The 72,089-nt window shown below is 44.6% G+C and overlaps 1 protein-coding gene across 1 annotated transcript; it reads right to left on the bottom strand.

The window, feature by feature from the left end:
- Positions 1–16,295: 16,295 nt before the first annotated feature.
- cdin1 (CDAN1 interacting nuclease 1) lies at positions 16,296–70,776 on the bottom strand. The gene is made up of 6 exons (XM_084181636.1): positions 70,703–70,776; positions 70,373–70,422; positions 68,227–68,294; positions 66,307–66,372; positions 65,745–65,850; positions 16,296–17,679 (listed from the first exon to the last, which is right to left on the bottom strand). Exons 1-6 carry the CDS (start codon positions 70,757–70,759, stop codon positions 17,535–17,537), a joined length of 492 nt encoding a protein of 163 aa, XP_084037762.1. The 5' UTR covers positions 70,760–70,776; the 3' UTR covers positions 16,296–17,534.
- Positions 70,777–72,089: the final 1,313 nt, after the last annotated feature.

Genomic DNA, 72,089 nt, shown 5'->3' with positions numbered 1-72,089 from the left:
AAACAGTGCCTGCAGCAACCAAAAGAAAACACCCCACACATTTACAGACCATTTTTATTTGAAAGAAATAGACCTATAGCCTAAAGCTCAAATACAGCAAAGTAGGCCACACAATAAAAATACTAAGCTATAATACAATTTAAATAATAATGAAATTAAAATGTTCATCATAATACTTCATGATAATGATATGCCTAATAATAGGCCTAATAGTTTTGTTAATAATAGGCATTTCTTTAGAAATGTGCTTAAAATCATAAAATTACTCTACAATAAATAAATAAAAATCACCAATCGTGCATTGAAATTCAGAAGCATGATTATAATTGACAAGATGGACTAGTGAGATGCATCAGACAGTCAAGTCTTCACCACCGCCACAATACCTCTGTCCTCTGGTCCTCTGTAGCTCAGCTGGTAGAGCACGGCGCTTGTAACGCCAAGGTAGTGGGTTCGATCCCCGGGACCACCCATACACAAAAAAAAAAAATGTATGCACGCATGACTGTAAGTCGCTTTGGATAAAAGCGTCTGCTAAATGGCATATTATATTATTATTATATACCGCAACCTGCATCCCACTGCACGCAGCCTAAATAGTAAATACTTATATATAAGGTCATTAATATTCTATGGGCGAGTGGAAACATGCATAAAAATTATGTTGTGGAAAAGGAGAGAAAACTAACGATGGGGATTCTGTTTCAGGGGGAAATCACATTAATAACTAGCAAGCTAATGTTGAGGACTTTTTGCGCTTGGTCGCTTTTTTGAATTAGAGACGATTTTTTTTACACTCCAGAGGTGCTTGTCTATTTAAAAATGAATGACAGATTTTGCTCTCCCCCCTCCTCCTCCTCTCCCCTAAAACTCAGTGATGTAAAATGTATAATTAGTTAAATCACATAGCTAAAGGGGGAAGAATTGGCAATCGAAAACTGCAGTGCAATGGTCAGTCGGTGCGTTGGGAAAATAGAATGGACGTGAACGTGTGAGTGGAGAATAAATAAAGCGCAATAAAATGAAATAGCTGGGAGTTTCAAGTCGCTTGGTGCAGCTTGAGCCTTTATTTTGAATCAGTTAAGATTTAATTAAGCTACCCTCTGGCAGGAGGATCTGATATTTCCTCATTAGGTTGCCTTCCCCAATGCTGAGTGTTACATGGGCTTAAAGGTTTTCAACATTTGCCCAGTTTTCCACTGAAATAATCATGGTTCATAGCTCGAGGACTTCAATATTCTGCAAATAAATCTTGCCTCATTCGGCGGAACTAACAGGCGCAAAACATGTTGATAATTCGTCGTTGTGTACCTAACATGCATTTATGTATAATTATTACACCTATTTGAACAAAAAAAATGTTTGAAATATCTTGCGGGGAGTTTAGGGCAGCAAAGTGAGACATTTCACGACAACTGTAAACAACAGAAGGGCTCTGGCAATGGAAGGGCGCTTCTAGAGAAAGGAGAGAAGGAGATACGGGGAGAGAGGGAAGTAGAGCAGAGACAAGCAGCAAGAGAGAGAGAAAGAGAGAGATTCTCTCCCCCATCTTTACCGAGTACAAGCGGACCCCTGGGCACTGTGCAACATCATGGCGACCCCTTCTGGAAGAGAGAATAATGTGTTCATACAGCACTGAGCTGCGTTTCTCCTTCTCGTTCCTCCGCATACACGCATTTTATTAAAATATTTCGAATTAGGTTCTCTTGATTCATTTAAAGATGGTGTATCGAAAATATTAAAACATTTAGGAAATTCCTAGAAAGTTATTTATTGTAATGTTTGTATATAGCCTATAGGCCTATTGAGATTGAATACTTTGCTATAGCCTAGTAGATTTTGAAATCAGGTGCTTGCTTTCATATTTTGCAATTACCAGGAAAATCAAATACCGTAGCCTACATATCAATCACATACCTCCCCGTGATTGATGATTTATCATTAATTTGCATAGCATTTCGATTTATTTTTGTTACACAGTCCTTCCCACATATTGCTCCTTGAAGGCCATTACGTTTTATGAAAACGTAAACAAAAATGTCCAAAACAATGGTCAATAGGCCTACAGGTTTATCTGAAGTCTCAGCGTCCACAGCCACGATGACCCTGTATATAGGTGACCCCTAAAGACTCTTAACATCTATTTACTCAAAGGTATAGACCTCCTTATGCATGTATTAGGTGGGCCATTGATGGTATAATCTATAAAACTAGATTTTAGGATCAATATGTGAGCTCTGGGGACATGTTGCAAGCGAGGCTTCTCATTCGTTCGTGTATTTTAGTGAGGTTTCAAACACCATAACCAAACCAGGCAAGGAGCCATCTCTACTCAGGACTGTCAGGCTCAAGAGTAAACAGCATGGATAAAGTCACACAGCAGTGAACCAGAAGCACACTGCGCCGAGTAGCTAACGCGACGAACATTAATCTTAGCCCACTTCCAGATTATGACTGAAAGAATGGAATCAGTAACCATTATCTTCTCGGATGGCAGTACAAACCGCTCCTTATTTTTCAAAACATAGTAATGGTGTATCCGAACAAGGCGAAAGATAGAGAGAGGAGGGAGAGAGAAACCAGATAGGAAGAGGGAGAGTCGGTGTCACTTGAAAGTGGATATGCCCAATCTGATTTATACATTTCCTCACCCCTTGAGGAACATGTTGAAGAAGGGAATGTTCAAGGAGAGAGAGAGGGAATATATTCATTTAATTACTTTGTTAAATACACAATATTCCAAGGGAAATAATAACACGTTTATTATAATTATTATAATTATTATTATTAGCCATATTATTATTCGTTATTATTATCTTTAAATATTGCAAAACTTTAGGGTAAAGATTAATGAATACGGATATTGTGCACTAGGCATGAATTTATTAAGGCAACTGATATTTGTTTGAAAAAATAATAATTTAAACATAAACAGTGTAAACGCATTTTACAAGATTATTTTTGGGTACTTTGATGTCCAATGTTTCTGCCTGCTCACTCGGAGGAAAAAAATGGTTAAAGAGCCAGAAAATGTAAAATCAGAGGCAAACTCCATAACGTGATTAAGCACACATTTCGAGACAAATCTGGTCAGATTAGGAATGGCCACTTAGTTAACGACCCCACACAACCCCGGAAGAGAGTTAAGAAGATAATGCTTAAATAATAAAATGTCCCGAAAAATACTGAGCATAAAATGTAAGATAGGCCTACAGAATGACATTTAAGATGCGTCTGATTTCAAAATTCGAAAGAAATTAAGATAACATAAAAATTGATGCATATTTCACAGGATATAAATGAGCCTCAATGTCTTAGAACTTCTTGCAACTAAGCAATCTTAATGGGATTTGATTTAATATGTTTGATCATTTCGATAAAATAAATGCTATGTCAATCAATTTATTTCTAGACATTTCCCACCCTAAATCAAAATGTCAACGCTGTCAGTCGACTTGGGTGACCTGGTCGCTAATTTAGGACATCCACGTTTGTGCGTGTGTGACAAATCCATTCGAAACAATCCGTGATTGAATCGAAAATGCATTATGCCAGGGCAAACATCACCCTAGCCTGCCAGGCTTTCATAATCTCAACGGAAATACAGTTATTTTGGGAGGCAGAAGAAGATTCCAGCAGTAACCAGTAAAACCTCAGCGTATTTTTTTAAACTTCCCTGGCCTGCCCATTTTCATTAATTGAATCGACTTCTATAAATGTGCCATTATACTTCAGTCATTAATGATGAGTAATTTATTTAGTCCTAATCCATTCAGCAGCAGGTTCTCTCAACTCAGTAGCCTAGAGAGCACCTGAATAACAAAAAATCAGACAGTGTATTTTTCACGTTATGACTAGTACTGTTAGGTTTAATTACATCCTGTATGCATCTAGTCACTGAAACACTGTTGTAGAGGGGTGTTATCCTGCATGGATAATTAATGTCATAGACAGAAACTTGTGTGTCTGTTTTGCGTGCGTGGACCAGTGTAGAGTGGGGTCCGAGGGAGGCAGGGAGGCCGAGGGTACAGATAGCAGGAGCCTGTTAGCAGTCGGAAGCTCCAGCGCTGAAAAGCAATGGCTGGTGTCAATAACTTTTTTAGCCTATCACCACAGCTGATGGCAAAAAATAGCAACAGGGGGATGTTCAAACGATGACTTAAGGCTAGTTGGGTCTCCAGCCACTCCACAGCAGCAGTGGTTTGAACACACAGACAGTCTTCCACAATGATAAAAAGCTAGATGAATGGCAAACAAGTCAGGCTTGTTCCTCAAAGAGAGTGTATCAACTGCTGTCAATATCCAGATAGCCTCTCTTTGCCAATAATAAGAGCTATCTTATCTGTGTCTAGGTATAGCAATACCTGGGGGACTGGGCCATTGTGATAAAGAGTGGCTGGGCCAATAGAAAGCCTGTTGTCTGACTGTGGGGGAGGAAATGGAGGATGCCACTGGAGACAGGAAGTCTTCAGAAAGTGAAAAGCACTTTATTGCAGCACACCTGAATGGCCCTGGCTAGGGTTTCTCTCTAACCCACTGGGAACAGACCATTATAGCTCCTTTACAACAGGGCTATGGGGTTTAAGTGAGCTGTGACATCTGAATAAGATACATCACATCTCATTATTCGTCCATTGTTTACATTATCGGAATATGTAAACAAAACAAGATGTAGACAACAGTAATGGTGATTATTTTTATCGCAGCAACAAGTCTTTTTATGCCCATAACCCTCCAACCCAATGTGACATCATTGCATCTCTAAAAATGAATGGCACCATTGATCCCTGTGCAAGGTGACCTCCCATAAGTCAACTATAGTAGATACAGGATGTGTTGGTGTGGAGTTTATTTATCTGTCACAGGGAACTCAAGGGCATGGTGGCGAGGTTGGATCCAACCCTAGAGTGGTGGTAGAGTGTTTTGGGTGAAAATGAGTTGTAAAAGTGACAAACTGCCCCCGTTTCTCAGACGGAGAGCACAGGAGCCGACACGACACTCGCAGCCAAACAGTTAATTGCTCCCTACAGCCAGGCCCAACAAAATGCTCATAAAACATCACGAAAAATACAAATCCAACCCCCCATCTCTCCCTCCATTTCTCCACTCCTCTGGCTAGCCTCCTGCCTGGCTCCATTGCTCCTCCATCCCTCCACCCTTGCCCTTCCACAATTTTCCAGCACAAAAATATTATGTTGCCACTGGCAACAATTTAATAAAATAACCAATCACATCTGCCTTTTCAAACAGTTCCAAAACGAAGCAGGGACCGTACATAATGTCTAATCTCAGTGTTAGGATCTCAGGCCAGGATTTATTACACACAGATAAATGATCACTGGGCTTGTTTTGACAAAAGCTAGGCTATGTATTTATGAATGAGTGTGAATGTGGTGGTGCAGTATGCAGAGAGGCAGGCCCATTGCTATCAACAGCATTAGCGGGTTCTGATTGGGCTCTGTCTCGGGTCCGAGGCTCTGCGCTCTGCTATCGTCACTAATCACAGCATATGGTTGAGACAGCCCATAATACCACCCCCCCCCCCCCCTCCCGTCTTCATGGCCACCATCGGCGTCAGCATCACTCCCCCACCCCCCTCCCCTCCGCCAGCTCCTAAGTATATTTACTTCATAATAACAAGCCAGTGACAGCTCTCATCAGGCGGTGGCGCTGACAATCGGAGGGCTAGTGGGAGGGTGTGCCATCGTTTGTTTTTCCTGTATCAGATTCCACCGCCACCTCTTCACTTAACTCCCCTCCCTCAAACCCCTCTCCCTCCACCTCCCAGAATCACATTTTCCTACCTCAATTTTGTTTTACTTTTAAAATGTCAGAAAGACCTATACCCCACCACCCCCTACTCGTCTTCCCTTCCCCTGTGCATTGGTGTGGGCCGGTGGATGTCACTGGGTCTGGGCTGGACCCACACTGGGAAGGGGAGATGACACAGTATCTGGGTCACCTCTGTCAGAGTCCAAATGCCACTCAGGGGGTCTGACCTTTCAGATGGGCAGTGCTACTGCTGCAGCCTCCATGCAGGCTTTCTCTCTCTACCTCCCTTACCCTCTTTTCTCCACCACCACCGTAAACTAACCCTCACTCCTTCCACCACTCCACTCAAAGGTCTCTTTCTCTCCTTCTCCTCCTCTTTTTTCATCCACGTCAATACAATTTATAGCAAAAGGGACAAATCAAAGCCGACAAGCAAATACAGCCACTGTAAATATGGATCTCAGGCCAGCTTATCAGCTTCAGCCTGAAAGAAACGTCATGGCAGTTAACGATGCTTACAGACACACAGTGTATCACATCGCACACGGAGGAACTCCAAATATGTGCCTTGGATTTATTTGATGTCATGGCTACACCTCAAGCTCACTGTTTTTACAAATGGTCACTCGAGTTAAAACTCAATACTTAACTTAGCAAGAAGCCCCAGTCAACACCTTTCAACGTTCTAACATAGTATCCCCATCCCAGATATCTGGGTTTCCACTAACTGGCAGTCACTTTTAAAGGGAAGTGACTTGTGTTACCAGAAGGGCTTAAACTGATACTCCATGCTGCTCATTTAAGGCCATCACAGAAATGGGGATATTTGAGTGGCCAAGCGTTGGGTAGGCTAGTGTTGAGGTGCATGTGATCTCCTATCACGTCTCCTGTCACGTCTCTGGTCTCACCCAAAGCTGAGGACTGTGTCCCTACTTGTCCCACACTGTCAGTGAGTCATTCTACCCCCTTTCATCCACTTGGCCTGGATGTGTAACAGTTGTCCAGCTTCCCTTCGAACACAAATCAAACCCCCTACCCTGTCAATTAGGCCTCCACCAAACTGGCAATCAAACTGTCGATCTTGAAATCTCGCTTTTCCCATTAGTCATTGTTGTTCTCTGAATAATAAACATTGATTAGTGGCACTGTTAATGAACAAAAATAGGAAACTAAAAAAATCTGTTTAACATATCGGCTTCCACTGGAGGCCTGTATATAGAGAGTACGGATTCCCCTTGATGTTACTCGACCCATCCCCAAAACATGCTTTAAATCTGGGCCTGGCTTGGCCAATTTGAAACTTTATTTATTTCCACCAAACAGTGGATCTCTTCCTGGTGGGGAGAGGCTGAGCAGGCAGGGAAACTCCCCTGGAAGAGCAGCTCGAAGCCTGAGGCAGATACAGGCCAGGGCTCCTTCACCATAAATAACCAAGGACCGCTGAGGAAGTCTGTTTGGTGGTCCGAAAGTCTGCTCTGCTGGAAGGATGGAACATAGGCCTTTATCTCTCTTTCGCCTGCTCCCTCTTTCTGTCTCAGCAGTCTATCTGGCTGCTTGGCTGGAGAGAGATAAAACAGCGGGAACGGCGGAGAGATTGGGCCAAGACGAGATGCAGCTCAGAGCGGATTGTAGACTTCCATTGGGCTGCAGGCCCAAACTAAACAGACTGGGCAGCAGTTAGGGAAACCACACTGATCTGACACATGGGATTCACTGTACAGGTTAATAAGGCTTGGAATTTGTGTTTTAATATCCAATAAAAAGTAAGCTTTTCACTATATACAGTGCATTCGGAAAGTATTCAGACCCCTTCCCTTTTCCACATTTTGTTACGTTACAGCCTTATTCTAAAATGGATTAGATAAAATACATCAATCTACACACAATACCCCATAATGACAAAGCAAAAACAGGTTTGTAGAAATTTTAGCAAAAATAAATAAATAACAGAAATACCATATTTACATAAGTGTTCAGACCCTTTGCTATGAGACTCGAAATTGAGCTCAGGTGCATCCTGTTTCCATTGATCATCCTTGAGATGTTTCTACAGCTTGATTGGAGTCCACCTGTGGTAAATTCAATTGATTGGACATGATTTGGAAAGGCGCACACCTGTGCATGTCAGAGCAAAAACCAAGCCATGAGGTTGAAGGAATTGTCCATAGAGCTCCGAGACAGGAGTTTGTCGAGGCACAGATCTGGGGAAGGGTACCAAAACATTTCTGCAGCATTGAAGGTCCCCAAGAACACAGTGGCCTCCATCATTCTTAAATGGAATAAGTTTGGAACCACCAAGGCTCTTCCTAGAGCTGGCCGCCTGGCCAAACTGAGCAATCGGGGGAGAAGGGCCTTGGTCAGGGAGGTGACCAAGAAACCGATGGTCACTCTGACAGAGCTCTAGAGTACCTCTGTGGAGATGGGAGAACCTTCCAGAAGGACAACCATCTCTGCAGCACTTCACCAATCAGGCCTGTATGGTAGAGTGGCCAGACTGGGAGGCTAGTCAGGATCAAGGGAAAGATGAATGGAGCAAGTACAGAGAGATCCTTGATGAAAACCTGCTCCAGAGCGCTCAGGACCTCAGACTGGGGCAAAGGTTCAACTTCCAACAGGACAACGACCTTAAGCACGCAGCCAAGACAACGCAGGAGTGGCTTCAGGACAAGTCTCTGAATTTCCTTGAGTGGCCCAGCCAGAGCCCGGACTTGAACCCGATCGGACATCTCTAGAGAGACCTGAAAATAGCTGTGCAGCGACACTCCCCATCCAACCTGACAGAGCTTTAGAGGATCTGCAGAGAATAATTGGAGAAACTCCCCAAATACAGGTGTGCCAAGCTTCATACCCAAGAAGACTCAAGGCTGTAATCACTGCCAAAGGTGCTTCAACAAAGTACTGACTAAAGGGTCTGAATACTTATGTAAATGTGATATTTCAGTTTTGTATTTTTAATACATTTGCAAAAAAACCTGTGTAGGTTGATGAGGGAAAAAAACAATTTAATCAATTTTAGAATAAGGCTGTAACGTAACAAAATGTGGAAAAAGTCAAGGGGTCTGGATACTTTCCGAATGCACTGTAATGCAGAGCTAATGCAGAATTGTATATAATTTAAGGATCACTGCAGCCACCAAGTTGAAACCTTTTACAAAAAAGTCCCTGAACCTCGACTTATAGATCACCAGTATCAATGGATTATTTATAAACTGGATTGTATTGACATAGAGGCTTGTAATTACTTCTTTCAAAGTTCTTTACATTGTAAGAGGTGGGGAACTCATCTCATCCACCAACAATACTATTTACCAAGAGACTTTATCTATATTTTTTCGTAGCTGTCTAGTTACCACCACAAACCAATGCTGGCACTAAGACCACACTCAACGAGCTGTGTAAAGCCATAAACAAAAAATAAAATGCTCATCCAGAGGGGCGCTCCTAGTGGCCGGGGATTTTAATGCAGGGAAACTGAAATCCGTATTACCTCATTTCTACCAGCATGTCACCTGTGCAACTAGAGGCTAAAAAAACTATTGATCACCTTTACTCCACATACGGAAATAAATACAAAGCTCGCCCTCAATTTGACAAATCTGACCATAACTCTATCCTCCAGGCAAAATTGTAGAGGAAAACCTGGTTCAGTCTGCTTTCCAACAAATACCGGGAGACAAATTCACCTTTCAGCAGGACAATAACCTAAAACACAAGGCCAAATATACACTGGAGTTGCTTACCAAGACAACAATGAACATTCCTGAGCGGCCTAGTTACAGTTTTGACTTAAATCGGCTTGAACATCAATGCGATGACCAACAAACAACTTGACAGAGCTTGAAGAATTTAAAAAATAATAATGTGCAAATATTGTACAATACAGGTGTGCAAAGGTCTTAGAGACTTACCCAGGGGATTTTAACATGTATTGACTCAGGGGGTTGAATACTTATGAAATGAAGATGTATTAGTGCTTTATTTTTCATGATGATTTACAAATGTTAGAATTCTTCTTCCACTTTGCCATTACAGAGTACTTTTTGTAGATCATTGACAAAAAATGACAATTCAATCCATTTTAATCCCACCTTGTAACAACAAAATGTGGAAAAAGTCAAGGGGTGTGAATACTTTCTGAAGGCACTGTCCTCAATTACCTCGTACCCCTGCACATCGACTCGGTACTGGTACCCCGTGTATATAGCCAAGTTATCGTTACTCGTGTATTCATTATTACGTGTTATTACTTTTCTATTATTTCTCAATTTTCTTTCTCTCTGCATTGTTGGGAAGGGCCCGTAAGTAAGCATTTCACTGTTAGTCTACACCTGTTGTTTATGAAGCATATGACAAATAACATTTGATTTGACAGTTCTTGCTCCTCCATTCAGGCTTATAGAATGGAGCCATGTGGTGTGATTCTCTGTTTCTCCAGGCTATCTCAGACCAGGATCACATTACCAACAGAGCAGAACACAGGGAGTCCTGGTCCCCCTTGGCCCCAGGAAGCAAGCCCTCCACTCCAGACCATCCATATTTGGGGAGGTTTCACTGCCCCATTGTTGTGACAAGAACAATGAATCTAAAAAGAGACAGCAGACATAGACAAGGGCAAGGAAAACACAAAATAAAGACGTGAACTTTCACAAAATCACCCGATGGAACCTTTTTCTAAATGTGCACTCACATCATGGATATCTCTCCAGCTGACGCATGGGTCGACCCAGAGCCTTAGAAGTGGGTCTAAAAAAAGCGCTATTTGGTTTAGCATTGTTTGCAAAAACTAATTTATAGGAGTTAACCCCGGCTCCTCTTTGTGTGACAGCCATCTTGGAAAACAATGGCAGGAAGGCTTGAAACCTGAGAGGAACTGAATCTGCCGTTTACCATTATTTAAATATATATATATATGTGTATTTACTTTTTTTTTGCTCGCTGAAATGTTCCCTCCTCTGTTCAGAAAAACCTTGTTTTTGTGTCCGAGAGGAGCCGTAAAGTGATGTCTAAGCATTCCACGGCCCCGGCAATAAGGCTGTGTTTAACTGGACACTTGGGGACAGTTGTTTTGTACCAGGGCTGAAGCAGGGGGCTTGCTGCAGGGGGCTGGGGGCCTGACTGAGGAAGCCATGGCCGCCCTGCGACCCAGCCATGACCTCCCGGCCTCCTCATGGCGGGACCTAGGCCTAAATGGGAGCCAGCTAAAGGTTAGAGGTTTAAAGGTAACAAATCATGCAACACTTTACTGGTATTTAACCCCCCCCCCCCTTTTGCCTCCACACACACAGATGGATACACAGACATACACTATACTTCCCTACTGCAAGGCTGACACTCACACCCGTGTGTATGAGTACATACACACACCAGTATTAGAAGAGAACAGGAGTGAATGACTGCCCCACTCCTGTACTGGGTGTGTATGTGTGCATGCTCATGCACAGCCTTGCAGGGGCTACAGCAGGGTAGTATAGTGTATGTCTGTGTGTGTGTGTGGGCTCATCTGTGTCGAGGATGTCCCTTAGTACTCTTCCCGATTGGTTTGTGGTGTTACAGTTAAAATCGGTGTGTTTGGCATTAAAATCTCCCATGATGATGGTATGGTCGTTGTCTGTGAGAGCTGTGACCAGTTTTTCAGAGGGTGTTGTTGAGGGTGGACAGTATATAGTGGGTATCAGGTCAGTACTGGTCTGGGGATGATTAGGAGGAGAGGAGAGAGGGAGGAGAGAAAGAGAGAGGAAGTTCTGGATCTCGAGCTTACCCTTCACTCAGAGGTCTGCTTTCTGGGGCCTCACTTATAACTGTTGTGTACATTTTACACAAAATATCTGCTTGTGCCATTTCTGAAAAGACTGTGCACACACAAAAATAGAGATTGATAAACTTGGCGCACACCATACATACGCATGTTTCCAGTTATAAATCAGACCTGTCGTAAAACTGTGAGCGCGTGAACGAGCATCCGCCTGAAAAATGCCCTACATTCACCTTTTATGGTGACAATAACACCCTTATTTGCTGTATACTTTGGAAGTATTGGAATTAGGCCAAAACAGTATCTAAAGGAAATAGCATTGGCGAACTTGATCAAATGTCTTTGGAGGTGTTGGCAGAATGTTTTCTTTTGCAGTGACATTTGCTGTAGCCCATCTGACCGTTTCTGGAAAACAAAAACAATAGCAAATTGTTGTGGACCTGTAAACAGATTGTTTGAATTCAATGTTTTGCATTGACTTTCTTCCGAACCTAAATGTGCTGCACTGCCTGCGAATTCTGAAACATTGTCTACTCTGATAAAAACATATTTTACTACAGTAGGGCTACTTACAGTGGTAGCTAACACACTCCAATGCAAAATATCAACAGTTTGTTCACCTGTTAAATTCTACTGTATGTTATAAACCACGCTTCCTTTCGGAGAGCAAAAGCTTGAAATTATAATAGCCTATCTAATAGGCCCAATTAAATGAGAGATGCACATGGTAATTTTTTGTCTGGCTACTCATCATGGCCATAAAAGGTGAGGAATTTATTCTGCAATGGTTAAATGTATTATGTTTATAAATGAAATATTGTCTTCTTGAGGAATTTGACATTACAATATACAGATGTAGCCTACAAACGTGAACCGTCTGTTCTACCTTTAAACTACGCTTCGGATCGGATAGATCAAAATACTTGAAATAGCTTATCTATTTATTAGGCTTCTGTGAAGTGGGTCCAGTTAAATGAGCGATGGGACAAATGGTAGCCTATCCTAACTTGTTGTAGGCCTATAGGCTATATTACGAGTATGAAACCGTCACAGTCAGAAAAGGTGAGGAATTTATTCTGCAATGATCATGGAAATTAAATAGAAAATAGATGCCTATTTCTAATTATTTTAGAATACAAATGATTGCATCTTGTTATTATATTTAGCAACCTGTTTTTTTGTTATGAATAAGAGTGTTATCATATATTCCTCATTTGCACAAGGCTACTACCAGGCTTTTTGCCTTCTTGCAATGCAATACTTCAACCACTAGAAACAGTACCTACACGTGGTCTAAAGTTTGCGGGAGGATAAGCACCTTCTCACGTCAAGTTCAGTTTTTATAAATGCCAAGTTTTGCGTGAACACAAGTTTTGGGGCATATTTTGTGCTTACGCCACATTTATACATGAGGCCCCTGGTCTTTCAGCAGGACTGGACTAAGCAGAGGGTCAGGTGGTGCTGAATACTCAAACCCTGTAATGGCTGCTGAATTGGTGGCTATACGCATCACATGCCTTGGTTTGATCAGCATTCTTTGCTCTATGAAATGATATTTTAATGGGGAAATACTATGGACCTTAAATAAAGAATACATTTAAAGGTTGTTCTATTCATGTATTTTGGGTGAAATACTTTTTTAAAAACTTTCCACGATATACTCCAAGATACTCTTCACATACTGTATGCATTCCTACTTGGGGTAAATGCACCCCCACTCTCCACTTTCTTTTCTGTCTTCATATTATTATTATTTTTACAGAGAAGAGAAGGGCCCCCGTATTGGCATTATATACAGTGCCTTCAGAAAGTATTCCCATCTCTTGACTTTTTCCACATTTTGTGTTACAGGTTGAATTTAAAATAGATTAAATTGAGATTTCGTGTCACTGATCTACACACAATACCCCATAATGTCAGTAGAATTTTGTTTGTAAAACATTTTAGAAATTAATAAAAAATGTAAAGCTGAAATGTCTTGAGTCAATAAGTATTCAACCACTTTGTTATGGCAAGCCTAAATAAGTTCAGGAGTAAAAATTTGCTTAACAAATCGCATAATAAGTTATGGAAATAGTGGTTAACATGATTTTTTGAATGATTACACAATCTCTGTAACCCACACATACAATTATCTGTAAGGTCCCTCAATCAAGCAGTGACATTCAAGCACAGATTCAACCAGAAAGACCAGGGAGGTTTTTCAATGGCTTGCAAAGAAGGGAACTGATTGGTAGATGTGTAAAAAAATAAGCAGATGCTGAATATCCCTTTGAGCATGGTGAAGTTATTAGTCTTTGGATGGTGTATCAATACACCCAGTCACTACAAAGATACAGGCGTCCTTCCTAACTCAGTTGCCGTAGAGAAAGGAAACCACACAGGGATTTCACCAGGAGGCCAATGGTGATTTGAAAACAGTTAGAGTTTAATGGTTGTGATAGGAGAAAATTGAGGATGGATCAACAACATTGTAGTTACTCCACAATACTAACCTAAATGACAGTGAAAATGAAGTCTGTACAGAATAAAAAATATTCCAAAACATTCATCCTGTTTGCAACAAGGCACTTAAGTAATACTGCAAAAAATTGTGGTTAAGAAACAAACTTTTTGTCCTGAATACAAAGCTATACAGTGAGGGAAAAAAGTATTTGATCCCCTGCTGATTTTGTACGTTTGCCCACTGACAAAGAAATGATGAGTCTATAATTTTAATGGTAGGTTTATTTGAACAGTGAGAGACAGAATAACAACAAAAAAATCCAGAAAAATGCATGTAAAAAATGTTATAAATTAATTTGCATTTTAATGAGGGAAATAAGTATTTGACCCCCTCTCAATCAGAAAGATTTCTTGCTCCCAGGTGTCTTTTATACAGGTAACGAGCTGAGAATAGGAGCACACTCTTAAAGGGAGTGCTCCTAATCTCAGCTTGTTACCTGTATAAAAGACACCTGTCCACAGAAGCAATCAATCAATCAGATTCCAAACTCTCCACCATGGCCAAGACCAAAGAGCTCTCCAAGGATGTCAGGGACAAGACTGTAGACATACACAAGGCTGGAATGGGCTACAAGACCATCGCCAAGCAGCTTGGTGAGAAGGTGACAACAGTTGGCGCGATTATTCGCAAATGGAAGAAACACAAAATAACTGTCAATATCCCTCGGCCTGGGGCTCCATGCAAGATCTCACCTCGTGGAGTTGCAATGATCCTGAGAACGGTGAGGAATCAGCCCAGAACTACACGGGAGGATATTGTCAATGATCTCAAGGCAGCTGGGACCATAGTCACCAAGAAAACAATTGGTAACACACTACGCCGTGAAGGACTGAAATCCTGCAGCGCCCGCAAGTTCCCCCTGCTCAAGAAAGCACATATACAGGCCCATCTGAAGTTTGCCAATGAACATCTGAATGATTCAGAGGAGAACTGGGTGAAAGTGTTGTGGTCAGATGAGACCAAAATCGAGCTCTTTGGCATCAACTCAACTCGCCATGTTTGGAGGAGGAGGAATGCTGCCTATGGCCCCAAGAACACCATCCCCACCATCAAACATGGAGGTGGAAACAGTATGCTTTGGGGGTGTTTTTCTGCTAAGGGGACAGGACAACTTCACCGCATCAAACGGACGATGGACGGGGCCATGTACCGTCAAATCTTGGGTGAGAACCTCCTTCCCTGAACTAGGGCATTGAAAATGGGTCGTGGATGGGTATTCCAGCATGACAATGACCCAAAACACACGGCCAAGGCAACAAAGGAGTGGCTCAAGAAGTAGCACATTAAGGTCCTGGAGTGGCCTAGCCAGTCTCCAGACCTTAATCCCATAGAAAATCTGTGGAGGGAGCTGAAGGTTCGAGTTGCCAAACGTCAGCCTCGAAACCTTAATGACTTGGAGAAGATCTGCAAAGAGGAGTGGGACAAAATCCCTCCTGAGATGTGTGCAAACCTGGTGGCCAACTACAAGAAACGTCTGACCTCTGTGATTGCCAACAAGGGTTTTGCCACCAAGTACTAAGTCATGTTTTGCAGAGGGGTCAAATTCTTATTTCCCTCATTAAAATGCAAATCAATTTATAACATTTTTGACATGCGTTTTTCTGCATTTTTTTGTTGCTATTCTGTCTCTCACTGTTCAAATAAACCTACCATTAAAATTATAAACTGATCATGTCTTTGTCAGTGGGCAAACGTACAAAATCAGCAGGGGATCAAATACTTTTTTCCCTCACTGTATGTTTGTGGCAAATACAACACAACACATCTCTGAGTACCACTCTTCATATTTTCAAGCATGGTGGTGGCTGCATCATGTTATGGGTATGCTTGTCATCGGCAAGGACTAAGGAGTTTTTTAGGATGAAAATACAGCTATAAGCACAGGTAAAATCCTAGAGGAAAACCTGGTTCAGTCTGCTTTCCAACAGACACTGGGAGACGAATTCACCTTTCAGCAGGACAATAACCTAAAACACAAGCACAAATCTACACTGGAGTTGCTTACCAAGACGACATTGAATGTTCCTGAGTGGCCTAGTTACAATTTTGACTTAAATCAGGTTGAACATCTATGGCAAGACTTGAAAATGGCTGTCTAGCAATGATCAACAATCAACTTGACAGAGCTTGAAGAATTTAAATAAGAATAATGGGCAAATATTGTACAATCCAGGAGTGCAAAGCTCTTAAGACTTACCCAGAAAGACCCAGAAAGAATTACCGCCCAAGGTGCTTCTAAAAAGTATTGACTCAGGGGTGTGAATACTTATGTAAATTAGATTTCTTTATTTAATTTTCAATACATTTGCAAAAAAAATTTAAAAACGTTTTCACTTTGCCATTAAGGGGTATTTTGTGTAAAAACATATTTAATCCATTTTTCATACAGGCTGTAACACAACAAAATGTGGAATAAGTCAAGGGGTGTGAATGCTCTCTGAATGCACTGTATATCCCTTTAAAAACATCATTCAACTTTACGCTGCTCACTCCACTGCTCCAGGCTCAGCTGTGTTTCTTCCATTAAGAGCTGCTCATAAAAGGATCTATCGCAGGATGGAAAGATGAGCAACAGACAACGACTCCTGGGGAGACTCCATGGACATCAGGTGTCTACATGTACATAGAAGAAGTCTACACTATGCTTCTGTGGCTCTAAGACCATCTGTGAACTTGTACTTCTATCTCGTACAGGACATATCGTACTGTGCTTTGTGTGAGTGCCATAATTCATTTTTAATAATTACACAGTGATGAGTGCATTCCATATGGTTTTCAATTACAAACAGGACTGAACCTAAAGTCCATAAGTCAATAGCTAAATATTTAAGACAGACATAAGAAAAGAGATACAAATACAAATGTTCAGATTTATAAACCTGTTTGACCAGGACAATGTTCCTCCTATCAACGTGACACATCATAACAAAGACAACATCCTCAAAACCAGAGGACAAGAGGTCAGAGAAAAGTCCCAAGCCAATCAGAAGGGATCTGTTTGCCCCCTGCAGAGTGACAGAGGGCAGTGAGTGACGTAGAAGGTAGATAGGCACCTTCTCCACCCCCATTTCCACCAAACCCCACCTCCCTTATCTGCCTATGGAGAGCAGAGGAGCGAGTGACGAGGGCCAGGGGCCACTGTGTGATAAGGGCATGTCCTGTTCTTACTCTGTTCCTGTCCTCTTCCAGGAGCCTCCGGGGCCACAGTGGGGGCCACAGGCTGACCAGCACCAGGACAGACTCCCAGCCTTGTTTTCGCACCGAGGTATGAGCCTGACCCTGGGCTGGCTGGCTGACGAAGAGAGAGAAAGGGGGAGGAGGGGATGGAGGGAGGTTCATCTGGAGTTCAGGGCAGATATTTGCCAGTAGTCTTGCGCCGCAGGAAAGCTAAATTGCTTCCGGATCCACGTATCCACCTCTGCGATACCCTTCCTTAACCCCACCTCTCCCCCTGCCCTCTCCCCTCCCTCCCTCCCCTTGCTCAGGCCAGTGTCAGCCAGTCAGTCAGTCAGTCGTGGCTGGGCTGGTCCCGTGGCAGAGGGTCACAATGTCAGACGGAAAGCAGTCTTTGAGCAGTATGCCTCTGTCTCTCTGGCTGTCCAGCTCGCCAATGAAACCATGCCAGTAGATGACCAGTCCTGGACCAAACCTATGGAGTGGGAGAAGACAGAAAGACATTAACGTTAATGTCATCAAACTGCCAAGCAAGGCATTCATCAACAGAACAGAGACATCATAGTGAGATACTGAAGTAGCTTTCAGATAGTTTCCCATCCAAATCCCATATGCTTATGGCTGTTTACTTTGGATTTGAGGAGGATGACAGTGACAGTGAATTAGAGAGTGAACGAGAGGGAAGGAGAGAGAGAGAGATTGATTGAGATATACGGAGGAGATAAGCTCTTTGAGGTGCACTCCTTTGATCCCTGTCCAGGAAACTTGTGCTGAATCAAACAAAAAGCTGCGGGTGCGATAAGATCCCACTGACACAGTGATATACAACCGGATCACCTTACAATGGCACAAAAATAGCAATAATCATAGTAGCAACAAAGGCCCAGCCAGCCCCAGAAACCTCTCTGTCATCAGAAGGCTTCTGTACAGTGCACAGTGCCCAGAGAGAGTTCATCTAAGAGGCTAATTGAACTGCCCCACTAAAACAGTGCATCCGTCTGTGATAGCTAGGCTAACTAGCGAAGCTAGTCCAGCAGCGCCCAGCTGTTTTTCACATGCTTCACTCTCCAAGCCGACAGACAGGCAGATACTTTGCCTAGGCACACAGCGCTGTTCCAAAGCACTATGAATAATGACGACTTGCCAAGCAGCCGAGGAATAGTCAAGTTCAGACAATATTCAAATGTAGTATATATTTTTTTTCTCTTTTCACCTCTTTCTCTCTAGCTCTCTTCACAGCTTTTGTGTTTTATTGGCCACATCATATACCCTGAGCCCCATTGAAAAGGCTCAGAAGCAATTAAAATGGGAGTTTTGCTGGAGAAGCATTGCGTTATTTCACTGTTTCTCCCTGACATGTGATAAATCCTCTTCCAAGCTATTTATTACACCCCAAAGATCCGCCAGTGGCCCCCTCTGTGTAGTGCAGATCATACCTATTCTTTGAACTCTAGCTGCCATGCATAAAGTCATGTCACAGTTTAACTTTCGGGTTCGGGAGAGCAGCCCCCTTTGCGCACAAAAACAGATTGGGAGCGAACAGTGAAGTAAGGCTGTCTGGTTCCTGACACTCTATCCTCACAGTAAAGGGTGTTTTGGGGTCTCTGAAGACGTCTCTGAAGAGCCAGACAGGAAGCTGCCCAAAGGGGCTGCAGAGAGAGAACCAGGAAGTTCAGCCCAAAGGCAAGAGTTCATAAAACCTTCATTACCTTGGAAGGTTCCGGGATCAATCATCAATCACAGCCTATTAAAAGTAACGACCCCAACCAACACCATAGAAGGATAGGAACACTAATGCTAAGAATAGTAGCGACTATAAGTTATGTGCTTGGTGATACTGTATAGGTGTGATTATAAATAATCGTCTCGTTGACCTCTGACCTGTGTGACAACAAGACATCTTAGCGACGTAAATAACCACAACGGCTCTACAGTGTTACCATTTTACTCGCACATGCGCCTAAATATTTTGCTGTGCGACCTGGAATTCACATTTTCATTGTGGTCCTACATTTCTTTATGTGCGCCTACATTTTTCAACTTAGGCGCACACGTGCTCCTTGTAAAAAAAGGTCAGCGTAGAGCCCTGCACAACCTGCAGCGGTAGTCAGGTGTCATCACTCTATAGTTAAATTTACACTTTCAAGGAATGCATGTAAGATGTATTCCTGGTCCACCATCTGACACGTACACACATGTACATAGACATATACACGTACACACATGTACATAGACATATACACGTACAGACATGTAGGCCTACACACTCCCTCTTCCTGTACCAGCCCCTAAAAGCAGTACACGCTCCTGCACCCCCGTCCTGCATTCCCTGTTTTACAGTGTGTGATTTACGGCCCTGTATCTGTGAGCGAACCAACGGGCCAAAGCTAAAAGCCCCAGAGAAAGCCCACAGATGCAAACTGCAAGTTCACCGCAAAGTCACACACATAGCTCAGCCTATTCACTCTACACTGTCTGCACAGGGCAGGCTCAGGCCTCCTTTCCCCCTCATATCCCAACCAGCCACGGCACAGGCCGCACCAACTCTTTTTATGGAAATGTTATGGAAACAAAACCTAAACATTTATATTAGATGACTTTGGAAAAGGGGTTATGCTCCTCTTGCCTGTACTGTATGTATTCATCGCTTGGGGAGGGAGGAGAGGAGAGGGGGGAACGGTTCATAGAGAGGGGAGAGGCAACCTTCTGAAAAGGTTAAAACTGTACATCAACAGATAAGGCGTACAGTGGTGTACGATACATCACGGCCCTGGCTTGTCAGGGGAGGCCAGGCACAAATTGAAACAAGCTAAATTATAAGCACAGGGGAACAAAATGGGCTTTGACTCCTACTCGGAATTAATAAGAGTCAATACTAGTGGATGACGTTAAAGTAAAATCACAGAGCAAGGCCTAGCCCAAGAACAATAACACTGGTGCTGACGGAGGATAGGTGGTGAGGTAAGCAAAAGGGTCAAAGGTCGTAACATGGGGTCGAGGTTAAGCAAGTAAGCTTGGAGACCACAAATGAAGGGGCCCAAGTATGTTCAATGGACAAAGTAAAAAGAAACAGAAACTCTTATAAACGTATAAACCTCAATGTATAAACCTCCTCTAGAGGAGTATGGTAATGAATTATAAACCGATTCGAGGCTCCAGTTTCTGTAATTGTGGTTTATTATGGGGGCTGCCTCTCTCCTTACCCTAGCGGGTGGGTATTATACACCGCTCAGGGGAAAGTCGGCGATCTTCCAATAAACACCTAACTGCGTAACGAGTTTGTGAAATTGTTTGTGAAATGTAGCTAATTTCAGCGAGTGGGGACTCTTGGCTTGACAAGTCAGGATAGGCGGAGATTGGGGCTGCCAGGCGCGCTGTCTGTCGTTAGCGCTAACAAGCGGGTGGTGTTGGTTCTCTCTGAAAGCAGGTGCCATGCTGCTTAGAACGGCAGCTTAATGAGAGCACAGCACTTAGGAACAAAAAAGATGCAAATGGAGGTGTACAGAGAGTACTATTAGTGCTGCCGCCACACACACACACACAAACCTGCACACACACACACAGGCTTATGCTAGCACTTGCGCATATACAATTGTAGCATAATTAATTGACTAATTGCAGCCCCCCACATGTCAGTTTCAGCCTCTCCACAGTAGTTCTAATGGAAAGATCTTTTAAAAAAACTGTATTTTATTTCTTAGTAGCACCACAGCACACTGTGAATGTCCCTTGACGTCAGAGAGCAAGGCCTATATTTCAGCCTGTAACATTTAAAAAGAAAACAAAGATCAAGGTTCATTTGACGTGTCAAGAATAGTGAGGCGGTTCTCTGATAAATCTGCGCAAGAAAACACATTTATTCGACACTATTTGGTTTATAAATTACCGCCGCAATATAACTGAAATGAAGACAAAATTACCCCCGACTTTACCACACTTTCCCCTCATTCTACATTACCATCCAAACAGTTCCAACAAATGGCCCTGAAATGATTCAGATAGCATAAGTCCCTACATGACGGTGAACTTTACAGGTTTGAGGTCTCTACACAAAGACATCTTTGTTCGCCGGTCCATACATCAGGTCGCAAAGTAAACTGGTAAAGGCACTGCCAAACATGAGCTAAGTCAGGGGGATTCTTTTATTTTTCTCTCTCCCTTGAAATACAGGTCTGGAACCTGCTCAACCCCTTTAGGGAAGAAGTGGGAGAGTGACTAAGTAAAAGACAGAGAGAAGAGAAGGAATAGAGGTAGAGAAAGAGGGGGAAGAGAGAATGGATGAGAGAAAGAGGGGGAAGAGAGAATGGATGAGAGAAAGAATGTGAGACAGACCCAGAGAAACAGACAGAGAGAGAGAGCGAGAGAGAGACAGATAGGGTGTGTGTGTGAGAGATGACCAGCCAGGTCCTTGCTTTCACAGCCATGGTCAGTTGTTGCTGTGGGTAGCTGATTAATAGCAGTATATTTATAGGGCTTGAATTGGGTGGTGGTGGAGGGGGGACACTAGCCCTGTAAGCCAGCCGATATGGCCTTATTGAGAACCCTGCATCTGTCTGTACATACTGCCTGCACATTTCAATAGCCCAGTCTGGAGGCTTGCCTGTTTCAGTCAGCCCAATGATAACAGCACAGCACTGATAATAAAGGCTCTTTCGCTGGCCTATCCACAAACAGGATATTTAAATGGCTGATTCGGCCCAAAGAGGTGGCCTCCAACGAAAAAGGCAGTAAATAAGCAACCCCCCCCCCCCCCCGACTCATAAATAACACAAAGGTGAACAGAACAGTCAGCCAACAACCAGGCTGGTTATTAAGATCACTGCAACAAAAAATAGAACACACATCACCACTTCTTCTCTCCTCCTCCTCCCTCCTTTATGGTGCTGGAAACATTCAATTCTGCTCAGGTATGTAAAATACAAATATCAGGCGGCCAGAGCCAACGATCAGCCTCCAAATGAGGTCCGTCATTAAGGTGAAATAGAGGGCAATACAGAATAAAACAACTCGCCCCGAAGTTTTTATGCCTTTCTCTCTCCCCTCCTGTCGATGGGGTTTGGAAATGGGACGTGACGATGCTTAAGTACAAACTGTAAAAAATACATTAAAAAAGAACTGATATATGTAAAAAGATAATGGACCTACACTACCGTTCCAAAGTTTGGAGTCAATTAGAAATGTCCTTGTTTTCCATGAAAACATACATGAAATGAGTTTGAATAGGAAATATAAGCAAAATGCATAGGAAATGTAGTCATTGACAAGGTTAGAATTAATGATTTTTTATTGAAATAATAATTGTGTCCTTCAAACTTTGCTTTCATCTGGAGTTCAGGGCAGATAATCTTTGAAAACTAACTATCACCAAAATAAAAGCTAGACAGTCAGGGGAATTGAAAACTCCAAAAACAATCAATTTAACAGTATTTATTTTGTTATTAAGTTTGAGCAAAAGAACACAGCATTAGCCATGGCAAAATGCATAGAATTGCAGGACATTTACTTTAAAACTGCAAAAATGTATTATCTCGGCTCCATGGAGCAATTCTGAGAATTGCAGAAAATTGGCTTAAAAATTCTAAAATTGGGCCTCACGAGTGGCGCAGCGGTATAAGGCACTGCTTCGCAGTGGTAGAGGCGTCACTACAGACCCGGGTTTGAACCCGGGCTGTATCACAACCGGCCGTGATCGGGATCCCCATAGGGCGGTGCACAATTGGCCCAGTGTCGTCCGGGTTAGGGGAGGGTTTTCGCAGGTGGGCTTTACGTGGCTCATCGCGCTCTAGCGACTACATGTGGCGGGCCAGGCGCCTGCAGGCTGACCTCAGTCGTCAGGTGACGACATTGGCGCGGCTGGCTTCCGGGTTAAGCGGGCGGATGTTAAGATGTGCAGTTTGGCAGTCATGTTTCGGAGGACGCATGACTCGACTTTCGCCTTCCGAGACAGTTGGGGAGTTGCAGCGATGAGACAAGATCGAAAAAGGGGGACAAATACAAAAATAAATAAAAAGCTACAATTATTTTAAAATACACACCAAGACTGGGGCGTCTAAAATGTTCTCTAAAATTCAGCCGTGCTGACCGCGCCCATTGTCACACCCACTGCCATGCTCACCCCCTAAGCCTCTTTTTGGTTCTTCTTCCTCTATGACTGTTGGTGTTGGAGAGGGGGATGGAGGGAAGGGGAATTTATGCCCACTGCGTAGGATGCCAATAGGAGCGAGGGAGATTAGAGGCGATTTTTGAGTTTTATCAGGAAACCAAGGGAACCTCTGTGACCCTGAGAGCGGGACTTGCCCTGGGCCCTCTGACCTCGCCTGTTATTGGTCAAGGCTCTGCTCATGCCGTATAGCATGAAACACACGAAACTTGCCAAGAAACAGTCGACCCAACCCCATAAACAACCACGTACTGTTAGCGAAAAATCATATCACCTTAGAACCCCAAATCCCTTCCCATAACCCCATGCTCCGACAGCAAGGATCCCACTTCTGACACCAAAAACAGTCATGACCTTCTACTGCCCTTCCACAAATCTAGACCCACTATTTGCTTCAACTTTAGAACCCTTCCTTATCCTCTCACACTTCTACCACACTATCACCCTTCACAACCCTAACGCCTTCCTAAAATGATCATCTTCCCACCACCCTATACCACTTACAACCCCCCATATCACCCTTGACAACCCTAACACCTTCCTAAAACGATCATCTTTCCACCACCCTATACCACTTACAACCCCCATATTACTCCTCACAACCCTAACGCCTTCCTAAAAGGATCCCACTTCTGACACCAACTAGCATCTTCTAATCTTATCACCCTCCACAACCCTATAAAGCCTATCAAGAAGCTGTACTGATAACCTGGTTAATAGAGAGGGTAACGAGGCTCGTCTCCAGTCGACTCTGGATGTTATAATTGTATCAAACTGCTAAAGCTCATTACCCTGCTCTGGTCTACTAATCACTTGGCCTCTATGGGTGAGAGTGGGACTGAGACATGTAATAACCAGCAGGCCTGGCCTGTCTGTGATAACTGAGATGGAGGGCCAGATTTAGACTCCTCATCTAATAAGGCTGACACGGTGCTAGCTGGGGAGAAGTGGATGGAGGAGGAGCTCCTTCAGTGGATGATCATAATGATGATTCTATCAGGTTCATTAATGGATACAACAGGATGTATGTCTGCCTATGGATAAGAGCCCAAATGACCACTGTATGAAATATGTGCAAAACGAACGCATATACCTACAGACAAGTATTCCGCAGTAAGGAATGGATTTAACCTGGCTAGTGCAGTGGAAAACCATGCTACACTGTAGCTGCACTTTCCTGCCATTTGGTCTTTGTTAGGCACCAAACATAGTCAACCCTGTGAAGAAGAGGTCTCAATGCATGTTTAATGCTTAGTGAGACCACGAACTCATCTTTTACCCAACCTCAAGTAGAGTCGCATATCAGGGTGACCTGTGTGTGTGTGTGCGTGTGTCGGGTTCCTTTCAGATCTGCTGCGTTACGGTCCGACGCGCTCTGACACACTCCCCTGTTTTGGCTGCGGAGCAAAACCAAACAACCGGCGGTCTGGCCTTGGTCCTGTCTGCTTTGTGTTCGGGGCAGCAGGGCCAGCCCTAAAAACACTGTCATACAACAACCTAACCTACCATGATGTCCTCATCAGAACATACCAGAGAGCGCACAGTACACAAGCTGGTGGGTTATAGATCTTCATCCATCCACTGCGGTTGCATAGGACTCTCTTCTTTCTCTTTCCATCTCTCTCTATTTATCTCTCTCGCCCTCCTCTTTCTCTCTGTCCCTCTCTCGCTCTTTCCAACTCTCTCACGTTTCATCTCGCTCTCTCCCCCTCTTCCTCACTGGATCAAGTGTCAGGTGATGGAGAGTTCACCTGATCTTTCCCAGAGATGTGTTCCACATCACCCCTGAATGGCACTCTACATCACCAGAATGGACCAACCCCTTCCATTATGATATGCTGAGTAGGAATTAATTAGGAGATGATGCCATTAGATTGCATTTTATTACAGGAGCCCATTTTGTCTCATGTAACAAAGGAATAAGGAGTAGCACGTCCAACAACTAGGAACAGTTGACTGTTGTAACTCTGAGATAAGTGTGTCAGAGTCACTTTACTGAACACACACTTAAATCTTGTGTTGAGTGAAAGGTCAGTATTTTACTAATTCATGCTTGAAGATGATCAAATCAAAGTTTATTGGTCGCGTACACAGTTTAGCAGATGCAGGGGGTGCAGCGAAATGCTTACGTTACTAGCTCCTAACAACGCAGTAAAATGTCAAAAAGTACACAATAATAATAATACCTTTTTTAAATACATAGTATATACAGTTGAAGTTGGAAGTTTACATACACTTAGGTTGGAGTCATTAAAACTTGTTTTTCAACCACTCCACAAATTTCTTGTTAACAAACTATAGTTTTGGCAAGTCGGTTAGGACATCTACTTTGTGCATGACACAAGTGATTTTTCCAGTGGGTCAGAAGTTTACATACACTAAGTTGACTGTGCCTTTAAACAGCTTGGAAAATTCCAGAAAATGATGTCAAGGTTTTAGAAGCTTCTGATAGGCTAATTGACATCATTTGAGTGAATTGGAGGTGTACCTGTAAATGTAAAAAAAAAAAAAAAAAAAAAAAAAGGCTTACCTTCAAACTCAGTGCATCTTTGCTTGACATCATGGGAAAATCTAAAGAAATCAGCCAAGACCTCAGAAAAGAAATTGTAGACCTCCACAAGTCTGGTTCATCCTTGGGAGCAATTTCCAAACGCCTGAAGGTACCACGTTCATCTGTACAAACAATAGTACGCAAGTATAAACACCATGGGACCACGCAGCTATCATACCACTCAGGAAGGAGATGCGTTGTCTCCTAGAGATGAACGTACTTTGGTGCGAAAAGTGGAAATCAATCCCAGCACAACAGCAAAGGACCTTGTGAAGATGCTGAAGGAAACAGGTACAAAAGTATCTATATCCACAGTAAAACAAGTCCTATTTCGACATAACCTGAAAGGCCACTCAGCAAGGAAGAAGCCACTGCTCCAAAACCGCCATAAAAAGCCAGACTACGGTTTGCAACTGCACATGGGGACAAAGATCGTACTTTTTGGAGAAATGTCCTCTGGTCTGATGAAACAAAAATATAACTGTTTGGCCATAATGACCATCGTTATGTTTGGAGGAAAAAGGGGGGCGGCTTGCAAGCAGAAGAACACCATCCCAACCGTTAAGCACGGGGGTGGCAGCATCATGCTGTGGGGGTGCTTTGCTGCAGGAGGGACTGGTGTACTTCACAAAATAAATGGCATCATGAAGAAGGAAATGTATGTGGATATATTGAAGCAACATATCAAGACATACGTCAGGAAGTTAAAGCTTGGTCGCAAATGGGTCTTCCAAATGGACAATGACTCCAAGCATACTTCCAAAGTTTTGGCAAAATGGCTTAAGGACAACAAAGTCAAGGTATTGGAGTGGCCATCACAAAGCCCTGACTTCAATCCTATAGAAAATGTGTGGGCAGAACTGAAAAAGCGTGTGCGAGCAAGGAGGCCTACAAAGCTGACTCAGTTACACCAGCTCTGTCAGGAGGAATGAGCCAAAATTCACCCAACTTATTGTGGGAAGCTTGTGGAAGGCTACCCGAAACGTTTGACCCAAGTTAAACAATTTAAAGGCAATGCTACCAAATACTAATTGAGTGTATGTAAACTTCTGACCCACTGGGAATGTGATGAAAGAAATAAAAGCTGAAATAAATAATTATATTATTCTGACATTTCACATTCTTAAAATAAAGTGGTGATCCTAACTGACCTAAGACAGGGCATTTTTACTAGGATTAAATGTCCGGAATTTGAGTTTAAATGTATTTGGCTAAGGTGTATGTAAACTTCCAACTTCAACTGTATATATACACAGTGGGGAGAATAAGTATTTAATACACTGCTGAATTTGCAGGTTTTCCTACTTACAAAGCATGTAGAGGTCTGTAATTTTTTATTATAGGTACACTTCAACTGTGAGAGACAGAATCTAAAACAAAAATCCAGAAAATCACATTGTATGATTTTTAAGTAATTAATTAGCATTTTATTGCAAGAGACCACTGCAAATTTTTCTTAAATCAGCATCTCTACGTGTATGACAGCCATTCCATTCCAGTGTCTGTTGAATTCCAACGCAGGCACACCTCATTCTACTGAATTAGGTACTGATTAGGTGATCACCTGAACCAAATCTTATTTAACGAGGAAAAGTATAAAAACCACTGCTGTGGTCATCACTACCCTCTTGCAATAGGACCAGCTGGATGGCAAAAACAGTGCTAATAGTACCTCAAAAGTAATATTAATCAAAAAATAACTATTGACCATGCCAAAAGAGTTGAAAAATAACGTTTTGAGAGAGGAAAAGAAGGGTTCAATTCTGGCTTTACTGGCAGAGGGATACAGTGAGCGTCAGGTTGCTTCCATCCTTAAAATTTAAAAGACGGCGGTTCATAAGAACAAGGTCAAGCAGCAGACATTGGGGACAACAAAGCTACAGACCGGCAGAGGGCGAAAACGACTCTCTACTGACCGGGATGACCGCCAACTCATTCGAATGTCACTCAACAACCGTAGGATGACATCAAGTGACCTACAAAAAGAATGGCAAACGGCAGCTGGGGTGAAGTGCACGGCGAGGACGGTTCGAAACAGGCTCCTAGGGGCTGAAGTCGTGCAAAGCTAGAAAAAAGCCCTTCATCAATGAGAAGCAAAGAAGAGCCAGGCTGAGGTTTGCAAAAGACCATAAGGATTGGACCGTAGAGGACTGGAGTAAGGTCATCTTCTCTGATGAGTCCAATTTTCAGCTTTGCCCAACACCTGTTCGTCTAATGGTTAGACGGAGACCTGGAGAGGCCTACAAGCCACAGTGTCTCGCACCCACTGTGAAATGTGGTGGAGGATCGTGATGATCTGGGGGTGCTTCAGCAAGGCTGGAATCTGGCAGATGTGTCTTTGTGAAGGACGCATGAATCAAGCCACGTACAAGGTTGTCCTGGAAGAAAACTTGCTTCCTTTTGCTCTGACATTGTTCCCCAACTCTGAGGATTGGTTTTTCCAGCAGGACAATATGCCATGCCACACAGCCAGGTCAATCAAGGTGTGGATGGAGGACCACCAGATCAAGACCCTGTCATGGCTATCCCAATCTCCAGACCTGAACACCATTGAAATCTTCTGGAATGTGATCAAGAGGAAGATGGATCGTCACAAGCCATCAAACAAAGCCGAGCTGCTTGAATCTTTGCGCCAGGAGTGGCATAAAGTCACCCAACATCAATGTGAAAGACTGGTGGAGAGCATGCCAAGACGCATGAAAGCTGTGATTGAAAATCAGGGTTATTCCACCAAATATTCCTCAGTTAAAACTTTAGTATTGTGTTGTTTAAAAATGAACATTAACTTATTTTCTTTGCATTATTCGAGGTCTGACAACACTGCATATTTTTTGTTATTTTGACTAGTTGTCATTTTCTGCAAATAAATGCTCTAAATTACAATATTTTTATTTGGAATTTGGGAGAAATGTTGTCAGTAGTTTATAGAATGAAATAAAAATGTTATTTTTACCCAAACACATACCTACAGTGGGGAAAAAAAGTATTTAGTCAGCCACCAATTGTGCAAGTTCTCCCACTTAAACAAGTATTAACAAGTATTTGATACACTGCCGATTTTGCAGGTTTTCCTACTTACAAAGCATGTAGAGGTCTGTAATTTTTATCATAGGTACACTTCAACTGTGAAAGACAGAATCTAAAACAAACATCCAGAAAATCACATTGTATGATTTTTAAGTAATTAATTTGCATTTTATTGCATGACATAAGTATTTGATCACCTACCAACCAGTAAGAATTCCGGCTCTAACAGACCTGTTAGTTTTTCTTTAAGAAGCCCTCCTGTTCTCCACTCATTACCTGTATTAACTGCACCTGTTTGAACTCGTTACCTGTATAAAAGACACCTGTCCACACACTCAATCAAACAGACTCCAACCTCTCCACAATGGCCAAGACCAGAGAGCTGTGTAAGGACATCAGGGATACAATTGTAGACCTGCACAAGGCTGGTATGGGCTACAGGACAATAGGCAAGCAGCTTGGTGAGAAGGCAACAACTGTTGCCGCAATTATTAGAAAATGGAAGAAGTTCAAGATGACGGTCAATCACCCTCGGTCTGGGGCTCCATGCAAGATCTCACCTCGTGGGGCATCAATGATCATGAGGAAGGTGAGGGATCAGCCCAGAACTACACGGCAGGACCTGGTCAATGACCTGAAGAGAGCTGGGACCACAGTCTCAAAGAAAACCATTAGTAACACACTACGCCGTCATGGATTAAAATCCTGCAGCACACGCAAGGTCCCCCTGCTCAAGCCAGCGCATGTCCAGGCCTGTCTGAAGTTTGCCAATGACCATCTGGATGATCCAGAGGAGGAATGGGAGAAGGTAATGTGGTCTGATGAGACAAAAATATAGCTTTTTGGTCTAAACTCCACTCGCCGTGTTTGGAGGAAGAAGAAGGATGAGTACAACCCCAAGAACACCATCCCAACCGTGAAGCATGGAGGTGGAAACATCATTCTTTGGGGATTCTTTTCTGCAAAGATGACAGGACGACTGCACCGTATTGAGGGGAGGATGGATGGGGCCATGTATCGTGAGATCTTGGCCAACAACCTCCTTCCCTGAGTAAGAGCATTGAAGATGGGTCGTGGCTGGGTCTTCCAGCATGACAACGACCCGAAACACACAGCCAGGGCAACTAAGGAGTGGCTCCGTAAGAAGCATCTCAAGTCCTGGAGTGACCTAGCCAGTCTCCAGACCTGAACCCAATAGAAAATCTTTGGAGGGAGCTGAAAGTCCTTATTGCCCAGTCAAAGCCCCGAAACCTGAAGGATCTGGAGAAGGTCTGTATGGAGGAGTGGGCCAAAATCCCTGCTGCAGTGTGTGCAAACCTGGTCAAGACCTACAGGAAACGTATGATCTCTGTAATTGCAAACAAAGGTTTCTGTACCAAATATTAAGTTCTGCTTTTCTGATGTATCGAATACTTATGTCATGCAATAAAATGCAAATTAATTACTTAAAAATCATACAATGTGATTTTCTGGATTTTTGTTTTAGATTCTGTCTCTCACAGTTGAAGTGTACCTATGATAAAAATGACAGACCTCTACATGCTTTGTAAGTAGGAAAACCTGCAAAATCGGCAGTGTATCAAATACTTGTTCTCCCCACTGTATGTATACACACACACTACCGTTCAAAAGTTTGGGGTCACTTAGAAATGTATTCTGGTTAGAGCCAGTTTGCGCTGTTCTGTGAAGGGAGTAGTACACAGCGTGGTACGAGATCTTCAGTTTCTTGGCAATTTCTCGCATGGAATAGCCTTCATTTCTCAAAACAAGAATAGACTGACGAGTTTCAGAAGAAAGTTATTAGTTTATAGCCATTTTGAGCCTGTAATCGAACCCACAATTGCTGATGCTCCAGATACTTAACTAGTCTCAAGAAGGCCAGTTTTCAGCTATGCAAAAAAAATTACAAAAGGGTTTTCTAATGATCAATTAGCCTTTAAAAATGATAAACTTGGATTAGCAAACACAACGTGTCATTGGAACACAGGACTGATGGTTGCTGATAATGGGCCTATGTACGCCTACAGTGGCTTGCAAAAGTATTCATCCCCCTTGGCGTTTTTCCTATTTTGTTGCATTGCAATCTGTAATTTAAATGGATTTTTTTTGCATTTCATGTAATGAACATACACAAAATTGTCCAAATTGGTGAAGTGAAATGAAAAAAATTACTTTTTTCAAAAAATTCTAAAATATAAATAACGGAAAAGTGGTGCGTGCATATGTATTCACCCCCTTTGCTATGAAGACCCTAAAAAGATCTGGTGCAACCAATTGTCACACCCTGGCTCTGGGACTCATATGTTGAGCCAGGGTGTGTAGATTCTATGTGTTTGTGTTTCTATGTTAGGATCTAGTTCATGTGTATCTATGTTGGCCGGGGTGGTTCTCAATCAGAGGCAACGAGAATCAGCTGTTGCTTGTTGTCTCTGATTGGGAACCATACTTAGGCAGCCTGTTTGGCACAGTGTATTGTGGGATCTTGTTCCGTGTTGGTTTGTGTTTGTTACCAAGGACTTCACGTATCGTTTTGTTGTTTTTGTTCGTGTGGTGAATATATAATAAAGTATGTTCGCATTCCACGGTGCGCATTGGTCCAATCCTTTTGACGATCGTGACAGAAGATCCCACCAATACTGGACCAAGCAGCGTGTTTCGGAGCTAACGCCGGGTAAGGAGATGGAGAAGTTGGCGGTGGGCCAATGGTGGTCCTGGGAGGACATGTTCGAGGGCAGAGGACCATGGGCAAAGGTTAAAGCCTTGGCGAGAGAGGAGATACGGCACCAACAGTGTCGGCGTCGGACAGGCGAGAGGCAACCCCAAGAAATGTTTAGGGGGGGGCACATGGCATGGACGACGGGGCTGCTGGAGGCAGATAAGGGGCGAGTTTGTGGACGAGGAGAGAAGGCCACCGGGTTACGGGAGCCATTGGTGATTAGAGGGGGGGAAAGTGTAGAGGCACGGCGAGAGGTACTGAAGTGTGTTGCCAGTCCGGTCCGGCCCGTTCCTGATCCCCGTATAAGGCCAGTGGTGTGTGTTCCCAGTGCGGTCCGGCCTGTTCCTGTCCCTCGCACCAAGCCTGTGATGCGCGTCGCCAGCCCGGTCCGGCCTGTCCCTGTCCCTCGCACCAAGCCTATGGTGCGCGTCGCCAGCCCGACCCGGCCTGTCCCTGCCCCTCGCACCAAGCCAATGGTGCGCGTCGCCAGCCCGGCCTGGCCTGTTCCTGCTCCTCGCACCAAGCCAATGGTGCGCGTCGCCAGCCCGGCCCGGCCTGTTCCCCGCACCAAGCCTATGGTGCGCGTCGCCAGCCCGGCCCGGCCCGTTCCTGCTCCCCGCACCAAGCCTGTGGTGCGCATCGTCAGCCCGGCCCGGCCCGTTCCTGCTCCCCGCACCAAGCCAGGGGTGCGCGTCGTCAGCCCGGTCCGGCCCATTCCTTCTCCCCGCACCAAGCCTGTGGTGCGCATCGTCAGCCCGGCCCGGCCCGTTCCTGCTCCCCGCACCAAGCCAGGGGTGCGCGTCGTCAGCCCGGTCCGGCCCATTCCTGCTCCCCGCACCAAGCCTGTGGTGCGCATCGTCAGCCCGGCCCGGCCCGTTCCTGCTCCCCGCACCAAGCCAGGGGTGCGCGTCGTCAGCCCGGTCCGGCCCATTCCTTCTCCCCGCACCAAGCCTGTGGTGCGCGTCGTCAGCCCGGTCCGGCCCATTCCTGCTCCCCGCACCAAGCCTGTGGTGCGCATCGTCAGCCCGGTCCGGCCCGTTCCTGCTCCCCGCACCAAGCCAGGGGTGCGCGTCGTCAGCCCGGTCCTGCCCATTCCTGCTCCCCGCACCAAGCCTGTGGTGCGCATCGTCAGCCCGGCCCGGCCCGTTCCTGCTCCCCGCACCAAGCCTATGGTGCACGTTGCCAGCCCGGCCCGGGCTGTTCATGCTCCCCGCACCAAGCCAGGGGTGCGCGTCGTCAGCCCGGTCCGGCCCATTCCTGCTCCCCGCACCAAGCCTGTGGTGCGCATCGTCAGCCCGGTCCGGCCCGTTCCTGCTCCCCGCACCAAGCCAGGGGTGCGCGTCGTCAGCCCGGTCCGGCCCATTCCTGCTCCCCGCACCAAGCCTGTGGTGCGCATCGTCAGCCCGGTCCGGCCCGTTCCTGCTCCCCGCACCAAGCCAGGGGTGCGCGTCGTCAGCCCGGTCCGGCCCATTCCTGCTTCCCGCACCAAGCCAGGGGTGCGCGTCGTCAGCCCGGTCCGGCCCATTCCTTCTCCCCGCACCAAGCCTGTGGTGCGCGTCGTCAGCCCGGTCCGGCCCATTCCTGCTCCCCGCACCAAGCCTGTGGTGCGCATCGTCAGCCCGGTCTGGCCCGTTCCTGCTCCCCGCACCAAGCCAGGGGTGCGCGTCGTCAGCCCGGTCCTGCTCCCCGCACCAAGCCTGTGGTGCGCATCGTCAGCCCGGCCCGGCCCGTTCCTGCTCCCCGCACCAAGCCTATGGTGCACGTTGCCAGCCCGGCCCGGCCTGTTCCTGCTCCCCGCACCAAGCCTATGGTGCGCGTCGCCAGCCCGGCCCGGGCTGTTCCTGCTCCCCGCACCAAGGCAGGGGTGCGCGTCGTCAGCCCGGTCCGGCCCATTCCTGCTCCCCGCACCAAGCCTGTGGTGCGCATCGTCAGCCCGGTCCGGCCCGTTCCTGCTCCCCGCACCAAGCCAGGGGTGCGCGTCGTCAGCCCGGTCCGGCCCATTCCTGCTCCCCGCACCAAGCCTGTGGTGCGCATCGTCAGCCCGGTCCGGCCCGTTCCTGCTCCCCGCACCAAGCCAGGGGTGCGCGTCGTCAGCCCGGTCCGGCCCATTCCTGCTTCCCGCACCAAGCCTGGGGTGCGTGTCGTCAGTCCGGCTCAGCCTGTGCCCGGTTCACCGGTGCCTGGTCAGGCACAATCCACTCCACCGATGTCCAGTCCAGCTCCAGCCAGCGGGGCCAGACCAGACCAGGGGCACTATGGGGGGGTTATTAGAGGGTGGTGGTCACGCCCGGAGCCGGATCCGCCTCCGAGGAGGAATGCCCACCCGGCCCTCCCCTGTTCGGTTTATGTTTGGCGCGGTCGCAGTCCGCGCCTTTGGGGGGGGGGGGGTACTGTCACGCCCTGGCTCTGGGACTCTTATATGTTGAGCCAGGGTGTGTAGATTCTATGTGTTTGTGTTTCTATGTTAGGATCTAGTTCATGTGTATCTATGTTGGCCGGGGTGGTTCTCAATCAGAGGCAACGAGAATCAGCTGTTGCTTGTTGTCTCTGATTGGGAACCATACTTAGGCAGTCTGTTTGGCACAGTGTATTGTGGGATCTTGTTCCGTGTTGGTTTGTGTTTGTTACCAAGGACTTCACGTATCGTTTTGTTGTTTTTGTTCGTGTGGTGAATATATAATAAAGTATGTTCGCATTCCACGCTGCGCATTGGTCCAATCCTTTTGACGATCGTGACACCAATTACCTTCAGAAGTCACATAATTAGTTAAATAAACTCCACCTGTGTGCAATCTAAGTGTCACATGATCTGTCACATGATCTCAGTATGTATACACACCTGTTCTGAAAGGTCCCAGAGTCTGCAACACCACTAAGCAAGGGGCACCACCAAGCAAGCGTCACCATGAAGACCAAGGAGCTCTCCAAACAGGTCAGGAACAAAGTTGTGGAGAAGTACAGATCAGGGTTGGGTTATAAAAAAATATCTGAAACTTTGAACATCCCATTAAATCCATTATTAAAAAATTGAAAGAATATGGCACCACAACAAACCTGCCAAGAGAGGGCCGCCCACCAAAACTCACGGACCAGGCAAGGAGGGCATTAATCAGAGAGGCAACAAAGAGACCAAAGATAACCCTGAAGGAGCTGCAAAGCTCCACAGCGGAGATTGGAGTATCTGTCCATAGGACCACTTTAAGCCGTACACTCCACAGAGCTGGGCTTTACGGAAGAGTGGTCCGAAAAAAAGCCATTGCGTAAAGAAAAAAATAAGCAAACATGTTTGGTGTTGGCCAAAAGGCATTTGGGAGACTCCCCAAGGTCAGATGAGACAAAAATTGAGCTTTTTGGCCATCAAGGAAAACACTATGTCTGGCGCAAACCCAACACCTCTCATCACCCCGAGAACACCATCCCCACAGTGAAGCATGGTGGTGGCAGCATCATGCTGTGGGGATGTTTTTCATCGGCAGGGACTGGGAAACTAGTCAGAATTGAAGGAATTATGGATGGCGCTAAATACAGGGAAATTCTTGAGGGAAACCTGTTTCAGTCTTCCAGAGATTTGAGACTGGGACCGAGGTTCACCTTCCAGCAGGACAATGACCCTAAGCATACTGCTAAAGCAACACTTGAGTGGTTTAAGGGGAAATATTTAAAAGTCTTGGAATGGCCCAGCCAAAGCCCAGACCTCAATCCAATTGAGAATCTGTGGTATGACTTAAAGATTGCTGTACACCAGCGGAACCAATCCAACTTTTTTAAATTTTATCTTATTTTATTTTACCTTTATTTAACTAGGCAAGTCAGTTAAGAACAAATTCTTATTTACAATGACGGCCTACACCGGCCAAACCCGGACGAAGCTGGGCCAATTGTGCGCCGCCCTATCGGACTACCAATCACAGCCGGTTGTGATACAGCCTGGAATCGAACCAGGGGGTTCTGTAGTGACGCCTCAAGCACTGAGATGCAGTGCCTTAGACCACCCATCCAACTTGAAGGAGCTGGAGCAGTTTTGCCTTGAAGAATGGGCAAAAATCCCAGTGGCTAGATGTGCCAAGCGTATAGAGACATACCCCAAGAGACTTGCAGCTGTAATTGCTGAAAAAGGTGGCTCTACAAAGTATTGACTTTGGGGGGGGTGAATAGTTATGCACGCTCAAGATTTCTGTTTTTTTGTCTAATTTCTTGTTTGTTTCACAAAAAAAAATATTTTGCATCTTCAAAGTGGTAGGCATGTTGTGTAAAATCAAATGATAAAAATCCATTTTAATTCCAGGTTGTAAAGCAACAAAATAGGAAAAATTCCAAGAGGGGTAAATACTTTCGCAAGCCACTGTATGTAGATATTGCATAAAAAATCAGCAGTTCCCAGCTACAATAGCCATTTACAACATTAACAATGTCTATACTGTATTTCTGATCAATTTGATGTTCTTTTAATGGACAAAAAAATTGCTTTTCTTTCGAAAACAAGGACATTTCTAAGTGACCCCAAACTTTTGAACGGTAGTATATATATATATATATATATATATATATATATATATATATATATATATATATATATATATATATATATACACACACACACACAGTGGGGAGAACAAGTATTTGATACACTGCCGATTTTGCAAGTTTTCCTACTTACAAAGCATGTAGAGGTCTGTAATTTTTTATCATATGTACACTTCAACTGTGAGAGACGGAATCTAAAAAAAAAATCCAGAAAATCACATTATATATATATATATACATAAAATATATATATACATGATTTTTAAGTACTTAATTAGCATTTTATTGCATGACATAAGTATTTGATACATCAGAAAAGCAGAACTTAATATTTGGTACAGAAACATTTGTTTGCAATTACAGAGATCATACGTTTCCTGTAGGTCTTGACCAGGTTTGCACATACTGCAGCAGGGATTTTGGCCCACTCCTCCATACAGACCTTCTCCAGATCCTTCAGGTTTCGGGGTTGTCGCTGGGCAATACGGACTTTCAGCTCCCTCCAAAGATGTTCTATTGGGTTCAGGTCTGGAGATTGGCTAGGCCAGGACCTTGAGATGCTTCTTACGGAGCCACTCCTTAGTTGCCCTGGCTGTGTGTTTCGGGTCGTTGTCATGCTGGAAGACCCAGCCACGACCCATCTTCAATGCTCTTACTGAGGGAAGGAGGTTGTTTGCCAAGATCTCGCGATACATGGCCCCATCCATCCTCCCCTCAATACGGTGCAGTCGTCCTGTCCCCTTTGCAGAAAAGCATCCCCAAAGAATGATGTTTCCACCTCCATGCTTCACGGTTGGGATGGTGTTCTTGGGGTTGTACTCATCCTTCTTCTTCCTCCAAACACGGCGAGTGGAGTTTAGACCAAAAAGCTCTATTTTTGTCTCATCAGACCACATGACCTTCTCCCATTCCTCCTCTGGATCATCCAGATGGTCATTGGCAAACTTCAGACGGGCCTGGAAATGCGCTGGCTTGAGCAGGGTGACCTTGCGTGCACTGCAGGATTTTAATCCATGACGGCGTAGTGTGTTACTAATGGTTTTCTTTGAGACTGTGGTCCCAGCTCTCTTCAGGTCATTGACCAGGTCCTGCCGTGTAGTTCTGGGCTGATCTCTCACCTTCCTCATGATCATTGATGCCCCACGAGGTGAGATCTTGCATGGAGCCCCAGACCGAGGGTGATTGACCGTCATCTTGAACTTCTTCCATTTTCTAATAATTGCGCCAACAGTTGTTGCCTTCTCACCAAGCTGCTTGCCTATTGTCCTGTAGCCCATCCCAGCCTTGTGCAGGTCTACAATTTTATCCCTGATGTCCTTACACAGCTCTCTGGTCTTGGCCATTGAGGAGAGGTTGGAGTCTGTTTGATTGAGTGTGTGGACAGGTGTCTTTTATACAGGTAACGAGTTCAAACAGGTGCAGTTAATACAGTTAATGAGTGGAGAACAGGAGGGCTTCATAAAGAAAAACTAACAGGTCTGTGAGAGACGGAATTCTTACTGGTTGGTAGGTGATCAAATACTTATGTCATGCAATAAAATGCAAATTAATTACTTAAAAATTATACAATGTGATTTTCTGGATATTTGTTTTAGATTCCGTCTCTCACAGTTGAAGTGTACCTATGATAACAATTACAGACCTCTACATGCTTTGTAAGTAGGAAAACCTGCAAAATCGGCAGTGTATCAAATACTTGTTCTCCCCACTGCTCAAAAAAATAAAGGGAACACTAAAATAACACATCCTAGATCTGAATAAATGAAATAATCTTATTAAATACTTTTTTCTTTACATAGTTGAATGCGCTGACAACAAAATCACACAAAAATTATCAATGGAAATCAAATGTATCAACCCATGGAGGTCTGGATTTGGAGTCACCCTCAAAATTAAAAGTGGAAAACCACACTACAAGCTGATCCAACTTTGATGTAATGTCCTTAAAACAAGTCAAAATGAGGCTCAGTAGTGTGTGTGGCCTCCACGTGCCTGTATGACCTCCTGAGGGATCTCCTCCCAGACCTGGACTAAAGCATCCGCCAACTCCTGGACAGTCTGTGGTGCAACGTGGCATTGGTGGATGGAGCGAGACATGATGTCCCATATGTGCTCAATTGGATTCAGGTCTGGGGAACGGGCGGTCCAGTCCATAGCATCAATGCCTTCCTCTTGCAGGAACTGCTGACACACTCCAGCCACATGAGGTCTAGCATTGTCTTGCATTAGGAGGAACCCAGGGCCAACCGCACCAGCATATGGTCTCACAAGAGGTCTGAGGATCTCATCTAGGTACCTAATGGCAGTCAGGCTACCTTTGGCGAGCACATGGAGGGCTGTGCTGCCCCCCAAAGAAATGCCACCCCACACCATGACTGACCCACCGCCAAACCGGTCATGCTGGAGGATGTTGCAGGCAGCAGAACGTTCTCCACGGCGACTCCAGACTCTGCCACGTGCTCAGTGTGAACCTGCTTTCATCTGTGAAGAGCACAGGGCGCCAGTGGTGAATTTGCCAATCTTGGTGTTCTCTGGAAAATGCCAAACGTCCTGCACCGTGTTGGGCTGTAAGCACAACCCCCACCTGTGGACGTCGGGCCCTCATACCACCCTCATGGAGTCTGTTTCTGACCGTTTGAGCAGACACATGCACATTTGTGGCCTGCTGGAGGTCATTTTGCAGGGCTCTGGCAGTGCTCCTCCTGCTCCTCCTTGCACAAAGGCGGAGGTAGCAGTCCTGCTGCTGGGTTGTTGCCCTCCTACGGCCTCCTCCACGTCTCCTGATGTACTGGCCTGTCTCCTGGTAGCGCCTCCATGCTCTGGACACTATGCTGACAGACACAGCAAACCTTCTTGCCACAGCTCGCATTGATGTGCCATCCTGGATGAGCTGCACTACCTGAGCCACTTGTGTGGGTTGTAGACTCCGTCTCATGCTACCACTAGAGTGAAAGCACCGCCAGCATTCAAAAGTGACCAAAACATCAGCCAGGAAGCATAGGAACTGAGAAGTGGTCTGTGGTCACCACCTGCAAAACCAGTCCTTTATTGGGGGTGTCTTGCTAATTGCCTATAATTTCCACCTGTTGTCTATTCCATTTGCACAACAGCATGTGAAATTTATTGTCAATCAGTGTTGCTTCCTAAGTGGACAGTTTGATTTCACAGAAGTGTGATTGACTTGGAGTTACATTGTGTTGTTTAAGTGTTCCCTTTATTTTTTTGAGCAGTGTATATATATATATACATACATACATACACTGGATTAATTTACATATATATACATATATATATACTAATTATATGTACAGCAGGAGATACTGTATATTAGAGTGGGCTACTTAGATTATCTAATACATTTGACATATTCAATAACATGAAGTACGAAAACAGAACACGAATAAAGTCTTTAAAAATGCTGAAGTGGGAGAAAAAAAAGAAGCAGTCTGATATGTTTTCATTGTGTTCAGACAAGGCCTATTAAGCTCCAAAACCAAACACTTGCCCTTGTGCTAATTGTGAGATGTATACAGTCCCCCCATGTCTCTAAACCCTGCTCAGAGACAGGAAGTGTCCCGTGGTGCTGGGGGGGGCAGACAGAGGAGGACGACAGTGTCAGGGGGATACACGTTCCTTTAACCAGTTATTGTGAACTCCCAGAAGCCCCGGCCGATAATTACCACCAGTCTCTGGGGAAACCCAGTCAAAGCCAGGCAAAGGGCGTCCATTTTGTGTCCGCTCTGCTCTGGCATGGCACTAGGCCCAGTCCCTAATCCTGCCCTTAACCCTGCCTGCTAATGTGTTTTCAATTTGGGATGAGCCCCCTCTACAGCCACGGCCCTAATCAACAACAGTTTGGACTGTAACCCAATCTGGCCCTGCTGGGGCTGCCAGGCCATGCTGTGTGTGGGGTGCAAGGAGTGTATACAAGTGTGTTTCAGAGGGTGTATAGGTCGTGTGTGTCTGAGGTCATATGACTGTGTGCGTACTTGCATGTGTGTGTGTGTGTGTGTGTGTGTGTGTATCCTCTACCTCCTACTAATCTGCAGAGATAAACATCCAGCACACATACGTAGCCTCCATGGTCTAGCCCTGGTCTGGTCTCAGAGGACCTGACCTTATGCTGCTGATAGGCTTGTAGCACACTTTAGGAACTCAAAGACAAATCACACACATGGAATGGATCTATCCGACTCAGCCTCACCACGCCACTCACTCAGCTTACTCAGTTCGCTTTGGACGTTTGCATTTCCTGCCTCTGAAACAATATGCACAATACACAGAGCTTAAGCCCTCTGTCAGAGCAGGATCAAGGTAAGCGTGACACATATTCAATCCCCCTCTGTTGCTTTAATGAAGGCTGAATCAATAGCAGGGCATACAGGGAGGTGTGAATGTTTGTTGTCTGGACGTCCCGAGGCCTTTCCATCTCCGAGAAGGCCAACCCAAATTTAGAGTGCAGCCCTCCTAGATTCTCCCTGGGAGAAACCAGGCCTGGCTTTTGTCCAAGTCAGCACCTTTGGAAGTGCACAATCGCGTTACCACTACTAAATCAACATGTCAGCACTCAGCCATCTGAACTTCTCCTTCCAGCCCCTATTGCTTACAGCTACACACACACATAATGAATTGGAGCTGCGAGCAAGCCCCTTTCTAAGATGAAAAAGAGAAGATAGAGGGAAAATAAAAAGGTGACTTTCTCTTCGTCTGTTTCTTCGACAGATGTAGGCTAGAGTGGTATCATCCATCCACTGCTTGACAGTAAGCTTTGGAACGTGGTCTAGTCTGGAGTTCGCAGTTCAAATCAAATCAAATCCAATTTTATTGGCCACATGCGCCGAATACAACAAGTGTAGACATTACAGTGAAATGCTTACTTACAGCCCTTAACCAACAATGCATTAATTTTTTTATAAAAAAAAGTAAAATAAAACAACAACAAAAAAGTGTTGAGAAAAAAAGAGCAGAAGTAAAATAAAATAACAGTAGGGAGGCTATAGATACAGGGGGGTACCGTAGACTTGGCACTCCGGTACCGCTTGCCGTGCGGTAGCAGAGAGAACAGTCTATGACTAGGGTGGCTGGAGTCTTTGACAATTTTGAGGGCCTTCCTCTGACACCGCCTGGTATAGAGGTCCTGGATGGCAGGAAGCTTGGCCCCAGTGATGTACTGGGCCGTACGCACCACCCTCTGTAGTGCCTTGCGGTCGGAGGGCAAGCAGTTGCCATACCAGGCGGTGATGCAACCAGTCAGGATGCTCTCGATGGTGCAGCTGTAGAATTTTTTGAGGATCTGAGAACCCATGCCAAATCTTTTCAGTCTCCTGAGGAGGAATAGGCTTTGTCGTGCCCTCTTCATGACTGTCTTGGTGTGTTTGGACCATGATAGTTCATTGGTGATGTGGACACCAAGGAACTTGAAGCTTTCAACCTGTTCAACTACAGCCCCGTCGATGAGAATGGGGGCGTGCTCAGTCCTCTTTTTTTCCCTGTAGTCCACAATCATCTCCTTTGTCTTGGTCACGTTGAGGGAGAGGTTGTTATCCTGGCACCACACGGCCAGGTCTCTGACCTCCTCCCTATAGGCTGTCTCATCGTTGTCGGTGATCAGGCCTACCACTGTTGTGTCGTCGGCAAACTTAATGATGGTGTTGGAATCGTGCCTGGCCATGCAGTCATTGGTGAACAGGGAGTACAGGAGGGGACTGAGCATGCACCCCTGAGGGGCCCCCGTGTTGAGGATCAGAGTGGCAGATGTGTTGTTACCTACCCTTACCACCTGGGGGCGGCCCTTCAGGAAGTCCAGGATCCAGTTGCAGAGGGAGGTGTTTAGTCCCAGGATCCTTAGCTTAGTGATGAGCTTTGAGGGCACTATGGTGTTGAATGCTGAGCTGTAGTCAATGAATAGCATTCTCACGTTGGTGTTCGTCTTGTCCAGGTGGGAAAGGGCAGTGTGGAGTGCAATAGAGATTGCATCATCTGTGGATCTGTTGGGGCGGTATGCAAATTGGAGTGGGTCTAGGGTTTCTGGGATAATGGTGTTGATGTGAGCCATGACCAGCCTTTCAAAGCACTTCATGGCTACAGACGTCAGTGCTACGGGTCAGTAGTCATTTAGGCAGGTTATCTTAGTGTCCTTGGGCACGGGGACTATGGTGGTCTGCTTGAAACATGTTGGTATTACAGACTCAGTCAGGGACATGTTGAAAATGTCAGTGAAGACACTTGCCAGTTGGTCAGCACATGCTCGGAGTACACGTCCTGGTAATCCGTCTGGCCCTGCGGCCTTAAAGGTCTTACTCACATTGGCTACGGAGAGCGTGATCACATAGTCATCCGGAACAGCTGGTGCTCTCATGCATGCTTCAGTGTTGCTTGCCTCGAAGCGGGCATAGAAGTGGTTTAGCTCGTCTGGAAGTCTTGTGTCACTGGGCAGCTCGCGGCTGTGCTTCCCTTTGTAGTCTGTAATAGTTTTCAAGCCCTGCCACATCCGACGAGCATCAGAGCCGGTGTAGTACGATTCAATCTTAGTCCTATACTGACTCTTTGCCTGTTTGATGGTTCGTCGGAGGGCATAGCAGGATTTCTTATAAGCGTCCGGGTTAGAGTCCCGCTCCTTGAAAGCGGCAGCTCTACCCTTTAGCTCAGTGCGGATGTTGCCTGTAATCCATGGCTTCTGGTTGGGGTAGGTACGTACAGTCACTGTGGGGACGACGTCATCGATGCACTTATTGATGAAGCCAGTGACTGATGTGGTGTACTCCTCAATGCTATCTGAAGAATCCCGGAACATGTTCCAGTCTGTGCTAGCAAAACAGTCCTGTAGCTTAGCATCTGCGTCATCTGACCACTTTTTTATTAACCGAGTCACTGGTGCTTCCTGCTTTAGTTTTTGCTTATAAGCAGGAATCAGGAGGATAGAGTTATGGTCAGATTTGCCAAATGGAGGGCGAGGGAGAGCTTTGTATGCGTCTCTGTGTGTGGAGTAAAGGTGGTCTAGAGTTTTTTTTCCTCTGGTTGCACATTTAACATGCTGGTAAAAATTAGGTAGAACAAAGCCACAGTTAGCATGGAGGCTCTGTGCAGAATCTGGGACAGGCTTGTGTTGGGGAGCCTGGGTATTTAGAGTGGACGATGCAGGGCGAAATGTCCACAGAAAGTGGTCTGCTTACTCAGCACTTTGTTTACATTCCTGTAAGGTAATTCTAGCCCCAGGGAGAGGAGGCCAAGAAGGCTACACGTCGCTGGGTCTCTCCAGCGGCAGCACCTGGACATGTGGGTGGCACACACACACACACCACAGAAAGTACTCTGATATCAGTGGCTTAGCTAAATCAATTATTTACCTTGAATGATAACATGATACATATTATCGACAGTAAACGCAACATGTAAAGTGTTGGTCTGAAGTTTCATGAGCTGAAATAAAAGATAGCAGACATTTTCTAAACAGACAAAAAGCTTATTTCTCTAAAATGTTGTGCACAAATTTGTTTACATTCCTGTTAGTGAGCATTTTCTACTTTGCCAAGATAATCCACCTGACAGGTGTGGCATATCAAGAAACTGATTAAACATCATGATCATTACACAGGTGCCCCTTGTGCTGGGGCCAATAAAAGGCTAAACTCTAAACTGTGCAGTTTTGTCACACAACACAATGCAACAGATGTCTCAAGTTTTGAGGGCGCGTTTTAGAGAATTTAGCAGTATGTCCAACTGGCCTCACAACTGCAGACCAAGTGTATGGCATCGTGTGGGCGAGCGGTTTGCTGATATCAACGTTGCCCCATGGTGATGGTGGTGGTGGGGTTATGGTATGGGCAGGTATAAATAAGCTACGGACAACGAACACAATTGCATTTTATCGATGGCAATTTGACTGCACAGAGATTCCGTGACAACGTCCTGAGGCCCATTGTGAGGTCCATTTTTTAAAAGGTATCTGTGACAGATGCATATCTATATTCCCAGTCATGTGAAATCCATAGATTAGGGACTAATGAATGTATTTCAATTGACTGATTTCCTTATACGTATGAACTGTAACTCAGTAAAATCTTTGAAAATGTTGCGTTTATATTTTTGTTCAGTATAAATAGATATGTTCATGTCCACTTTGTAACAGGATGGTGGTCACTCCATGTGGGTTAACTTTGAGCCAGTTGGATTTGAGGTCATCAGTGGAGCTGGGAATTGCCAGGGACCTCACGATACGATATTATCACGATACTTAGGTGCCAATACGATATGTATTGAAATTCTTACGATTCTATATATATTAACATTTGATACTGTGATTTTACTACGATTCGATGTTCTAAACATATTGCTCACCATACAGTGGGGAAAAAAAGTATTTAGTCAGCCACCAATTGTGCAAGTTCTCCCACTTAAAAAGATGAGAGGCCTGTAATTTTCATCATAGGTACATGTCAACTATGACAGACAAAATGAGAAAATGTTTTCCAGAAAATCACATTGTAGGATTTTTTATGAATTTATTTGCAAATTATGGTGGAAAATAAGTATTTGGTCAATAACAAAAGTTTCTCAATACTTTGTTATATACCCTTTGTTGGCAATGACACAGGTCAAACGTTTTCTGTAAGTCTTCACAAGGTTTTCACACACTGTTGCTGGTATTTTGGCCCATTCCTCCATGCAGATCTCCTCTAGAGCAGTGATGTTTTGGGGCTGTCGCTGGGCAACACGGACTTTCAACTCCCTCCAAAGATTTTCTATGGGGTTGAGATCTGGAGACTGGCTAGGCCACTCCAGGACCTTGAAATGCTTCTTACGAAGCCACTCCTTCGTTGCCCGGGCGGTGTGTTTGGGATCATTGTCATGCTGAAAGACCCAGCCACGTTTCATCTTCAATGCCCTTGCTGATGGAAGGAGGTTTTCACTCAATATCTCACGATACATGGCCCCATTCATTCTTTCCTTTACACGGATCAGTCGTCCTGGTCCCTTTGCAGAAAAACAGCCCCAAAGCATGATGTTTCCACCCCCATGCTTCACAGTAGGTATGGTGTTCTTTGGATGCAACTCAGCATTCTTTGTCCTCCAAACACGACGAGTTGAGTTTTTACCAAAAAGTTCTATTTTGGTTTCATCTGACCATATGACATTCTCCCAATCCTCTTCTGGATCATCCAAATGCACTCTAGCAAACTTCAGACGGGCCTGGACATGTACTGGCTTAAGCAGGGGGACACGTCTGGCACTGCAGGATTTGAGTCCCTGGCGGCGTAGTGTGTTACTGATGGTAGGCTTTGTTACTTTGGTCCCAGCTCTCTGCAGGTCATTCACTAGGTCCCCCCGTGTGGTTCTGGGATTTTTGCTCACCGTTCTTGTGATCATTTTGACCCCACGGGGTGAGATCTTGCGTGGAGCCCCAGATCGAGGGAGATTATCAGTGGTCTTGTATGTCTTCCATTTCCTAATAATTGCTCCCACAGTTCATTTCTTCAAACCAAGCTGCTTACCTATTGCAGATTCAGTCTTCCCAGCCTGGTGCAGGTCTACAATTTTGTTTCTGGTGTCCTTTGACAGCTCTTTGGTCTTGGCCATAGTGGAGTTTGGAGTGTGACTGTTTGAGGTTGTGGACAGGTGTCTTTTATACTGATAACAAGTTCAAACAGGTGCCATTAATACAGGTAACGAGTGGAGGACAGAGGAGCCTCTTAAAGAAGAAGTTACAGGTCTGTGAGAGCCAGAAATCTTGCTTGTTTGTAGGTGACCAAATACTTATTTCCCACCATAATTTGCAAATAAATTCATAAAAAATCCTACAATGTGATTTTCTGGATTTTTTTTCTCTCAATTTGTCTGTCATAGTTGACGTGTACCTATGATGAAAATTACAGGCCTTTCTCATCTTTTTAAGTGGGAGAACTTGCACAATTGGTGGCTGACTAAATACTTTTTCCCCCCACTGTATGTCTTCTGCAGAGAGACAAGAGAGAGCCATGAGAAAATGAGGTTTGATCGGTCATGGAAATAAGTGCTGAAAACAAATTGGCTCCCTATTTAAAAAGAAGATGGAGAACAAGATATGAAGGAAAAATACTGGAGTTTTGGTGCAGGTACAACAAACTAGCGCAAAAATAATATCCCGATAAGATCGACTTTTCCCCCCATAATTTGTCATCAGTAGGCCTCCCAAAATGCAACACTATCCCAGAAGAGAGAGCAGGCCTGGGAGTAGTCCAAGCACAGCTCTCCATTAGCGATGGGCTACATGGGATACCACCAGTGTTTTCTCTGATGATCTGGGGTGCAAATCAAATTTCATTGTAGTTTTAAACAATTTTCTAAGAAAACAAAACAAAGATCCCTGCTCAAGCCACTCCAGGGGTTTCTGTCTGTGCATCAGTCAGTGTGTGTGTGTGTCTGTGTGCGTCAGTCAGTGTGTTAGTGTGTGTGTGTGGGGGGGATTTGCCCTTTTATTATTCCCAGGCCTGTGTCCCTTCAAAGCGCCACAGAGAGAGAGAGAGAGAAGGCTCCTCGTCCTGGACCCAGCGAAACTAATTAGGCAAGGGATCAGGCTGGAAGTTAAATACTCCACTATATGTAATGAAAGAATGAGAGAGAGAAAGAGGGGGGACATCCAGGGGTCAGGCAGACGCCAAAACAGTGGTCCTCGGGCAATCTGGTATTGATTTTCACTGGTTTGGTGATGAAGGGGGACAGGTGGAGGGCGGGACGGAGGAGGGCAGTGGAGAGTCTAGCGAGTTGTCAACCTGACAGTTTAACCCCTTTTGGAAAGAAGGAAAAACAAACAGGGGGATCTCCGGGGATGAGAGCGCTGATCTGTCGTAGCGATGACACCGCAAAGCAAATCCCCTACACACACAATGCTCACAGAGGAGAGGAGGGGGGCTAGTAGAGATATACAGCAGCACATTCCCTGACAGGAAGGACAGAAAGCTCTCTGGCCAAGACCTGCAACCCAAGCCCGCTGACATTGGTGCATGTGTGGAAAGTCCCCCATTTCTATGTCCAAAAGATTAACGTACCAATGCAGACCAACAAGCAGTGTTATGGGCCAAAGTTGTCATCTTGAAGAATTATCTACAGATATCAAGCTAAATACAGGCCTTGCGTTGGTGCAGTGTTTAGACATTGACATATGTTGACGATAACTTACTAGCTGCAGGAAATTATAATTGTCAGTCCTGAGACAAAGATATTGCATCCTACGTACTGCTCTGTGGTCACTGTATGCTATCTCCCTCTTTCGTCTGTCTCTCACTCTGTTAAGGCCACTGCCCCCGAACGTCTTCTCTCTCATGTCCCTAAACACTTGAAAACGCTGGAGCCCCTTTCACTTTTCCCTTCAAATTGCCTCATCGGTCTGTCAGGATGCCAAAGGGGACTCCATTAGGCCGGACTAGCCCAAAGCCCCACCCACCCACCGGCCGCTACGCGTGGTAGAGGATGTCCACATCAAATTAGAGTGGCCCCTATTGTCCCTATTACCGCTTGGAAAGGCGCCATCATGACGGATGCTACGGGGTCCCTCACTTGTCACTAGTTGTCAGACGGATGGGGAGTTTGGATACACATAGCTGACAGGTCATCTTAATGTCTTCAATTAGCCCAATTAAGGCTGTCATAAACAATTCGATAAGTGCTCGACCAACACAGATAAAGGCAGAGCAGCATGTGCAAGTGTGTGTGTGTGCGCGCCACACACACACAGATCTGGGTGGTATTAATGAGAAGCTTAATGCGTATATCAGCGAGAGAGAGGACTAACAGTTAGCTTGTCTTTTGTCTCACTGCCAGTGTGTCTGTGTGCCCTATCCCTTTTCCTGGTTCAGCTGTGCACTGCTGGCTCCTACCTGGTCACTTCAAATTGTACCATCTCCTTTCATTAGCACATAGCCGGGTGAGAATCTGAAGGGTCGTGACAACATTCATTTAAGAGGAGTGGGAGCAGATTGCCTGAAGCAGGTGCTATGAGGGAGATAAAACAGAAGCGGTGTGTGTGTGTCGTGTGTTTGTGTATGCACATGGGAGGCTTTTCTCATGGTCTTCACATTCTGGGATTTCCTTTGCTGAGCTAAATGAGTAAATGACAAAAAGGTGCTTTGTGAAAATAGTGGGGAGGAGAGAGAAACCCGCCCAGTGCACACTTGGAGCATTTATGAGGCTCTGGCGAAATCTAAATATTGTTTCTAGCATGACTAAACAGGCCAACACCTTTAGCCGTGGATGACGTGCAATAGCTGGCCCTGTTTGATTTGGTCTGTCCTTCCTCCAGTACAGTATCTTATCACGACACAACGTCAACACCCGCCCCATCCCACCACGTTTTTCCCTTCTAACTGTTATTCAATCATTTATTTGCACTCCGTATCAAGTCTTTCCTATCTATCACGTGATGTGTGGGGCACATTTAGTGAAGTGAGCAACAACGTTAGGTAAGGTCAACCTCACTATCTGAACAAGAAATCTGCGAAGACAGACATGTGGTGAAGAAATACACCAAATCAAACAAGAAATTGAATATTCCTATATATTCCTTATGCTCATTAAATTATTACTTTAATCGCTGTATAATTAAAATGGGGCAGAAAATACAGTATTAGTACTGGAGAATGAGAACTAAGCTAAACCTAAAACATGAAAGTGAAAGCACCAAAGCAGGTGAATCCATGGTGAATAAACTGCTTTCCTTTCTTTAAGATCTGTGATGGACATCTGTCTCAACCTTACTGACCCCTCACCTCCAGTGACGGCTGAAACGGCAGCACAAAAAGAGAGAGAAAGATAGAGGACCCGTCACTGGGAAGTTGTAATAGGAAATTGCTCTTGGCAACTATTTGTTCAAGAGCACCAGAATTATTTTTTTATGGCAACACAGCGAGCCCCCATTGGAAAACAGGGCAGGTCCCCCTAATGAGTAATCTATTTCAAAGCAGTCGTGTCTGGGCATGACAGTTTACTGAGAGGCTTGAAGAACTGGTAATTACCAGTGTTACGGGGCAATTAATGCATATTACACTGCAGCACTCATGGATGCGACTGTCAGCTCCCCAATAAAAATGAGCACTCTTCAGCTAAAGGGTGACATTAATTGGGCCTTTAATGACCATGCACAGGAACCAAGCCAAAGAGGAACAAAACAGGGGACTCGCTCTGACTTCAGGAGCAGGGTGGAAATTGGACAAAAAATGAGATTAATTGCTGTTTAGAAGAAAAAAAGAGGAGAGGGGAAGAAAAAGGTTTGAATTATAGGGTGCGGAGTGCAATGGCTGGTCGTTGAGATGACAATTCCACTCATTATTTTATATTTTCTGTACGTTAAGGAGGAGCAGGACGCAGCAGGCTCATTTTGTGGTTTGTGTGTCTTGGGTTTGGTCTGTGGTGAAAGGCAAGAACAGGCAATAAAGACACAAACATGGGCATCCAGACACTATAGCAAAGATGGTGCACACTCTCAGCACCTATATAGAAATGATCTCTTTAAAACCATAAAAAACATGGAAAAACAGGAAAAGGAGACCATGCTCTTGGCATCTTTTTAAAATTTTGTCTGAATAAATAGATCAGGTGTGACCAGATATATCAATGGCATTCTGAGTTAACCAAGGTGATGAGCGTATATCCCAAAAGCATCAGTTTCATCTTCTCCTCAATATAGGCCTAATGTAAAGCCTAAAGTGCGTCTTTCCACTTAAAGTAGGCCATAAAAACATGAACCAACCCTTTCATCAAAAGTAAATCTTCCAAATTGCGGGCCCCCTCTCGAGAAATGTATGTTTAGAAAGAGATCCTTGCACACACAAACCACATTAACTAAATGAATGGTGTTGAAGCTTTGCACGTATTGTACACCTCCTGAATATGCAAGCCTCCAAATCACCAAAATATCAGCATGCAAAACATGCAGTCATTTGCATGCATTTTTGATTTTGTATTTCCTTGCTATTTAAATATGCGGTTAGAAATAGTACGGCTCTGACTCTCGTGCTGTCAGGCTGCACACTCACACTGTCAGGCTGCACACTCACACTGTCATTGGGCCTGATAGAACTTCCCTGCATCAAAGGGGCTCAGCGCTGGAGAGGAGAATGGGCAAATATTTGAATTGCAAAAACACATCATCTTCCGAAAGGGAGAAAATTCAAGACAACTTCCCAGAGTTAAAGACCTACATTTTCCCCCAGCCAACAAGCGAAACCTCAGCAAACTGAAGAAAAAAAAGAAGAAAAAAAATATCCATAAGATATTCAGCATAAGTACCCTCCTCGCTAATTTAGCATATCCAAATTTGTGTAATGGGATGTGACACATTTTAGAGGGGCTTGAGGAAAAAATATAATGTGAGGAGAGAACCATAAAACATTTTTAAGCTGCCCTTGTATTGAACAGAAATCCACCGTATAAATCCAGGGGTTCTCAAACTACCGGACACGGTTTTGATTATAGACTGAAGTGTAATTACTTAAGGCATCTTCTGAAGGGAGAGAGTGAGTAGAGTAGCCATAACATGTTGGCTACAAATACATTTTCCACAAAACCAACAAAGCCATTACCTTCTGCCTGGAGTACCATTCTCCAAAGCACTCAATGCAGCTATTTCAAACCTTTTAAAATCACAAAAAGTACAAAAGAAATACAATCACACCCCAGGAGAAACTTTGACAGCTTTACAACTTCTGCAGCAGTTGTGGAAAATAAAAGTGCAATAAATAACTTTCATGACAAATCAATATTATGAATCATAGCATATTTGAAAGTACGATTTCCTAAATCGACGCCAGAGTAAATAAAACATTTAAGCCAAAAGTCTGGCCATGAACGACACTAACAGCAATAAATACCCATCTTGAGACTAGTTGGGAAAAATACCCCTGCTAAGAGAAAATACCGTTCTACAGTGTTTATGAATACGATTATTTACCATTGGGTACAAAATTATCATTTGCATTTAAATAGTGGAAAATCTGAACAGCTCAAATATCTCAAAGCATACATATATATATATATATATATATATATATATATATATACACACATATATATACACACATATATATATATATATATATATATATATATATATATATATATATATATATATATATAATTATGTCACATATCTGATAAAGAAATGCATTACATGTAACTTGTTGTGAGGTATCAAGGATTATGGTAATATTGGTCCAAATCTGACAAGCCATTGTAGGGTGAGATAAAGAGCCTATGGATCAGTCCAGTGTTTTAAATCCAACTAAACAAACAGGGCCTTCATGTTCAAATCACTCTTAATCACCAATTTAAAATACACAAGTCAACCGATAACCACATGTTCCTTTAAGTGATCACTACTTGTATGTCTTAAAACAGGCTGTTTGCGTAACGCCATAGGGGTTTCCATAAACTCTGCATTGCGCCACCCTCCCAACCCCACCCTCCGCCCTCGTGTCAAGCAGACTGTCTACGTGTAGACAACCTGGAGACAGGCCTGAACAGAAATCAAACCTGGATGATGGATAGCTTTAGTGCGCACTGACCTCTGTCACAGGGTGCTTACCCTAAATCAATGGGAGCGATAAGGGCCCTGCTCCTACAATGCTCACCTTGGTATGTTCGGCAACAGGCCTTATCTGTGGCGGGAGGAAGTCTGACTAATAACTAAAGACAAGCCACGACAAAACCACTAAACCCACGTTGTCAAACACAATTTACAATGTATATTCCCCCTCCTCTTGTGCTGTTAAAACAGTAATTATGAGGGCCAAAGTGATACGGGCCACTGTGTAGTTAAAGGCTGAGCCGATCCTGTTGGAGGGTTTAGCAGGGAGCGCTCCCTCCGAGTTTAGCTATGATGTGGAGAGAGACCAGGGGTGATGTGGTGGCGAGCCAGCCAGGAGACTGACATGGACTAAGGACCGAGCCCTGAGGGACATCGTTGGTCCCCCTCCCGCTCCAGTCCTGTCAGAGCAGTGTGGGGAGCAGTGTGGGAAGGGTGATACATGCAGGGAAGGGTTGGAGGTTGAAGTTGAGAGGAGGGCTGACAGGAAAGAGCAGCACACACTTTGAGAAGATTACAGCATTAAGCATGTTAAGACCTTTCAGTAGTTTTCCATTCGCTTGTGTGTGTGTGAGTGTATAAGAAATAGTGTGTGTGTGTGCGCGAGCGAGCGAGCGAGGAGGAGGGGTGAGAGTATAACTTTCCATGCAGTGGCATCAAAATGGGGAGGGAGACCAAACATGACATCAAAACGTTGCAATTAGCTGACCCCTTTCTGCTGGAGTCAACAGTTTAAAAAGCCCCGCTTCTAAAACGTTGATTAAAATATGTTTGCTTTCTCATACAAAATGACATTTGACAAGGTTAGTAATATTTCAGCTAACTACAAAAACATTCTTGTGGTCATGATTTTTTTTTCTCAGCCCTTTGCAAAGGCGCAGGTAACCTCGGAGCGAGTTTCCCATGAACTCAGAGCTACAATACAAAAACGGCAGAGAAAAAAGAGCAGCTTCAAAGTTTTACGCGAGTGTGTTTAGTTTCACCCAGGCAGCTGAAGCAAAATGTTTTGCGATCATTATTCAGAGAATTTATCCCCTTTCTAATTCAAACCACAACGATTACTCAAAAACAGAGCCGGTAGTCTTTTCTCTGACCGCGACACCCTGCTTAGTGGAGACTCAGGGGGCTGTGGACTGTCAGCAGCTCAGAGGATAGAGTTCCCCAAGCTGCTAAACCCCCTCATCGCCAAATTAGGAGAGGTGTAGTGGACTGCCCTTTTCTATGCCAATGCAATCAAGAAACCTACTTTTCAAATGTGATTCAAATTAACAGTACAAGACAGTAAGAATTTTATAATACTCTCTGTGAAGTCAATGTTGTCATGGTTGACCTGTGGTTTGTTCCTCATAACGAGATTATGGAATTTTTGTCAACCCACCCAGAAGGAAGAAAGTATTGAGCCAGTGAACTAAAAGCTAAACTTTTTGTTTCTGAAACAGTATCTGCAAATTGAGTTCATGACAAAACAACAGTATGATAAAACTCACATTGACTGAGTGAGTGGGAGTTGCTGCTGGGATCAGAAACTGACGGGCCCAACTCTGTCTGAAGCTAATACTTTTCACATTCATTCCAGTCTGAGGAGAAGAGAATGTGAACCGTCGGGCTGGACAGCGAGCCAGCCTTGGCTTAGCTGCAGCTGCGCTCAAATTGAAGTGGCACTTTCTATCAGAGCCCTTTCACCAGACAACTCTATTCTGCCTCCTCATTTCTAACCTTCCTGACACACAGACACCCATAATAAAAATAAGACCGGTCACTTAAAACATACAGCCGTCATTGAAGAGACAGACCCTGGGTTTAACATGGAAGAAGACTCACAGCCTACACGCCAGCTGATAGAGATATCCCTCAAAATTAGAAATGTATTTATTTGATGTCTCCGCGGCCGCCATTCAAAGGGAGCGGCTCAAAGCCTCAAACTCGGATAGTTTGTGTTTCACTTGTTAAGAAATGTCTGCCCCTGTTCTCGCAGCAGTCCAAAGGAGAGGATGGGATATCTGCCTCGTCCGTTTCAACCTCCCACCTCCGATGAAACATTACATCGACGGTGGACAGAGTCTGGAATGTGGATCATACCACACCATTAACCCTTTCAAGCCCCGGCCACAAAGGTCTGCACTGCGGGCCACATTTATGGTACACAAAAAATAAAGAACATTACCAGAACATATTTGCAGTCAAGGACTTCTGGTTGGAGGGTACCATTTATCATATGAGATTTAGATTAGTGCCCGAATGCCTTTCACCTAATCATTTATATATGTGCGAGGCTTCGGAGAGACTAATCTGTTGACCTGATAGATATTGTACATTAGCCCTCCAGAATTGATGAGTGAAATCAGAAGGTCAAAGCTTGGACACTAGCTCCTCATGTGTCTTTGATTACACACCACTCCCACCGATGGCTATGAAGGCAGGGATGTTAAAGCTATCAGGCAATCAGGCCGGTGAGAGACGTGAAACTCAAACCAGAGACGGGAGAGGAGAGAGCTGGGAGCAGGGACGGGGGAAAACGTAGTTTAGCTGAATCTCTTCAGCAAATGCCAAGCCAGCATGGAAATAAAGACAAGTACTAAAGTGTATTACATGGGCGTATCTCTTTATTTATCTGACAGCCCTGTTAATATCATTTTTGAGAAATAATACAGTAATGTAACACAACTGAGACCGCTTTTTATCAGTTTCTGAATATATTGTGTTATGGTACATCCATCAAACAATGTCAGCACTCCCGTTAAGTGAGACCAGTTATAAATCTCATACATTAGATCTTTATATTTGAACATTATTCTGATTAAAGGATACTGAACAATGGAGACAATATAACATTACGTTTAAAAAAATGATTTCAAATATCTGAAATACATTTATTCTCCTGACATTGTTGATTAGGTTGGAAATGAGGAGCGACTTGTGTTTGGTGACATATTTATTTTCTCTGAGTTTTGTTTATAACCATCCTATTACTCAGAACGGCTTCGTAGCGAAGGCTGCTCGCTAATTGTGATTTATTCAAGAAGACCTCTCGGTGACCATGGGTTCCGTAAAAAAACAAAAACATTTTGGTTGACCCTGAGTCGCCCTTTGAGTCTCAAAGGCTCTTTTCAGGTACAAATCAGCCAAGGACCTTCATGTGTGACTCTCCGAGGTCAGTACACACAGAGGTCACACTGTAACAGAAAAGAGAGCTAGGAAAACATCACAAACTGAATTATTACACACTGTAGTGTGTGGGCGGACACGGCAGAGTGGTACATACGACATTGTTCCACATTGTACCAAATTTGTTCCAGATTAGGAAAAAACTGTCTATAGCTTAATTTATCTGGTCCTTGATTACAACGTCAAGATGTGGATCTCGGAAAATGTACGGGTACCCAGAAAACCCAGAGAGGGGTGAAGGAAAATATAGAGTAGAAAAAGGACAGGGTTGAGCAATGGACATTGGGTCTAGAAAGAGGCAGCAGTGGGTTATCTATAAAGAACTAATCACCAGCCACAGCACACCACACCACACTATGAGTGATGGGTCTATGAAGACCATGAGTGCCAACTGTGTTAGACAGAGTTGCTATTTTAATACAAAAAAAGGGAAGACATTATGTTCTTCAGATTATCAAATTTATTCAATACATGGATTTTTTGGGGATTCAAACTAACGTAAATACTTGCATTTAGTAGTCTGTCCTTATCAGATGAATATATAAATATAACACCAAAGATGAATATATGACCAAAGATTAACTTAACCACAACCACTTTATTACCATACTTTATACTGTAAAATCATAGACTGACATGCAAGTGGCTATGAATATCAAACTCTACTAAATTGCTGAAATCTTATGCAAATATTGAAATCTGATGCTAATGTACCTTTCAGGAAGGCAGGCACACTGACTTGGCCTATAGTCGTCATATACTATTTTGAGGAAAAGGTTAAACAGCGGGCCCATGTATTTAATGCCTCAATGAAAAGATCAATACATCTGAAAAATACCAGGGGGAAAAGTAATCCTCCCCAAAATGCTGTTAAACACTTGCCATGCCTTGAAGCTAGCACAACCACAACTAAAATATGCATTCCTTTTCTCTCCATTTCAACCGGAGAGAGAGAGAGCGAGAGAGAGAGAGAGAAGAGAGAAGAGAAGAGGGGGGGGGACATCTCCCTCTACACCTAATGCAATTCCTCAAATGTCACGGGCATGTTGCTTGATAGAAAAACAAAAGCCCAGATTGTTTCTGTTCAATTGGGCATATTTTAGCTGTAAAGCCATGCCGTGGCGGAGGCAGGGTATGGATCCCCTTTTTTCAGCCTCCTTCATTTCCTCTTGACAGGCATGAGGCTCATGGTCCAGCGCTCTCCTTAGCCCTCTGTGTACAATAGAGGGATCATCTGATGACTTATGGGCCGTTTCCGCCCTCCTCTGCACCCTTAGCCCCACAATTAAGCCGTTTAAAAGTTTCTGACTTTGGGCTGCTATTAAAGCCCACTGTGGAGCTACATAAAATGAGACACTTACATAAAATGAGACACTTACAGGGTTTTATCTGAGGGCCCTTAGAAATACATTACATTATAACAACCCTCTCCTACAGTGTGTGTGTGTATATAAAATGTATTCAAACCACCCTTGCCGTTCTCTACAATGGCTTGAGTCAGCATGCTAGAATAGCACAGCCTTCATATGACAACACCCAACCCACACACCCATAATTATCCTACTATCTTCAGCCATCTCTTTGTAGCTTTCTATACATGTGGACATTTCCGACAGCAATGTGTGCGCACAGACCTGTGTGTGGCGTGATATACAGTGGATTGAGTGGTCGTTCTGCTCGGTGTGCACACACCATTTTTCACAAGGCTATCTTTGTGTCAGGAAAATAACAGTGCACGTCTCCAGTCACGTCGGTTATAACACGGCCGGGCCCCAATGTCTTTGGGGGGTCAGGGGCCCGCGTCTGCTCAAAACCATTCTAGCCATCAGAATTCTCCTGTACAATTGGGTTTTACAAAAAGCCATTCTAATCCAGGCCCACTCCTCTCTGTGCTGCGCCCCCTAGACAGGATCTCACAGGGATGACAAATGCTGCTGACTTCTGCCTGGAATGAAACCCGGAAGGTCAACCAAAGGATAAAAGAAGGGGGGGAAAAAAACACAGAAAAACACGCGTGGCTCTACAAGTCTTGATGACACAAATCTTGAAGGCTGACAAAAAAATGTACGTTCATTTTCAGAGAGAGAGAGAGAAAAGTTCCGCAACCAAACAGAAATCTGTTGGTGAGGCATGAAGCTCGTTGCTCATGTTGCCTCCTCCATTTACTGAAGGCTTTCTTTTCTATCTTAAACTAACTGTCACACGGTGAGGCTGGGGATATCCTCCTAACGCTGGGGTGCCTCTTTGTGTCCCGCTCCTCGTTTATATACACCGCCCGACGTGTCAAAGCCGCTCGCAGCCGCCCTCAACGTTAAACGACAAATTTGGATAATGCGCAGGCAGGCAGACAGGCAGACACAAACCCAGTCAAATAAATAGGTGACATGGAGGCTTAACGGCGAGCGGTTAAATCCCGAGGCTGCTGGGGACCTGAAGTGTTGAGGATTACACCCCAGACGCCTTAAACAACGCACCCAAATGTGCGTCCTTAAAAGCATGAAATCCTTAAAGCATCAAGCCTACTTGTCATTTGCCATTAGTATTTCGGAGTTGCTCGTGTTATACAGGAGTAGCTGTAGCTTTCCACCTCGGTGTGATGTGTTACAGCTGTGGCCCGAAAGACACTCTCTCTGAGCCCTGGGGGACCTCCATTGTGGATCTATTTGTCTAGCTGCGGTATATTCTCCAGGAGGATGTTATAACAAAGGAAACAATAAAATGGAGCACGTTCCAACTCCACATGGGGTATCCACAACATTATGAATGGGAGGATAAGACAATGTCAGGAGGAGTACGGACACTTCTACCCAGAAAAGCTTGTGTCAACACTTTCACAGTGAATGGGTCAAATTACCTCATCCACACCTGGTCTTTGTATAAACATTGTCCTTAAAGAAGTAACACAATCACTTCAGTGTGTCCTCCTAACGTAGGCCTGTCATCGCTGAAAACTACAGGAGGCCTTGTCAGAAACGAACCACTCTACAGGTCGTGGTCAAAAGTTTTGAGAATGACACAAATAATCATTTTCACAAAGTCTGCTGCCTCAGTTTTGATGATGGCAATTTGCATATACAGAGAATGTCATGAAGAGTGATCAGATGAGTTGCAATTAATTGCAAAGTCCCTCTTTGCCATGAAAATGAACTTAATCCCAAAAAAACTTTCCACTGCATTTCAGCCCTGCCACAAAAGGACCAGGTGAGAGTGTTGACGAGGACAAGGCTGGAGATCACTCTGTCATGCTGATTGAGTTAGAATAACAGACTGGAAGCTTTAAAAGGAGGGTGGTGCTTGAAATCATTGTTCTTCCTCTGTTAACCATGGTTACCTGCAAGGAAACACGTGCCGTCATCATTGCTTTGCACAAAAAGGGCTTCACAAGCAAGGATATTTGCTGCTAGTAAGATTGCACCTAATTCAACCATTTATCGGATCATCAAGAACTTCAAGGAGAGAGGTTCAATTGTTGTGAAGAAGGCGTCAGGGCGCCCAAGAAAGTCCAGCAAGCGCCAGGACGTCTCCTAAAGTTGATTCAGCTGCGGGATCGGGGCACCACCAGTGCAGAGCTTGCTCAGGAATGGCAGCAGGCAGGTGTGAGTGCATCTGCACGCACAGTGAGCCGAAGACTTTTGGAGGATGGCCTGGTGTCAAGAAGGGCAGCAAAGAAGCCACTTCTCTCCAGGAAAAACATCATGGACAGACTGATATTCTGCAAAAGGTACAGGGATTGGACTGCTGAGGACTGGGGTAAAGTCATTTTCTCTGATGAATCCCCTTTCCGATTGTTTGGGGCATCCGGAAAACACCTTGTCCGGAGAAGACAAGGTGAGCGCTACCATCAGATCTGTGTCATGCCAATAGAAAAGCATCCTGAGACCATTCATGTGTGGGGTTGCTTCTCAGCCAAGGGAGTGGGCTCACTCACAATTTTGCCTAAGAACACAGTCATGAATAAAGAATGGTACCAACACATCCTCCGAGAGCAACTTCTCCCAACCATCCAAGAACAGTTTGGTGACGACCAATGCCTTTTCCAGCATGATGGGGCACCTTGCCATAAGGCAAAAGTGATAACTAAGTGGCTCGGGGAACAAAACATTGACATTTTGGGTCCATGGCCAGGAAACTCCCCAGACCTTAATCCCATTGAGAACTTGTGGTCGATCCTCAAGAGGCGGGTGGACAAACAAAACCCCACAAATTCTGACAAACTCCAAGCATTGATTATGCAAGAATGGGCTGCCATCAGTCAGAATGTGGCCCAGAAGTTAATTGACAGCATGCCAGGGTGGATTGCAGAGGTCTTGAAAAAGAAGGGTCAACACTGCAAATATTGACTTTTTGCATAAACTTAAATGTAATTGGCAATAAAAGCCTTTGACACTTATGGAATGCTTGTAATTATACTTCAGTATACCATAGTAACATCTGACAAAAATATCTCATAACACTGAAGCAGCAAACTTTGTGAAGACCAATACTTGTGTCATTCTCAAAACTTTTGACCACGATTGTACACTCTCTCAGTTCTGAGGTAACGATGCATTTCATCCCCTGGACCTCTGTGAATCACCAGCACTATCGCCACAGTCTTAGAATGGCCCAACGGTGCCTATTGTCCTCTATGTACGTCTCTCGTGGCGAGGTGAGGTGGCGAGGTGCGGTGTGGCACGACACAGGGCTTGTCCCTGTCACACTGTCACCCCAGAGGCGCGGGGGGCCTGTCCCTGAGGACAGCCCTGTAATGTCTGGCCTCATCGGATCAGCGCTGGCTGCTGTGGCTGCGGCCCCCACTCACAGGTGACATCCTCTATCTGCTCTGGGTCTATGATGGCCCAGTTTTGCTTCTGCCACTGGGCCAAAAGCACACTCCCATTTACCCATAACCTGCCTACACACACACACACACACAATTGTGCACCATACACAACAGCATTACACACACGTACACACTCACACGGTACACTGTGTATTGTACACACAAATGTACAAAGGATACTCGCCAAACCAAACACACCTTATCCTGTATCTCATACAGTGTCCAACCATAACACCTTCCTATAGAGACATACATAATCAGCTGAACGCAACAAGGCTTGTCCACAAGAGAGCAAGTCATTACAATTTATTAATTAGACATTCCTGGCCTTGCTGCTTTAGGATGTACCACAAAATGATGGACATATCCATTAAAAATGAATACATTATAGCAGTATCTTACATCAAAATCTTACATTTGACGTCAGGGCTATCAGATTGACCAGGCTAAGACTATAACAGAATTATCATGCAATTTCTGCTGTAAAAACCACAGCACACAGTAGTGTCTGAAATAATTGGAAAAAGATCTGAAATTAATCAAGATGTCCGATTGCAGCTGTGTCAACTAATATAAAATATAACATAAAACAGCTCTCTATCTGTTCGTTAGTCAAGGTGTCACAAAGCAGATTTACCACATTCTGTTCATTTATGGGGGAAAGATCTGTCATTCACAGTGAAAGCAAATCTAAGAAGAGATAGATCTGTTCAATATGCGCTATTTCTATGCTTCCCATTTTTAAGTTTTGTTTTTGATCTTTTACTTTCGGTTTTGTACACCAGCTTCAAACAGCTGAAAATACAATATTTGTGGTTATTGAAAATATATTTCACAGTGGTTTAGATGGTCCAATGATTCTCTACACTATACTTGCTAGTTTTGTCACAAACTGAAATTAGGTGAACTATTAGAATTTTAGCAACCATGAAATGGTGGAGACATTTCTGCATAGTGCATCTTTAATAATGAGCATTGACATGTACTTTGAAAATGTTGAAACTATGCGTAATGTGTAGACATGTTACAGCAATAACACTATCATAATATGATACAGTAGCAAATCATTAGAACAAAGAGGGAGGAAGAAAACATTACTGTGAGAGAGTGTGTTCATCTACGTCAACAACATCCAAGTGGTCAACGCGATGATGTATATGGCAAACCCAAAAGTCTTAACCCCCATTTCATATGAGGGAGAAATGAGCCATATTGTCCCATTATAATGCCATAAATCATTTTTGTGGACGTCTGACAGCTTTTTATCAGATCTAACCTTTTCAAGCCTCCATTAGGAGCTCTAACATTTTCAACTCTTGACACATTTGCAGTTTACGAATTGCACAGCTGATTAACTTTGGGTAGAGGCGAGAGAGTGGGCCGCCGATCACGCACATTTCCACAAAGGCCGTTCATCGTCCTGTATGGTGTGGCGCGAAGGATGGAGTGGTGGGGGGGGAGGGGGGGGGGGGGGAGAGAGCCGGAATCTAATTATTTAGCTCTACACTTGCCCTTTTAATCTGTACCAATATCATATCAAAATGACTGAAAAGGGCTTATGTTTTGGAAAATGGCATTTTTGGTTTTGTTTAGCTGATGCATTATCATTTAGAGATAAAGTGAGATATGTTGGTACAACCTAGGCTACATTATGATTTACTCAAGTATTTGGGAAATGATTCAAAAAAATGTGAACTTGGCGACCATGATTTCATTGTGGTCATTAAACAGATAGGCCTAAAGAATAGCTGGACATCAAGCGTCAGATAGATGGAGGGAGAACGTGTATCAGTACAGTGTATCCCCCTGTCAGAAATGCTGCTTTTAAGTAACACCAATGGCCAGATCAGAGTAGAGGGACTCTGGCAACCCAGACTGACATTCACCACTCATCCCAGTCCCCTCTCAAAGACATGATACACACAACATTCATTCAGAAGACACCCAACAAGAGGGCACAGGCCTAAATCAATGAGTCAAACAAAATCATGACAACCCGTATCATACAGCAATGTAAATCATGACAAACCGCCAGAGCACATTCAGATACACAAACAAAGGCTAATTGCCAACCAACGTCTGCATAATAAATGACTATACGTCTAGAACAAACACATTGACATCTCCACTCCTGTTATCACCACCACCCAGTATTTATTAGGGTACCTTTGCCAACAATTGATTTAAAGTTTCATCGAGGGACGACGGGGGCAGTTCCTTGGGCAACCTTACCCACTTCTCCTAAAACACACAAGAGGCTCATTATTTGTGAAATATTCAATAGCAGGTGAATAATTTTTATGCAACTCTGATAGTTTGGGGAGATGGATAACTCAATTATTTGTCCATTCAGTAGGCTGCCTCTGTCTCTCTCTCTGCCTGGCTCGGAGTCTGGAACGCCAGCAGCAAAAGATTGATGGGTAGAGGAGACCAATGGCTGCCGTGGCGATGCCGTGCCATCTCATCCAGGCACTGGGCCTGAACACGCCAGTGCTTTTTTATTCCCAGGCAGTTTCTTCCTTCGTCCGTCTCGCGGAGCCTCATAGCGAGGCTCAGCGTCATTACCCCTCACTCCGCTGAAGAGGGGTTTATTATGAGGTTAGAGTGTTGGCAAGACTATTGTTTGGATGATGAATGCTGTTGGTGAGGGCTTTGGAGGGAAAATTAGTTATGTCGTGTTTTTGTTTCGAGGAAATACACAGCCGTTGCTCACTTTTTAAGGCTGGAGGGCAAACAAAGAACAATTAACGCAAGCCCTGTGTGCTGGAGTTTGGTTAAAAGGCAGGAATGGAAATACATGAAAAAATAAGCAAATCACTGGAAACGTCAGTCAGGAGTAGTGAAGTCATTCCACAATGTGGCGGTGGTATTCCAAGGTCATGTAGAAGGGAAACCAAAGGGCTGGGACTGGCTCCACTGGAACCTGTCTTTGAGGAATGGGTGAATGAAGGAATGGACAAACACAAAGGCCCTCAGCCCTCCAGGACCCGTCACATGAAATGATACTGCTAATGAGAAGAGAAGGGAGGATGATGTCACCCCATCATTCTCTCTCCCTCCCTCGCTCCCCTTCTCTTGTTCGCTCTCTCGCTCTCTGGCTTCACATGGTTGTGACTGCAAACAATGCAGTGACCCCAAATTCATTGCCTTCCTCCCTCGACACACACACACACACTAAGTGCAGGGGCAGCTCATGCCTCTCAGACTCTACGATGCAGGCCTAACAATACGAGGGAGCGCATTCAAAATGTCAGCAGTAAATGTCAATTAAAAATTACAAGGGTGCTGGGAAAGGTGGGGTCTGAAGGAACTGACATTTTTTTGACACGGCAACGTTTATCTGACCAGGCCGTTGGCTGACACGATGGGATCTACACTGTCAGTTCCTTAACGTACCCCGACAAGGCCACTGCACTGAATACCAATGAAGACATGAATGGACAGATATCTTAGGTTCTTAGGCTTACAGAAGCAATCTTCCGATCAGTTTATCCGTTTGTATTCCATAACTCTAGTTTAATACCAAGAGCTTCTGTTGAAGCAGGTAGATGGATATGTGCTATTGTCCTCTCAATACAACAACAACAGACTAGAGTACATGGACTTGGGCTGGGCACAGAGGCAAAGTCTCAATCGTCTGATGTTATTGCTGCCATCTCGTGCTGCCTGTGGTACTAATCATAGGACCTAATGGGAATAAAAGACCCGTCTCTCAAACTTTGACTCGTATATCATGTCAGATTTGATTGACTGAGACAGTTTTCATTCAAGTGTTTTCTCATTAAACGCCATTCATCCCCTCATGGTCTAGGAATGTTCTGGATCCCAGGCCAAACTTTTTTCTGGTCAACAACTTTCTTAAAGGGGCTTTAATGAGGCACACTAAAAATGGCAGCCATCAAAGATGGTCCTTCGAGTGTCACACTCCAGTGACATTGGGTTCCTGGGGTCGCCAACATTATCAAATGCCACAGAGCTCAGAGCATTTCTTTCCCCCCTGACTTTGGGAAGAATGCCATTTCCAAATAAAACTATATTAGACTGAGAAAATAAAACACATTGTTGATTATGACCTTGGCATCCTGCTAGTCTCTTTCATTTCACTGCTCAGTATATCGTTGAATCATCCTCCCTGGAAGGCAGATGTTTGGTTAGATGGCATCTGTTAAGTCAATCAGGAAGTAATTGTCTATAAACATGCTTAATGCTCTCCCGCTGTAAAACTATTCCATGCCATTCACCTCAATTTCCAAATTTACGTTTTAATATAAATATCGGTAATATCATAAAAATAATCAAAGTAATTATATTTGTGACATATGAGACTGACAAATTGCTGTCAATTATAACTGTCATTATCACTCTGCTGGCAAACGGATTCATCATATTACTTTGCCATTATGACCTTTTGACAAAGTGACAACTATCAGTTAACCAAACAAACTTAGGCTGTTCTCTCTGCTGCAGCCTCTCCACACAGCCTGGCTCTGCCTGGTCTCTGGACACAGCATGTGGAGGCTGGAACCTTCCGGCACTGGTCGTCATATCACTATGTGTCAGCGGGCCGTCACAGCTGAGGGGGGCAAGGGTTGGGGCTGTAGTGGCCAAGACGTGAGGATGGGGGCGGTAGGAGCGCTGGGGGTGACCTTTCAGGCTCAGTGCATTTGGAAGCCATGGTTGAGGCAGGAGAGATAGGCCATGCGCGAGCACTTTCGCCCCTCAATTCGCTTCCGCCATGCCCCGACACAAAACACACTTGGGTTGCTGTGTCGGTAGCTTGGTTACTAATCCTGTAAGGTGAGGTCTCCATGGCGCCTGGCACTATGGAAGCCATCACAACGGTGAGTGAGTAAGAGAAGCCCCTACTGGCCAGGCAGGCGGGCGGTCTGGGCGCTCAGAGGGACGATATGGGTTTATATGAGCCACGACAGTGTGAATGATGCTCTGGTCACATCATAGATCATTTCACCAGTACAACCCAAGGACTAAGGATTTCTACTTGATCACCATTTGTACATTTGCTGTACAGAAGAGAAAAAAAAGACCTATCTTCTGAGAAAGTGGAATTCACAAACGGCTGTGAGCCAGCATACCTCACTTCCCCTCCCGCTACAGTTTGTTTTCAAACACGACAAACTTTGTTAACTCCTCAAGGGAGACGTCGTGGGCCTGGCTTCCCTCTCTGAGACTCCCTGGCAGATGCCTGGAGTGTGAATACTACTCAGAGACAATGACAAGAGGCCCTGTGCTGTATGCATGTCGTGTTGTGGTTGAGTCCTGACTGAGGGGCCTCTACACGAGGCCGGCAGCACGCCTCTGTTCCTCCCCAGCGTGGGACCATCCAGCCCCCCCTTCCTCGTTCCTGTCCAGGGGTTCTCATGACAACAGAATCTAAGGGATTAATCACCCTTCCGTTTCCGCGTTTCCCTTCCAAAGCAATGTGTTGTGTACTCTGGAAAACAATCCAGCCCCAGAGAGGTTCTCAATGACCCCCAGGACCAGGATGGAAGTGACTAGTATTGTAATATAGTCCTACTACACGTATGTTGATACAGTGGCCCTCTTTGGGAGGAAGTGTGTAATGTTACACTGTGGGGATGTTTGGAGTGGATATGACCTGCATTTGAAGGAAGTTGTTTACACACAACTATATGACCTATGCGTGACCTACCTTCAAAAGACAAAAAAAACTGGGAGCGTCTAATGATGTGAAAGGGGGTTTGATTGGGAGATGTTAGAAAGTGTACTGAAAGCATAGTATACTGTAGGTTTGGGTGGTTTTGCGATGCAGTATGGAAGCGGAGTCACTGACCACCTTCCGGAGACACTTGAAACCCTACCTCTTTAAGGAATACCTGGAATAGTATAAAAGTAATCCTTCTACCCCCCCCCCCCCACCCCCCACAAAAAAATAAGTGGTTGTCCCACTGGCTATCATCAGTTGAATGCACCAATTTGTAAGTCGCTCTGGATAAGAGCGTCTGCTAAATGACGTAAATGTAAATGTAATGAGAAGACATACCGGTTCCAGTAGCTCCAGAACTGCTCATTCAGGTAGGTGCGATGGCTGTGGTCGTCCCCAAACGAGGCCTTGCTCTCAATCCAGTGGACAATATGGCCTTCCACAGCTGAAAGAAAACACAAAAGTTCATAGGTACTTAGGATGGTCAGATCTGTGCATTTACCCTGGTCTAACTCAGCATTTACATTCAGGCCTAAGATGTTTCCAAATGAGAACAGTCCTTTAGAGTATCTATCCGCCCACTATAATAAAAAACACAAGTGGATTGTATAAACTTGTGTATAATCATATATAGGCAGCTACAAATCAGACAATATAATCAAGCAAGCCATAGAACTAGCATTTGGATGGGGACATGTGACATTTTCTTTCTAAATAGACTTTGAAGCTTTTCAGTGATATCAACTAGAATGGAAGGGAAATGTGTATTGTTAAGACAAAGGCTTGACACTCATATCCAAAATAACTGTAAAAGGCTAGCTATTTTAGCTAACTGACCATAGCAGTTACAAGTGAAACTGAAATAAAACCGCTGACATTTATCGTGTAAATAAATACGTACCGATTGGCACCTCCAGGATAATGTCAGGCGTCTTGTCATAACCTTTGCTTCGCAGTTGGTTTTCATCTACAGAAATCACAGTAATTTTAGCATTTTGACATTTCCCCATATTATAGTCCTGAAAGACCTAAAGAAAAGCTGACACTTATTTGGTGACAACATGCAGTGATACAGTGCAACATTCATAATGTTGTATCCACTCAAAAGCATTGGCTCAGTTTCTATCTTCCCTAGATTGACCCTTCAGAAATCCAGTAGGTCTTTCACACCAAGCAGCACATTTTACCCAAAATGCCTTTCTTTACCACCACAGCACAGTGATAACAAAAGCTCAGTGTTGCAAAAGCACCAAGACACAGCCGAGGACAGCAGAAAACTGTGAAACCATTAGCTACATCTGACACTTGTACTGCCACTGCACAAAATGTATAAAGCCTGGTAGTTCCTCCACTCTCCACAGATCCACTAGCAGCAGCAGTAGATGGGATGGTGGAGCTTCATAAAGAAGGGGACAGAGACTTGGCATTATAGCCGCTGTGAGCCTGACCCCTTCCTGCACGGGCCGCAGCCATTGTCCTTGACTCCTGGCGCGCTTTGACCATTATCCGCCCAACACCTGATTTAAAACTCAGGCCGACCAGGTCATTCAATTCCGGGGGCCTGCCTCTTCGTCTCCAGCCAAGCTCGACTAATGGGCCTGAAAGGGGGACCGAGCGGAGAGTGGAGGGGTGGTGTCGGCGTGGAGGGTTGAGAGAGGAGAGGCGAAGGTCTGCGGCAGGCAGCCTCGAGCCAAAGGCCCATAGTGGTGGTGGAGGGGCTGTGTGGTGTGGTCTCTCTCCTAACACCTACAGGGCTGTTGATATTGTCATGCGGCGCCGATCGCCTTTTAACATCACCTTTGGTTAAAATGAATGGCCTGTCCCCACTGTAGGGGAGCTTATTTCCAATCCATTTATCAGGCTGGGTGTCGTGAGGCAGGGCTGTCTCTGTGGCCCCTAACGCCATGCTGAGGCCCCCAAACTCTGACAGTTGTAGAACTCCACGCAGGCCTGGAGGAAGGTCAACACAACAGGCCCAAATAAATGATATCGTCTTAATGACAGAGGGAATTACTTTTTTTTCTTCATCACTCATCTGATTGAGGGGAGTGGATGTGGGAAACAACTAACAATTTCACACCTGGACACTCACTACCTTAACCTAGTCTCTCTGGACAAGACAATAGTGGATGAGAGGGAAAGGCAGCATTAAACTAGAAAACACAATGGAAAAGCCTCTAGCGTTGCTTGAGGGGAAATTACCAATTGTTATGGTCAACCGTGTGATTATGGCTAAAAACGGACTAAGCTAATACAACATTAAAACCAGGGCATTTGTTTGGATACATGTAATATGAGTCTTTCGTCCGGACTCAGAAACATGTTACTCAACATTAATTCAGCAATGTGGGTTGTGTTGTATAAGCAAGAATAGAATAATCTATTAATGAGACTACAATACTGAAGATGAACACTTAAACAGCATTAATATTAAAGGAACAGATACTACCTCATGTCGCCCCCCCCCCACCCCACCCCACCCCACCCCACTCAGGAGGAGGTGTAAAATCTATCTGGGCAGAAACTGACCATTTTGCAAAATGTTCTAAATGAAACATGTTGAGTGGGGAAACCTGAGAGGATCAAACATTAGGTCTGTATCTTTGAAGCTCTTTTTTAATCAAATATTCATACTGGGCTAGTGCATAAATTAAACATACAGGGTATTAGATAACACAGCTCTAGGTTGTTAGTAAATCAATGGGAGATAACACCCACTACATCAATCATGTCCACGTTTCCTTTTTTAACTCTCCTCCTGTGAAAAAACAGAAGAACAGAATGCAAGCTAACTGTTGTGGTGTGAGAGGTGTAGTCTTACCTAAGAAGGACAGGTTTCTCTCTTTCAGTTTGTCACGTAGGAGCACCTCGGCCTCCTGGCCAATAGAACTAGGGGTGAAGGGTTAAGGACATACACCCACCAGCACTCAGTCACTTTTATTCACTTTTCAAAGGATAAACACTGATGTCTCTCTAGAGTCTAGATCAAATCAAGCACATACTGGTTGTGCCTCACAGCCTGAAATACATTGTAATGGCACAGCATTTACCACTCATTAATGATAAGTCCAACTGCATTCGAGAGTGAATAACAGTTTCCCTCCAAATCCATCAAATTAAATTCCACTGCAAAAGGTTGTTGTTTTTTTTACCTGGGAGATGGGTTGCTATGGAAACGGCAAGCCTCCCTTAACGGGTTGCTGTGGCAACAACGTGAGAGTGTGCGTGAGTTAAGAGTATGTAAGGGTGTATGTGTGCGTGTGTGCATGTTTTAGTACAGGGACTGAAGTTACCCATCAACATGACATCAGATGAGACAGCTACTAAGCTCTCATGCTAAGCTATGTGCTGGATATGCATATCATATGCTCCTGCCCATCACAATACTAGCCAGAGCATAATCTGAGCAGGGGTTTTAAGGCCATTCATCAGAATTCAACTTTGACAACAAATCTGTAGATTACAAAAACAAAAGAGACAGAACTTTTCAGAGAAAACAATTTTTTTTGCAAATGGCAATTTGGCAAAATGCATACAGCCTCTGGACCGTACTGCTCATAAAAAAGAAATGATCAAAAACAAATAATAACGTGCCTTTAGAATAAACTGTGGAAAGCATTCTGCATTCATGAAGGGCTGATACATGCATAATTCGCTTTTTGGCAAAATGCTAAAACTCCTTCAGGCATTACACTGCCCCTCACACACACACATCACTCAGACACACATCACTCAGACACTGGCGATTAATACATGCATACCCTGAGTGGCACACGCATCAGAGCCAATCTTCTGATGTCCACATTGAGCCGTTCCAAAAGGACATAGGAGTGGGGCGGTTATCATGAACTGGCCTTGGCGGAGTGAGTGAATGTGAGTTGACGCTGGAGGGAGGAGGGTGAAAGGAAGGTAAAGAGGGGGGGATGAGGAAGGAGGGCAGGATGGGACAGGGTTGACTGCCCATGAACAGAGAGCCAGCCCCCTCCACACCGCACCACGATTCTTGCCCCCCGCAAACATAGCAGTCCCCAGCTGCTTGCCCCTAAATATTCAAATAGACCCCCCATTGCGCCCTCTTGCTGCCGCAACCCACACCTTCCTATCTGGGAGAGAGGGAAAGAGAGAGGAGGTAGTGGTGGTGTTGACCTGGCATTGACAGCCCATGACTGCCTATCTCCCACTCTCTGATCATTGGACCTGCACTGCTGCACTGATAGGGAGGGAGGGAGAGAAGGAGGGAGAGAGGGAGAAGGAGAGACAATGAGTAAGTGAGAAAAATAGAGAGAACGAACAAGAGAGTGTGATAGAATTAGACAAACCGAGAGAGAGAGAAAGAAGTAGCTAGGAGGGCTATATTTCATGTGGCAGTGACATGCCAAGAACTCTCCATGGTGCTGATAACTCGGACTGCTCTCTTTACTGAGCAGGCAGGTGAACAGGCAAACAGGGAAATGGTCAATGTAGCATAATGGCAGTAGAAGACACCTTTCTAATGGCACAAAGTCATATTTTCCTAAACCACATTCAATGTACTCTATTGCTGCTAACTCTTACAATTATTTTCAGGGACCCAAAACAACTCCAACTTTGCTTAATTTCTTGACTTAAAGAAACATACAGTATCCCCCTTACTGGCCTATTTGTTCTATTGGAGTTGTCACATTTCAAGAGCCACTTAACCCACAGGAAGTAAATACAAATGGCTGTGAATAACACATGCCTACCCCCTTCCTGTGGCATAGAACATTGGGCCTGATTCACTCTGTGAACAAGGGAGGTGCATTTACATCAGCAGCCTCCTCTCCTCCTGCTCCTCCACCCCCTGCAATGGGGACAACGGGATGCAGGCAGGATGAAACACTTCCCCTCTGAAGCAGAACTTTTATGTCAGGTGAAGCCAGACACATCTCATCCCCTTCAATAGCTCCTCGTCAATTTCAGGCTTAACATTTTATGGGAAAGGATACTGTTTGATGCAGTCTACCAGTGGTCCATAACAGCAGTCATTTATTGTGCACTGAAAAGAGGGGGAATAAATATTACAGCGCACAGGCAGGGGGAAGGAAGAAGGAAGCCAACACACCCGTTAAAAAGGGTCGGGGAATCATGTTTAATATTTCTGAATTTTTACTCACACATGCAAGACTTGCTACAGGAAATTAATCATGAGAAAGATACAGTATGGATTAATTTACAAGAACAAATAATACACATTCACTATTTCAGTAACAATTACATTACATTACAGTGTGGACCTTTATGTTATCTGCTACAGTATAAATGTATACTTCAAATACCTGGTAGACGTGATTGGCTAAAGCCTGGTCTGGAATCAAAGATGGCTCCCGTAGCATGCTGTTGAGGACTTGCTTGGAGGCTGTGAGTAGGACAGAGAGGACCGCACACAACACACAAACTATGGTAAGTCATCCCAGTCCCAGCAATTCCCCAATCCAAGTATCACAAACCTTTTAGAAATGTAACAGTGACTGAGGAGATACAAAAGGTGGATGATCAACAGAGTAGATAAACACCAAGGTCAGGTTTACCATCATTTACCCTGCTGCTACCAGTGTTACTGCAGTATTTCTAGCCTAGTCCATCGACCTGCCTGGCTGCTTGGAGCCTATTGAGATTTTCCATAGTTTCACTCCAGAGCACAGGAGCCCCATGTAGTTTATCTACGTTATGAACGATTACTATTTTGCCTCTCTCATCCCCATTCAAGCTCCACTAACATTATAAATCAGTGAGCTGCAAGCCGTTGGATTGATTCCCTATTACTGCAACAGCAAAAATTCCTTAAATCATTTTTTAAAAGATTTGGATTAAATGGATTGTATCATTGTGTGACGAAATGGTTGAGGCGCGCCATTCTAATGATATATACATACGGTCGTGACAGACTCACTGCATTACTGACAACATCAGGAATGTTTCTATTCATATTTCAGACGTTAATGGATCCTGTCCAAAAACACAGCTAGCTAGGGAATCTACCTGAGATGTGTAGATCGATAGATTGATAGTGCTGAAGACAAGAAGGCTAATTTGAAGGGTTTATAGAAAGGGGAGGAAGAGGAGTGAACAGCGTCCAATGAAATAAAACCGACTTAAAAGGACTGTGATTTTATAAGACCTGACTTGCTATATAAGCCTCTATTAAACCTAAACCCTCATTATGACGAGATCTTTGCTAGAACACATAAATCGCTTAGAACCTCCCTCCACCCTCCCTCCCCCACTCTCTCTTTCCTTCTTTCTTTTTCTTTCATAGGTGCTAGTCTTCGTGTGTACTATCAAACCGCCGGCAGAGGAAGAACAAATATGATCCCTCGTCTGCTCTTCCCAGTGCTGAAAGAGCAAGAGAAACAGGAGGGAGGACAAAGCCCAGTCAGCACTCCCCTCTCTCTTTCCCTCCCTCTCTCAGGGCTGTGCTTTATTTCTCTGCTCATTTTTCTCAGAGATTGGTACCTTCACACGCAGATCCATACCATGCTCCCGTGCAGGCAGCGCCGGCAATGAAGAAAGAGGGTTATATTTTCCCCTTGAGTTAGGACACCTCATGACAAATGATAATGGATAATCAATAAAGCGGGAAATATGAGGCAGCAAACTTTATGAAGCCGAGAGACATATTACTCCCCAACAACACTCGTTTCTCTTAACAAAGTCACTACTCGA

This window comes from Coregonus lavaretus (genome assembly GCF_964263955.1).
Source record: "Coregonus lavaretus genome assembly, chromosome: 18".
Lineage (NCBI taxonomy): Eukaryota > Metazoa > Chordata > Actinopteri > Salmoniformes > Salmonidae > Coregonus > Coregonus lavaretus.
This window is presented reverse-complemented; position numbering and strand designations above follow the sequence as displayed.

Excerpts from the sequence above, each read along its gene's own strand:
- cdin1 (XM_084181636.1), bottom strand. The coding sequence starts at position 70,759 with ATGCTACGGGAGCCATCTTTGATTCCAGACCAGGCTTTAGCCAATCAC. Across the intron at positions 70,423-70,702 it reads TAGCCAATCACGTCTACCAG|TGCACAATAAATGACTGCTG; the intron begins GTATTTGAAGTA and ends CCCTCTTTTCAG. Across the intron at positions 66,373-68,226 it reads GAGAAACCTGTCCTTCTTAG|ATGAAAACCAACTGCGAAGC; the intron begins GTAAGACTACAC and ends TGATTTCTGTAG.